The sequence below is a fragment of the Camelina sativa genome, chromosome 12 (assembly GCF_030686135.1).
Source record: "Camelina sativa cultivar CO46 ecotype springtype chromosome 12, ASM3068613v1".
NCBI classification, from domain to species: domain Eukaryota; kingdom Viridiplantae; phylum Streptophyta; class Magnoliopsida; order Brassicales; family Brassicaceae; genus Camelina; species Camelina sativa.
Window position 1 is genome coordinate 40,095,332 of NC_141891.1, and position 72,089 is coordinate 40,167,420.

Below are 72,089 nucleotides of genomic sequence, written 5' to 3' on the forward strand. Positions count from 1 at the left end.
TTGAATACCTGGTTGTTTACATGGGGTAACAACGCGGAGGGAGAGGTGTGTCCGGTTGGTTGCCTTTGTGGTATCAACGCGGAATGGGTGTTGGGACGGAAGAGAGGATCGATGGGCCCTAGATTGTGTTGGTGGTTCCCTAGGTTGATTGTTATGTCCCTAGGATGTGAATGGAGTGCAAGTAACGGCGGGGATGCCTGGCTAAGTAAAGACCGGGGTGGTCAAGCTATCTTGACGCACTGCTGGCACTAAATACCCTAAAAGTGATTGCAGGTGTTGAGGCGTGGATGCCAAGTTAGAGTCAAGGTCTAGATGGGTCGTGTTTGGTTTGTTACTAGACTTGATTGTGTGTGTATGCTTGATTGCTTGTTTACGCTTCTGCATTGCGTGCTTTGATTGTTGGCTGTTTGGGCCTTTTGGGGTAGTTGGATGGGATAAGATAGCATGTTAGAGGGGATACCATGTTAGAGGATTTCCCAACTCACTGGGTAATCTTAGATTACTCACCCTTCTCCACAATTGTTTTCCTTGCAGGGAAATTAAGTTGGTGGAGTTGGACTTAAGAAATTGGATAGGATGTTTTCGTGCTGTGTTGCAAATCCTATGTTTCGTTTACATGTTGTTTAATCCGATTGGATCCAACTGTTTTACTTGAGTATTTTTGTTTGATTTGTAAACATTTATACTTAAGTAAAAATCGAGATATTTTCATATATATATATATATATATATATATATATTCGGACAAGTGGAAATGGTACGGTCTAGTCCAGGCCAGCACAACGCCACATGTGTTCTGAGGGTTGCAAAGCCTAAGGGATGTACGTAGCGGGTAGGCGTCTGCCGTTGGACTGGCTGGGAAGCTAATTCGTTGGTGGAACCTCGGCCGGATCACAGGCAGTTGTCCTCTGTGACGACCTCTGGGCCAGTCCGGACGGTTTGGGGGCGTTACAAGGGTGGTAGGCTATCTCCAGATCATATTCTGCCACCAGCTCCATCCACTGCCTCTGCCTCGAATTCAGCTCAGGCTGAGTGAATATATACTTCAGGCTCTTATGATCTGTAAACACCTACACTTTTGCACTATAAAGATAACATCTCCAAATCTTCAGGGCAAAACCACAGCAGCCATCTCCAAATTATGAGTAGGGTAGTTGTCCTCATGCTTCCGCAACGACCGTGAAGCATAGGCAAGCACCTTCCCATGCTGCATCAACATACACCACAAACGAACTCTGGATGCATCTGTATAAACCACATAGGGTTCTCCCTGCTCAGACAATGCCAATACTGGCTAGTAGTCAACATCTCCTTTAGGCTTGTAAAGCCCTCCTCGCACTCCTGTGACCAAACAAAAGGAACATCCTTCCCTGTCAACTTAGTCATTGGACGTGCCTTGCTCGTAAAGCCCTACACGAATCTCCTGTAATAACCTGCCAAACCAAGAAACTCCTGATCTCAGTGGCGTTCTGCGGTCTAGGCCAATCTCTAATAGCCTGAATCTTCTCTGGATCTACAGAAACTCTCTCTGCAGAAACAATATGACCCAGAAAACCCATCTCCCGCTGCCAGAAACTACACTTGCTCAACTTAGCAAACAACTTCTGCTCCCGCGGCTTCTCCAGAAATGCCCTCAAATGCACTGCATGCTCCTCAAGACTCCTAGAATATACCAGGATGTCGTCGATGAAAATGATGACAGACACGTCCGAAACTCATGAAATACGTTGTTCATCAATCTCATAAACGCTGCTGGCGCGTTAGTCAAACCAAACGGCATCACCACAAACTCATAATGCCCATACCTCGTCCTGAATGCAGTTTTCCTCACATCTGCCTCATCTATCGTCGATCATGGGAAGAGGGTACTTGTTCTTCATAGTGACCCGGTTCAAACCCCGATAATCGATACACAAGCGGAAACTCTCAACCTTCTTCTTAACAAATAACACTGGCGCTCCCCACGGTGATACACTAGGACGGATGAATCTCTTGCTCAACAAATCCTCTAACTGCTTCTTCAACTCTGCCATCTTTGCTGGAGCCATCCTGTAAGGAGCCTTGGATAACGGTGTTGTCCCTGGTTCTAGTTCAATCATGAAAGGATCAGACCGAGATGGTGGTAATCCCTGCAACGACTTGAACACATCCTCAAACTCTTCGACAACCTGAATACCGCTAACCGTAGACTGCTCCACTGACTATGGCATCGATATAGTAACCAAATAAGCCTCACGGCCCTTCTCGATCATCTTCCCAGCCTGCATGGCCAAGATCACAAGACTCCCCGAAATCAGTCTAACTCCCTCAAAAACCAACTATCCTCCTAGACGCTCAAACTCCACTCTACCCCGATGGCAATCCAGATGAACCATATGCCGATACAACCAATCCATCCCGAGAATAACATCTTACAACTCCACTAGACTTATAAGCAAATCCGCTGGCCACGACTCTCTTGTGATCTGAATATCAAATCCCCTTGCTCGCCCAATGACTGTAAGAAACTTGCCTCCCGCAACTCTGACAACACCCGTACGCTCTCTGGGGTCTCCTCTAATATCAGCACTCTCTGCACACTCCAGAGTAATGAAGCTATGCGTAGCTCCAGAATCAAACATAACATGAGACTTAAACCCGCCCACCAACAAGGTCCCTACACAAACCTCATGTGTTGAGAACCTAACATTTTATCACAGGCAAAACATAAAATCTGAACCTACTGAAAATCACAAAGTTTTAGTACCATAAATTATACCTGTGATTGCCCCAGCACTGGTTCCACCAGTCTCGACCGTCGTGTACACCCGTGGCGCCTGCTCAATCCTTGCCACCTGCAACACTCCAGGCTGCACCACATGCTGCACCGCTGCCACTGCCATCTGCTGCAACTTGGGACACTTGCGTTTGATGTGCCCAGGCTCCCTGCAATGATAGCATACAAGAACCGTTGCCGTCGGAGCACTCCTCTAGGGACAGCTAGCTACCTTGTGATCCATGCTTCCACACCCAAAGCATCTTGCGCCACTCGGTCTTGCCGCCCTTGCTAGAACCGCCATGATATCCTCCTCAATCTCTGCTGCAGTCTCAACCAGCTCTGCACGCGTAGCATAACTCCGCCCTCTGCAATGGACCCTCAAATCATCACAAAGGACCCTCATAAACCTCTTGATCTGAGCCTCCTCAGACTCCATCGCCCGACCCCATAAGACAGATTTTGACTGAACTCTAAGTCCAGCTCCCGCACTGACCGTGTCCCTTGAGATAACTGAAGGAACTGCACCTCCAACTGGTCTAACGCCTCTCTCGGAAAATACTTGCGGTTGAACTCCTCTACGAAGTCAGCCCAAGTCATCTCCCTCTGCACTCACCTAGCAGCCACTAATCTCCACCACAACTGAGCATCACCAATCAGGTTGTGGACCCCTGTGTCCACACAAAACTCCTCAAAACATCTGAGAGTCTGGAAGTTATGTTTCACACTCATCCTCCACATATATGCAGCAGTAAGATCCATACCACCCAAAAACCGTGCAATATCAATGTTATGCGTCTCCCGCAGCATAGACACATAATGAGCATGAGATCTCACATCCGCAGCCACTGGATGCTGCTCCTCTGCCACCACTGGTGGCACTACCTGAGCCTGACCCGGTGCCACTGCTGGCAACCGCTCCAACACCTATTCTAAAAATCCCGCAAGATCAACACCTCTTCCAGGGACTCCACCTGCTGGGACTCCCACACCCGGAACCCTAGCACCACCAGCCACTCGAGGACTAACACTGCCCCCACCGGCCATACTCGTGGATCCCTCCTGAAGGCCCTGCGACTCGCCAACACCCTCAGATGTCACACTCTGGTCCACAGTATCACTAACTGTTGGGCCTCTGCCCCTACCATGACCACGACCGCGTCCACGACCAGCAACAGCATCATCTCTAACCATGACCGACTGCCACCTCTTAGTGGGCCCCATGTCCAATTCTAAGTAAATGAGCAGCTGTTGAATGTTGTGGTTTATGTGGACGATCTTCTCGTCACTGGTAGCAGCTTGAGTCTGGTTCGTGAGTTCAAACAGGGAATGTCATCTGAGTTTGAGATGAGTGACCTTGGAAGATTGACATACTATATCGGTATTGAAGTCCTACAAGAAAACAGTGGAATCACGTTGAAACAGAGCAGATATGCGGAAAAGATTCTCGAGGAGACTAGTATGAGCGAGTGCAATGCTGTGCAGGTTCTGATGGATTCAGGCTTGAAGCTTTCTAAAGGTTTAGGTGATCACTCCATTGATGAAAGTGAATATAGAAGGAATATTGGCTGTCTCAGATACTTGATTCATACCTGACCTGATCTTTCCTTTGCCATTGGAATCATGAGTTGTTATATGCATAATCCAAAGAAGTGTCATGGTGTGGCTTTAAAACATGTTTTGAGATACTTACAAGGAACTTCAGGTTACAGTCTCACATTTAAAAGAGGAAGCAGCTTGGGTTTTGTAGGTTATTGTGACAATAGTCACAATATAGATGAAGATGATGGTAAGAGCACAAGCTAAGTGGTCACATTTTCTATCTCAATGATTGCCCGATTATGTGATGCTCACAGAAGCAGGAGACGGTGGCATTGTCTTTTTGTGAGGCAGAATTTATGGCAGCCACAGAAGCAGGCTATTTAGTTACAAGATTTGCTCTCTGAAGTTACAAGTGAAGATCTTAAGAGAGTAACAGTTCGTATAGACAACAACTCTGCTATAGCACTTACTAGAAATCCTGTTTTCCACGGCCGCATCAAGCACATCCATAAGAAGTATCATTTCATTCGTGAATGTGTTGAGAACGAGCAGGTGGAGGTCGAGCATGTTCCCGGCATCAAACAGAAAGCTGATATCCTGATTAAAGCACTTGGGAGAATCAAGTTTAAGGAAATGAGAAGTTTCATTGGAGTTCAAGATTTGAGTGAGCATGCCTTCAAGCTTAAGGGGGAAAATGTTGTTATAAGCTTGAAGTAGCTTGGAGACCAAGCTGATATAAATATACATATCAAATTGTTAGTTTTACTTTTCTTTAGGAGTTATCTAAAGTTAGTTTTTCAAAAGTGTTTTGGAAATATAGTTTATATATAAGAAGGTGCTAAGGTGTAGCACAACTTATGAGATTTGAGAGAGATTGAGAGTGCTTTAGTTTTGATAAGTTTCTAAAACAATAAACGAGAGTTATTCGTTATTCATTGTGTTTGATTCAATAGATAAAATGGAAAAGAGAAATTGTATAGTCTTTGACCTTTTGAGTTTTTGTTTCCTTTTTTTAAATAGCAAATTTGGAAAGCTCATTCTTGCGAAACTTTTGATGGCTGAGGAAACTATGATCTCGGATGATGATGCTGTTAAGGGTGTCCATTATAAAAAAATCCTCCAGCTGTATAACGATCTGATGGCCCTTGATTCTTGGCATGACCATTACTACAAGAATGAGCACAATGTAGCTCTTCTCAACAAGGTACTTACTTAGTCTTCCTTTTAGCTGTGAATCTCAAATTGATATTAGTCATAAAGAGAACATTGATGCACAGGTGACTTCAAGCACCAAGTCCCTGTCCAGACACCTTTTTCGGTACAGGAACATGAACAATATTGTATGTCTAAGGCTCAATAGCTTAACACTATCTCGGATAGCATATGTCGAGAAGTTGCTATTTGTGCAAATGTTAGATCTCAGTCACAATGAGCTTCATTCAGCTGAAGGTATCTAGTGATTTATACAGCTTTTGAGTCTTTAATATCAGTTGTTGCATCTGAATGATTAAATATGTATTGGTCTGTGTGTACGGTTGGAGGCGATGTTGCCTAAATCTGAGTCACAACAGAATCAAGAGCTTTTCAGCGCTTGACTCTCTAAGACATCTTAAGCAGCTTAGAGTGTTGGATGTTTCACATAACCACATCGGCGGCAAGAACCTAGTGGACACAACGAGGCACCTATGTTCTTCGTCGTTCTCTAATTCGGGTGAAACTGAAGCAGTTAGATATAAGAGGCAACGACCTACTTGCATGGGAAGAGTTCAGCTCCTTCGTCCGCCAGGCTGTGCCAACGTTTGTGTGTCTTGATGGCCACAAACTCGCAAATTAAAATGTTTAGGCAAGTTTTGAAAAACAACTTGAAGTTGAAGTTAGCCATAGCTCGTTCTCTTTAAACGCTTTTAATAAAGAGAATATTGCATCTACACCCACTTTTCTACAAACTAATAACACTTACACCTACTTATACCCCTTTATCTTATTTTACCTTACTTTTATCTTTCCTTCTCATTTCTCTCTTTTAATATTTATTTTTTTATCTTACTTTAATTATATTATTTTAAATGTAACTTGTAGATTGACATTGTTTGTATTTTTCAATTCTTTTTTTTTTTCACAAAACAAAAAAATTATGAGTCCAATCTAAATCAACTATAATTGAATTAGTATTCATAGCCAAATTAATAATTTCTAATTCCACCTAAATTAGTATTTTATTTTATTAATTAATAATCTAAATATGACTGAAAACAGCTTCTAGTTTTAAATCTTAACATATATCTAGTATCCATAGTTAAAAAATAACAGAGTCATGTCAATCATCCATGATAGCTCATCCACCAAGCGATGTCCATGTGGATTACGTTGTATGATATGTGTGGTTAAGAGAAAATGTAGATATGAGCTAGTCTTACAGAAAAATTAATGACCATGCATGTGTAGTATGCTTGGTGGATATGCTATGAGATTACTGACCATGCATGTGTAGTATGATTGTAGTAACACTTATAATATTCTTAGTTCTAGATGAGAAAATAATGCAAAAACGTTTGGATAAAAGACATCTAAATGGCTAATTTATCTTGGACAAATTTCTACTCATCTAGAATGAGCAAGATATTATGAAATAAGTATTCATAGCTACTCATCCACATGATTGATATACAATGTTTTAAATAAATCAGTGTTATCTTTTTTTTTTTATGAACCATTTTGTGTGTATATGTTTATGTTCCAACACAAAACATGATGCAATGAGCTCCTGTCTATGGATTTGATTGTGTGGATATTGTATGATGGTTCTTTGGTCTGTGTACATTGGTATCCACACAAAAAAATATCCACAAAACATACTTTTCTATCTAAAAAATTGCACTATAACCCCAATCAATAAACATGTTTCCATGTGGAGTCGTTGTCATTGACACCGGAATTGATAGGTATTACTAAACTCTACACTCTGAATCTTTAATCCTAAATCTTGAAACCAAAACATAGACACATCATTCACATACGCCCTAGTACCTAAACCTTAAACCCTAAAACTTACACCCTAAACCATAAGTCATTCATGTTACTTCACATGCGGAAGACATCCACAAAAGTGCATCCACAAAACCACATCCAATCAACCATATTACATATTCAAATTATGAATTTAATAGTCTAATCAAGTAAGTATCCACAATTTACCATCCATTTATCATAAAACAAATGTTCAGCTAAAATTGGAAAGTATATAACTTATTCATCTAAAGTATAGCAAAGTGCATCTTAAAATGTATAAAAACTGTAATTATAATCTTTTGTGCCAAAAAATATACAAAATTTATTAATAATAAATAAATAAATGATAATAAAGATAAAAGAATGAGATGCAGCATATTCTTTCTTCAATTGCGACAGGAGCTCATTCTTTTGCAGCTTATTCGTCGTTTGGGCAAATGGATGTGGGATGGAGCTTGAACTAAGGGACCCGGGGCGTAGCCTTAAGTAAGTTCTGTGACGAAGCAGCTGTTGCTCACCCGACACGATCGTACGAGGTCACAATTCACCCAACAGGATCATCCGGGGTGAACAAGAATTGTAGGTAATTCAACAACTAAAGCCTTTAACTGAGACGAATGGAAATGATGCCTTTACAGGAGGCTTCGTAGAAGAAAGAACAGGCTCCAACTAGAGTTCCCTGAGACTTTTTTCAGTTTATCGTAGAAATTAGTCCACAAAACTGATAAGAACGACACGAGTTTCAAAATTTCGATTACGCATGTTTTGGGCCATGCCTGGCTCAAAGAACTGAAGACGTTTCCAATACCGATAGCAGCTCCCGCTGAAGCAATTGTAGCAGCTCCGGCACCTATTGATTTTGCACCTTCTAACATCTCGGGTTGAGAATTGGACTCACGCTTTGTCATTCAATTAGTTCTTGTAACTGGCACTTGACTCAAACCGCTTGTCTAAATACTGGAAAAGAGGGAATTGATTCAAGATTCCCTTGTGCCTGGTGCTTTAGCAACTCGACTGAAAAGGAGAGGATAAGAAAAAGCCAACTTGAAGTTCAGTTACTTGCCTTCCCCATTCTTTCGAAATTGCTAGCATTCTATCTCCTTTGCTCCAAGGGAATCTGTAATAGTAAATCTCTGCGAGAAAGAGAAAGAGAGAGAGAGAGAGAAAAGAGTAGATCATCAAATATTATCACAAAACTAACTTATAATATCTCTAAAAGAGAGACAAGAGCAAAGTTGTCTGAATTTTATGTCAAACTTGCAAAAACTCCCTAAAAAATACATCATGGTTGAAAAGTGGGTGTAGATGAAAGCAAGTCTTAGAAAAGTAGGTGTAAATGCCATTGTCTCTTTCAAAAAAACAGATAAGATGAAGAGAACCTTTGTTGTGATATTTTCTGCTTAAGGTTTACAATGATAGAGAAGGGTTTATATTGGAAAATACTACAGGAGGAACCTTAGGAAGTTTTGTGCTTCTTGCAGTATCTTCTTGGGAAGTGTTGTGCTTCTCGCAGTATCTTCTTGGGAAGTGTTGTGCTCTTCCGGATTGAAACGGGACTCCTATATATGTTTACGTGTGCTGAAAGCTTCAACCCTTTTTTCTTGCTTTTGTTAAATAATGAACGCCTATTTTTGACTACTCCCTCATTTTCTAATCCACAGTAAATAGTAACTCGACATAATCAAGAAACTATGATCCATTTCAAGAAGAGAACAATGAACACTAACCTTATTCAACAGATAAGAAGAAGAAAAGAGACAACATATAAGAAGAAGAGAGACAAATAAAAGATATTAAACATTCTCAGTCGACAAAATGAGAAAGCAATAACACAAGCCTTTAAAAAGGGAATACAAAGCCAATAAAGAAAAAGAAAGAAGCACACGGCAGAAATAGAGTTTTAGAGTTTTTTCAGCAGCTATGCAAACTTGTAGCCTGATTGCCTGAAACATGTCCATGGCTAAGAAACCATAAGAGGATATTCTTAAAGAAGATTACCCTTTCTAATGGAGATAGTAGTTGATAAGTTGGGGAAGATTAGCCGGACCTCACAATTGGCTGATGCCACAGTAGGAAGCTCGTGAAGGTCCTTGTATAGTTTCATCAAATCTTCATCTTCTGGTGTATCGTAGTACAATATCACTTGTTCGAGTTCCGGCATTGTCTTTAGGAATTGCATGACCTGCTTTATCTGGTCCTTTATGTCTTCTTCCCGATAACAAATTTCACCAAAGTTAAATATCTTTATAACCATCACCGGGCTCGATAGATAAGTATCAACAACCTCTTCCACCCATAATTCATCTTGATATTCGCAGTCACATTCTTCCTCGTCCTCGTCCCAACATTTAACTGCATATTTGTGATGCAGTCCCTAAAACATATAAAAGAATCAGTATCAAAAATCTAAATTACGTCAGCGGTTGATATAAAGGCTGTATATTACCTCGAAGACAAGGGTTTGTAGATTTGGAGAATTGTTGAGTAGAGGTAGCAATGGTTCCCATCCTACATCTAGTGCAGTCTTAATAGTTAACTGAATCAGGTTCTCGAATACCGGCATTGTTACACGGCAGAGACCAAGTACCTGATGTACAAAAAACCAAATAAACTACATATATAATCACTAATCACTTGTGAATAGTGAACATAAACTTAAAAAAAGATTAGGAGAAAGATGTGACTAACCTTGAGGGTGGCATAAGACAAGTAGAGAATCTTGACATTGCATATTCCCGTGAGAAGTCTTGTTACATTAATCTTGTCCTTTGCAATATCGCCAGATGTCCTTCTAAGTTTGAGCTTAGCTTCAACGAGCGAGTTAAAACTCACTTGTTGATACCTATCCGCGAGAGTATCCGAGTACTTGAGGTAGACCAGATTTGGGTTGTCAAATAACAATGACAGAAACTGGTTAAAATCATCACCCTCATCAAAAATGTTAGTCTCATCAAAACGAGAATACACTAGTTTCTTAAGGTTGGGATAGACACGGTCGCGAAGTAAGGTTTAGGTTCCACACGCTCGTCCCACATCAAATTAACCAGTATTAATTCTTCGAGAGCGCGACATCCAGAAAGAAGCTTGTTAAACATAGGTGTATCGATCCGAAAACAGTCAAGATGGAGGGTCTTAAGCTTCGGAAGAGAAACATCACCGTCCACCTCAATGCTGACGCCACTCCTAAACTGTATCTTCAGCCTAACCATTGTCTTGCTCACAAAGATCTCAGAAGGCAGAATATTTAAAGAGTAGACACAATACGGAGACGAAGAGAGGTGTAGATCAATATCTAACACACCACGTTTCAACACTTTGGGTATCCAATCCAACACCTGAGACTCGTCGACATCATCTTCACACTTGAGGTGGAATCTTTTCAACGCAGCATTCTCTTGCAAATCCAATACACCATTCACAAAAATTATAAAACTTGTAGAATCCTTACTTCGTCGAGGATGGAAATAGATGGAGTCATCAAAATCAAGATTGGGTACAAACTTAAGCAAAGGCTTCCACCTTTTTGCTAGAGCAGTAGTTGAAGCAGCTTCTTTTGTTGGAAGAAAGGTTAAGATGTGACAAAGAATGTCGTCTGGTAAACCGCTGATTATATCTCCATAATCATCAAAACCCTTCTTTCTCGAACCCATCTTGTGACAGAAACAGATCCACCCTTACAACCTGAACAAAGAAGACATGTAACTCCTGTTAGAAAAAGGATTCCAAATTTTAACTTTATCAACTACAAACATAGAAAGAGACACAGAACCAAAATCGTTGGAGAGACATACGAAATGAGAAGTCAATGATATGAGATTATTTGGAGAAACCAAAGAGTCAGAGACAGGGTTCTATAACAAAGGGAAGCGTAGAAGACGAAGCGTTACGGTTTATATTCTGGAAATCATCTATTGGGCTTTGTCTGCATGAGACTATGTACAATGGTTAGCAGATTCAACACCCTCCACCTCAACTTTTAACACTCCACATCAGTTTCTCTTTCTTCCATCTAATCATTCAACACTCAATTCAATTTTAACTTCTCCAATGGTTCTGTTTAATAAAATTCAACACCTTACCCTACTATTTTATATTTCTTTATTTTTATTTTAATTTATGATTTATGATTACATATCTAATAATAATTATCAATTAAAACTAAATTAAGATAATTTTAAAATTAATTAATTTCTATATAAAATTATTTATATTGTAATTTATAATTAAATTTTTTTGTTTTTGTAAGTAAAATGAAGAAGGTTAAACACACACAAACAAAAAAATTGGTCCAAGGAAAATTGAAAATTCTAATAAAAATAGATATTTTTTCTATTTCCAAATAAAACAAGACTAGTCTCTATTTATAGATTTTTTTAAATCATGAATTTTGATGTACCTTTTATTTTATAAAAAAATAAATTAATGTAAGATAATTGAGCTAAAATAATTAGGATGAAATAAAATCTCACAAAAAGCAAATGGATACAACTCATTCACATCTTCTTCTCTCATATTTTGCCATGTGTCAATGTAGGTCCCGCTTTTTCAGATTCAACTAGTTGAATCTATTCAACTCAGTTTAATACACGTATGATTTTTAGAAAATTCAACAGGTCTATTGCATGAATTAAACAGTTGAAAAATTATTCAACACCCTCATTGTACATAGTCTGAGTAAAGTAGCATGCTTTCGTCAAGTGACAACTGAATTTATTACTAACTTTTTAAAGTGACAACCTTTAAAAGAAACGTTTGGTTCATAGATGTGTTTTGAATGTAATAAGAGCATGGCATTGGTTGGTGTGAGAATCGTCAAATCTATTGATATATTTTTAATATATTTTAAATTTTTAATTTTTATAATGTAATTTAACTTGCAGATAGTAGTTTAAATTTTAATTTTACCAAAAATGCAATTTAACTTGAAAATTATATAATATATTGATATTTGTAAGGTAACTTAACTTGAACTAGGTTTGGACCCGCACGTACGTGCGGGGTTGTTTTCAAAAACTAAGTTTGCGATCTAGTTTACAATGTATTATGTTGTAAGCGTATTTTTATGAATATTATTAACATTCATAATCCAAACTCGTCGATTTGTTTCTAATTCGGTATAGAGGAAAAAAATGATCTGACTGTTTTTATTATTATTAGTGGCATAAAAAAATTAGTAAGAAAATGTGATATGTTTAAAGTTTAAACCCGTCTCTTCCCTTCATGTGGACTATCAAAACGTCTCGTCCCAAATTGGAACTAACCGAAAAACCCATCCCAGACCAAAATTAACAGAAAACCTGTCCGAGACCGGAACTAACAAAAAACCTGTGCGAGACCGGAATTAACAAAAAACCCGTCCCGTGAACTATCACACCAGATAAAAGCCGCCAAAATGATTAAAACTTATCAAACCGGATGACTTAAATGTGTGGCCCTACAGATCTATCTCGTTAGGCCTGCCTTATAATAGTTTTGATATTTTTTACCGTAGGAAATCCGTCCCGCGAAACTCATAAGAGAAGTGTGTCTTTTTTTTTAACGGCAAATCAATTATATTATATCATAAGAAATGGTACATGATTCATACAACCATTCATAAGAAGTGTGTCTCATTCTGTCTTTATTGCTTTGATAAATAAGTAAATAAATAAATATATATAAATAAATCATTTTGAATTTTTGAAAATAAGATATGTATCTTCATATATCGTAGACACTTTAGGTTATGAAAATATATGAAAAATTATAAAATACATAAAAGTTATATATAAAAGTTTAATAGTAAAAATGGAATGGATTAATTACTCAATAATTGTTTGAACCTTAATTTAAATCACAAATTACGAAACTTATTTATGTTGGCCTGTTTTGCATATTGGCCCAAAAGCGTTTTTCGTGTTAAGTGACTAAACGTCAAGTCACATTTCCTTCTACTAATATTTTCTTCTTCATTAATCACGGAGTCACGATGGTCAATTCTCACTCTCTTCACCATCTCAATTCTCATCGACTTCTCCTCTGTCAAACCTCTCGGTGGCTCACCTTCTCTGTCCTCAATGACTGCATCCTCTACTCCTCACCATTATAAATCCACCACGACACATACCATTATTGTCGCCACCATCTCAGGAATCTCCTCCGTCACCGATTCGAGATCCGATGCATTCCTGGTGGGAATCAGTCCCCAAGAAACAATCTCGTATGGTCTCTCCTATCCGGCGACTTCACTTCGGAAGACGGCCAAGTTACCCTTGCCTTATCTCTAGAGAATTTAAATCGACATGCACTATACTTAGCTTCTTCTCGCGCTGCTTACTCCTTTAAGCCGATTTCTCTTTGCAATCCAGCTTCAGGTTCTTGATCTGATCTGCTTTGTCGATGGCTATACGAAACTGACCTCTCTTTTGATCCACCGCTTCATCTTGTCGTCCTCTAGCATGTGTACAATATTTGGAGGCCTTTGATCCTTCAATTACAAAATAATAAAGCAAGGTAAATTGTCTTTCAGTTTTTCTACTCCGAAACATTGATGTGTTTCTATATAATTAATTGAACACATGTCCAATCCCCAATAGTTATATCGTTAATTGCCTTGAGTTTTAATGGAATTGATGGAGTGCAAAATGACATAATAACGTTAGACTCTTCGAATTGACTTCATTTTAAAAATTTTAAAAGTTGTCATAAGATCTTATTGTAATGGTTGTTATTAGTTAAAATAGCTCTGACTTAAGTAATAATATTCGGATTGTTGTTTTGTCTATATGTTGTATAAAAGATTTACATTGAAGCTACACCTGATAATCGACTTGATATTAGTTCTAATGCATGATTAGATGACTATAGACACACAATAATGTATAGATAGTATTCAGCAGTTACTCAATATCTATTCAAAACCTTTTTACCTTGCTTGCTATTAATAGATGGAGGACTAAATTGTGTAGAGATTCCATGAGTTTGTCTTTGTTTAGTCGGATTACTGGATGAGCAAGCACGAAGCTAACATCACTTGATTCTTGTAAAGATGTTAAGCTGGATTAACAGCAGATCCTGCTTCATTATATCAACAAATGTGTGTTACTTATATGATTACAATATAGATCTAATAACTTGGTAAGTTGGTAATGCCATAACTAACTATCACCTTATTTGTTGTTTAAGGAAGATCACATTGTTTTCAGTTCCTTGTAATCGCTTTCTCTTGATCGATGGTGCTTCTCGACCATGTTTGGCAAGACCAGGTATGTTTGTAACATCCTTCAAAACCATTCTTTTTGGCAAGTTTGATTCTGTTGTAGATCATATAAGATACAAACAAATAAGAAAACAATAATTTAGTCCCTCCCATCTATGTTGTACCTTGTACACTATCATCGATTTCACCTTACCGTTTTGAAAGGCTTGATGTTAGCGAGCTTTCTTCACCCACGATTAGCAGCCTTGATGACAAAATTAGCTGACAGATCTAAAATATTGAGTATTAAGCTTGTTCATCGGTTTTTATTTATATGACTAATAGAGACGTTTTCGGGAAATGATAAATTCTAGAATATGCTTATTAGATATTAGTAATAAGATACGTTAGTTATTTTCTTTACTAAAGATCCGGGATAGTTGCTAAAAGTTAAAGAATACGAATATTTAGTTTTGATTTTAGAAGGTTAATATAATTTAGTAATATTATATCAAAGATTTTCAGTTAATGTGTCGACTTTATTTTCGGTTTGATCTGATATGAGAGAGGATGATTAGGATTGCATTAAAATAGTTTCCGATTTTATTTGATATAATTGATATTATTAATGGTAAGGTGTAGAAATCGGTATTGTTAAGATTGGCTGATCTTTATCATATTAAATGAAGAAAAGAAATGGTAATTATTTAAAATGCTGCCGTTTATTACGTATGGTAAGTTGTCTAAAACTGTTTTGTGTATAATCACTGATTAATTAGTAACAGAACTTATATGGTAGGTATTGAATATTTTGCCGTTTGGATTTTGATTTCTCCTACAGGTTTAAGAAGAAGAGAGTGTTTGGATACATCTAATATATCTAAGATCCGAATAAGGTTATGGCCAAACACTTAGGATCCGCTTCCCATCTACACATTCGATTACCTATTTGCCCTTAATTTGTTTTTTTTGTTCTTTCTTTCTTTGGGCGTAAGGGTATTATATGGCATTTTTGTAAAAGTTTTTTTTTTCTTCTTTTGTACTCCCGATTTAATAGTATAGATAATTATTTTAATTTTAATCTTCAGCTAATAAAATTACAATTAATAGATTTTAACTCATATCAAATTAAAATTTTAATATAGTTAATAACGATAATCTATTTGTAAATACTATTAGTACATTATAAATACTATTAAAATAATATTATATATAATTTAAACTCATGCATAGCTTGTTAGATATATGCACTTCATTTTGTAATTTATCACAAAACTCAAAATAATAATTATATGACCTCTGCAGCAGAGGATCTAATCTGAAGCCAAGTTTCTTTTGTGGAAAAACAGGACTGAAATGTGCCATTGTTCCGTTTCCACACAACAACATCATTCCCTGCAGTTGCGTGGTTACATTTCTCTAGAAGCTCAGCTTCAATTTGGGTATATAGTGGTAAGCGATAGCGCCTTCTGTGGCTTCTCCCCCACGCATCTGCAACAGTCATCTGCGCGTTGATACCCATTTCGATAAATCCTCTGTCCCCCGCAACATCAACTAATCTTCCCATACTCGACCAGTTGTCAAACCAAAAAGAGGTACTCAACCCGTTATAGACTTCAGTTCTGCAAAACTCAGCTGCTACTTGCCTGATCTTTAAGAGCTTTTTCCACATCCAAGAGCCTGCATTCATAGACTTAACAGACCAAAAACTCTTATGTTTGAGTAAAGTATTATGAACCCATCTGACCCACATAGACTCCTCCGACGAAAGGATACGCCAGACTAACTTCAAGCAACATACATCATTCATCTCCTTCAATGATCTGAGTCCCAGTCCACCTTCTCTTTTAGGCTTACATATATCCACCCAAGCAACCTTAGCCTTGTGAGGGTTTAACTCTGGACCTGACCATAGGAAGGCAGAACAAAGCTTATCTATCTCAAAGATACACTGGCGTGGAAGACGAAATGCAGACAACCAGAATTTGCATAAGCTCCATATCACCGATTGGAGTAAATTTAGTCGGCCCGCGAAAGAGAGATACCGAGCTGTCCAGGAGCTTATCTTCTGCTTGATATGTTCTATAAGGGACGAATAATCAGAAGATGTTAGATGTCTAGTAACCAGAGGTAAGCCGAGATATCTAACCGGGAGTTGACCCACTGCAAATCGAAAAGTGTTTTGTATCTCTTGGCTAGTTAAGTCATCGACCCCTCCCAAGTATATGGTCGACTTCTCCATGCTTATCTTCAAGCCGGAATTTTTAGCAAAACTATCAAATACCTCCACAATACCCTCAATAGATCGCACATTTCCATCAGAGAGAACCATAAGATCATCTGCAAAACTCAGATGTGTTACTCTTAGGCTTTCGCAGTGAGGATGGTAGCCAAACTGCGTACCCACCGCGCGGTCCAACATCCGGGATAAAACGTCCATCACAATAACAAACAGGGAGGGTGAGAGGGAGCAACCCTGTCGTAACCCTCTAGTGTTCTGAAAGAAACGTGCAAGCTCTCCATTAATCTGGACGGAAAAGGAAGCTGTTGAAACACAAATCATTAGCCAATGCACAAATACGGGGTGGAGATCCAAAGCAGTGAGGACATTTCGAAGAAAAGACCATTGGACCGAATCGAATGCCTTGGAAATATCTATCTTGATAGCACAACGACTGGAGACTGTATCCTTATGGTAGTCCTTGACTAATTCTGTGGCTAGCAATGCATTTTCAATCAGAAGGCGATCCTTAACAAATGCAGACTGGTTGCCTGCAATAAATTTTGGTAGAAGCAGCTTTAGTCTGTTAGCTAGGATTTTAGAGATGACTTTGTATAACACATTACAGCAGGAGATTGGCCTGTAATCCCTCATTTCTCTGGACTCCTCTTTTTTAGGGATCAGTGCTAGAATAGTAGCATTTGCTCCTTTTGGTAGAAAGCCTTTATCAAAAAAAAGACTGAATGGCAATCACAAATTCCACACCAATGATATCCCAAGCTGCCTTAAAAAATTCAGTAGTAAACCCGTCAGGGCCCGGCGACTTATCCGACGGCATAGAAAACAACACAGTGCGAATCTCCTCTGCTAAGACCGGCCTAGTTAATTTGTTTTGATCCTCTAGTGGACACCGGAACTGCAGTAAGGCCTGCAACTCCTCAACTATTGCGCCCTCAAAATCTGGTGGAACAAACTGTAGGAAATCACTAAAATGGCGGACAGCTTCCAGCTTAATTCCCTCCACATCAGAGACAACCGTACCATCTGGTGTCTGAATCTCTCGAATCGTATTCTGAGCTACTCGGGTCTGTACTGCGAGATGAAAAGTCTTATTATTATGATCACCCACCTTCAACCAATGGAGTTTTGCTTTTTGCTTCAAAAATTTCTCTTCAAGTCCCGCAAGAAAACACCAATGATCATATGCCTCTTTTTCTGCCACCATACCGTCTGTAGAGGGGTTTGTTAAGGTTGCAGCCTGCTGTACACAAAGATGATCATATGCTACTTTTGTTTTACCCACCAAGTTGTCAATCTTCCCCCTTGCCAAAGCACGAAGCTCTGGTTTAAGCAGCTTGAGTTTCTTAGTGAAACGGAAGAGAGATGATGTAGAGAGACGAATAGGTTCTTTGCCTTCCCAAAACTCTGCCACCAATGGTTTAAACTCAGTCATGAACCATTGCATTGTATTATATATATATATATAATTACTTTTATTTGGAAGCCTCTTTGGCTCAATGGTTGATTAATGCTTCTACAGTACCAGGTGGTCTGGGATTCGAACCCGCGATCTCCAGAGTGACAAAAAAAGAAAAATAAACCTGAATTCCTATATCATTCCAAATTATATGTATCTTACTCATTCGGATATTTAAATTTATGATACACTGATCTCATTTATATATAACTGTTCAAATTTATGTATAAGATTTATAAATATTTTATAAAAAATAGTAGAATTGCTTAAAATTTGTATAGCTATTTTATTTTGTTTGGTGAATTTGGTTATTTACGGATATCCAGATCTGCAGATCCAAAACTAGATAATTATTTTATGGATTCGATAACTATGGATCTAGTATCCCAAAATTTTAGCTAAACTATTTGTGATGATCACCCTTATCCACAACCAAAGTAACAAAAACAAAAATCTTGATAAATCCGCAAATTCAAGTCTAGATAGTTGTTCATCGATCTGCCGGATCGCGAAATGGATATATTACGAAATCAAAATTTAGTAAAAATAGTTTATGCTCACTCTTATTTACAACCTATAAAATAAAAACAATGTCTTGAGAAATTCGCAGATCCAGATTTAGATAGTTGTTTCATGGATCTGACAGATCTCGATATAGGTATGTTAAAATTTTAGCCAAACTAATTCATGCTCACCCTATTCACAACCTAAGAAACAAAAACAAAAATCTTGAGAAATTGAAAAAGTTTGATGATATGAAATTTTACCTTTTTTTGAGTAAAGTACCGAATACCTCGTCTCAAAATTATCGAGAGCTTTTTGCGCATACCCTTGTCATGTCTTTTAGTTTTTTTTTTTTTTGTAAAATAAGGCGGAAAAAAATAGGAGGCGGAGCAAATATAATTTCAAGATATATTTATATAAAAGAGCACTTTTTAGTTCAAGGGTTTTCAGAAGATTTATTTCCTAAATGTAATAAGTTATTCAAAACTAATATTTAGGACTGATTGAAACTCTTAGTAAATACCTTAGTTTAATAATATTAGAAAACAAATTATAATAGTGACCGATTTTATTTTAGATAATATAGTACAAAACAAAACTGAAAAAATGCCCAAAAGATGTTTAAAGTAAAATATTTCAAATAAAGCTCCTAAGATATACTGTAAGTATAGACCAACACATCGCCACACATACAAACAATACAATTGTTTTATTAACTACACGAACTATTGTCATTACATAAGGACATGCATAAAAAACATTAGTTATGTGTACAACACTATAACCATCTAATTTTGATGCTTTGTTTGCCGGAATCCGGTGTTGACCAGTATTAAACAGCGTTGACCGGCGTTGACAAAGAAAAAATTAATTTTTTTTTATAAGCAACAAATATCATTTTCCTTTTGTAAATCAATAGTTGGTTTTAATTTTATATCATATAATTTGTATACCATACCATATTACAGAGAAATGTGTTCCCAATAGCAATAATGACATACCTCATGACCAGATGTATACCATATGTCTGTGTAGATGACTTGGAATCATATAGCCCGTTTCCGAATAGGCTTCAGAAATCTTATTCATTAGGAAACTCAGCAGGAAATGCAACCTCTACAAAATCTCTAGCAAATCCATAAATGCCATAGATATCCCTGAGTGATAGCTTGTAGCAAATATCTCTGATAAAGAAAGATAGAAATCCTGCCTGCGCATTCTTAACTGTCTCATTATAATAATACACTCCCACTATGGCCATGAACTAACAAACAAGATCTGGATACATATCATATTGCCTAGATGCAATTGTTCCCAAACTAATCCTATCCAACATAGCTAGAACTTCACCTTCAATACCCATTTGTCTCGTAGCAACCAAATCAAGCGTTCTAATATCCTTAAAATCAACTCCTATCCATCCATTATAGAAAAGTGTATCATACTCATCCCAATTCTCTAAAGCATGCCTATTAATGTATTCCGGTGTCTCAAGATCCTTTCTAATATCATCATTCCAAACTCTATGAGGGTGGATTCTTTTAACTTCTAGCTTGGGCCAAGGAGGGCGAGATGAAACTCTAGGAGCTAGAGTAGTGGTCGCTCTGACTGGCGGCACGGCTGGGCGGAGATGGAAGCTCGACCGTCACCTTTCTTTGCTTTTTTGTTGCTTGTCATCTCACCAAACTGAGAAATTGATACCGGATTCGGAAAAGGAGAGAAATATGTGTGAGTTAAAGCTAAAAATCACCCAGATCCGTGAAGAAACAAAGAAGTTGTGATGATTTAAAGTTGTTTTTTTTTCTTTTCAGTATTGTGTTTTTAAAGAGTGAAGAAGAAAATGAAGCCGTCAAGCTTAAAAGGAATGGTGTCGATCGACACTGATCCAATCCTGCGAATGAGTTTTGATTCGGCCCACTTCTTCCCATCTCTCCTTAGACCCAATAACAAAATCCATATTGCTCAAGCCCAATAGCTATTTTCTTCTTCTTTGGTCCATTACCTGTACCTTGGTGTCGGTCGACACTCACCTCTGATTCACGATTTCTGAAGCAATTAGACTTAAAACAAAAAATTAAAAAGGTAGTGAAACAAAACCAAAAATAGGAAAGAACATAGTTAGATCCTACCAGTGGGTGTTCTTTCCTTGTACATCTTAGAGTTCTTAAATGCATGATACAACAAGTCATCCAACTCATTCAGCTGAACCAACCTTCTCTCTGAAGCAGCCTTAGAATAAAAATTCATCAACTTAACAGCCCAAGCCATCTTGTGCTCAAGCTCCATTAGAAGATGACATGCTTTCCAATAAAGCAGATGAAACAAAGTAGTGCCGAGTGGTGTCTTATACGCAGTCCGATATGCCCAAAGTGCCTCGTCTAACTTCTCAGCTCAATCCTTCCTTGTCAAACCCACTGTCGTCTCACAACTCTCCTTAATCTAACGGTTCGGGTACCAGATCTTTGGATCTATAGACATAGTATTCAATTGGGTATTTTATAGAATCGGGTCGGGTTCGGGTAATTTTAGGTGCACCCGAAATCCAAACTGAGTTTCGGATATTATATGGATTTTGGTATTATTATCCGAACTTGATAAAAATACACAAAATTGGTATAAAAACCCGAACTAACATTAAAAACCCCAAAACGACGTATAACTTGAATCTCAAATACCAAGTAGAATGTATCAAAAGCAACATAGAACTGAAAGATTGAAGAGTATAAATGAAAGTCTTGCAGCTTGTTGCGAAGAGAGTTGGATATAGACTTGGTGTAGAAGTGGTTGAGAAAGGCTGACTTGCATCCTTCCCAGCTAGTAATCGATCCAGTTGGTAGAGACTTTAACCATCTATGAGCTTTGTTGGCTAGAGAGAAAGGAAAAAGCTTACACTTCAAGTAATCTTCGGGAATTCCATTGGTTCTTGTTTTTGAGTAGATTTCTTCATAAAGATCAATGTGGTCCATCGGATGTTCAGTAGTAAGGCCATGGAACTGATTTTGCTTCACCAAACTAATAATTTGAGGTTTAATCTCGTAATCACGTCGTGGAGGATGAGTGATACGGATGGCAGCGCGGTCTTGAGGGTATTGATTGGGAGCATCATAGTCAGCGATGGTACGATTACGAGCGGCACGCCTTAGAGGGTGCACATAAGCAGGTTGTCTTCCGCCAACTTGAGGTAGTGGTGGATTAATGACAAGAGGAGGGTGGTGAGGAGGAGCATCGGGGTTGTCTCCCACGCCTAGAGGATTAGCATCACGAGGAGCTTGTTGATGGTCACGGCCAACAAATGGGTCGAGTTGCGGATCAGCGGCTTCAAGGTTGGCGTTTCCACCTTGTGCGAGAATCGGTTCTCCTTGCTCGTTGAGGGCAGGAGGTATCAGCGGTTGGTCGAGGTTAAAGGGACCTTGGTCCTGGTTCCTTTCTTCGGCCATGAGTTGTTGTTTTTGAAGTTTCCTAAGCTCACGTTCTAGTCAATCAATGTCTTGAATTTGAGATACGGTTCCGGAGGGTTGACTGCTAGTCATGCACTACAAAATCCAAAAACAGAAACTAAAAGGGAAAATAGAGGTTATCGAAAAACAAGAAAATTAAAACTAAAATTGAAAACTTCAACAGAAAATTTCAAAGTATCTTAGACGAGAGTTCTTATCAAATTCAATTGACAGCTAGTTACTCCCCGACAACGGCGCCAAAAAGCTTTGATGTGTGTAGAATTTCACTCCAAATCTTTTACCTGAAAAGACTACACGACGACTGAAAGTGCACAGTTAATCAATGTAGTATTTTAGGATCAATAGAGAGTAATAGCAAACACAAATTGAATTTAAAGAGAAAGAACTATGGCTAAGACTAAATAAGAGATTGGGGTTTTGGTTTTCCTAATAACTATTGCAAATAAATAAAAAAGGTTTAAAACTATAAGGCTAAGGCGTTGCGTGTTTTGGGAGTCATCTCAGGGTTTTCATGGTTCTAAGCAATATTAAGTGTAAGATCTAACAAGTAAATACTAATTTCAGTCTAGGTTCTCAACAATGAAACACTAATGAACTAACAAGCTATTTTAATAGATTGAAAGTCTAAAGTCTTCATACTCCAATACTCAACTTTCGCAGGCAACAACGCATGTCAACCAACTAGTTAATCAAGTTCGATACATTCACCAAACTCCGTAACTCAACTTACGTAGGTTATGATGCAAAGTTTCGGTATAACACTAGTTCAGAGAAATAGGATAACGCGGTTAACGCTCCCGTTCTCTAGATCAGCACTTGGTGATCAATCCAAGCACATGTATTAAGATAAAGATGTCCCAAAAGAACTCTAATATAGAACCAAAAATAAGATCTAACAACCTAATTGAAGCGAACCATGAATTCTCCTTGTATCACCCCATAAAACCCAACAAAGTAAACTACTCGCTCATGATGCAAAGAAACGACATTGATATTATAAAGTATAGCATCAAAAACGAATCAATAAACAAAATGGGTTCAAAGGAAACTTCTATAGTTGTCACAAAACTAACTTGATCCCAAAAGCAATGATAGTATGAAAGCATAAGAAAGAGTAGAAAGAGATTGGTGTCTTCGGCGATGGCTTCTAAGAGGAGTTGAGAGAGGACGAGCTTCGACGGCTGAATAGGAGTCTCTGGTCGTCTCTAGGTCAGCTGCTGGTGGCTTGGATGAAGAATTAAGACGTACAAAGGAATCACACCGGAGGCACACCTCAAAACCTTAGGTTTTATGAGTATTTATAGGGTTTTGTCTAGGATTAGGGTTTGTAAGGATAGAAACGTCTTTTTTCTTGAGTGCAGGACAAGGGGCGGCGAAAGAGGCTTCTGGACCGTGGAGGAGGCTTGGACTGGGCCGCCGTGATGGTCGCTGGTCAGGCCTTGAATAAAAGCCCATCGGCTGGTTTGTTCTCTTTACATCGGTTTGTAACACGTCTCAGTAAATCGGGCATAACTTCTAGATGAATGAATGGATTGACTTGATTCCACTTCTAAGAGAAATATGACTTTTCCAGCTTTCTATAGACACCAAGCATGATATATTTTGAGTTCTGGAAGCTCTTCAAAAATTGCCCGTACAGTAAAGATCTGAATCTTTCCTGAAACGTATTTTTCTTGTCTTTTGGTCCTTTTTGCTATAAAACCTGTAAAACCTTCTTGAAACCTAAAATACTTGATAATAGACCTTTTCTACCTGAAATCTCATCAAACTCTTCCTAAATGCATATGAAAAATATAGCTAATATGAGTAAAATAATGATGTTATCAAATGGCATTAAGACGTATTCGACTCACTCGATGATGACTTTGATGGATACAACCTGATGGAGAAAAAGTATGATACATAGCTCAGAAGTATTGGAGTTAGAGATACTAATGAATTGGATACGTATCTGAGAGAAGAAGTTTCGAATCCGGAATTGATGATGGAAGTTGAGTATGATGTACTTTCTTGGTGGAAAGTCAACACTGTGAGGTACCCTCTTTTATATCAGATGGCTAGAGATTTATTTGCAATGCAAATATCATTTGTTGCTTCTGAAAGTGATTTTAGCACTAGTGGAAGAATAATCGATCCATATAGGAGTTTGTTACGCACTACATGGTGGAAATTTTGATGTGTACTTGAAAATAGTTAAAACAAGACATTACGTTTCAAGAAAATATGCTTACAATGCACAAATTCTTGCAGAAGTTGAGTTTGAACATGAGCTTCAAAGAGGTCAATTTTCTTTTCTCTTTCTTTGATGTTAATTACTTAATTACAAGTTACAGTTTGTAATGTTTTGTTTGTTTATTTTCAGTGTTTGAAACCCCAACAGAAGACTCCCATGTGATTACATTTTTTATGGCAGAAGAAGAAGAAGATGAGTAGAAGACTGTGGAACTATGTGTTTTGGTCCATTTAGAATTTTGGAAGATGACATTAGCTACTTGTTTCTCTCTTTTAAACTTCAGAATTTAGACTAGCATTCTATTTGAATTTCTCATTTCTTTAAGAGTTTTCAACAATGACTGGTCGAATCTTTTTATGAAGCATGGGAACGTTTCAAGGACTATGAACGTGACTGCCCCCATCATGGTTTTTCTCAAGGTAACCGCTTAAGTACCTTCTATAGATGACTACACCCTAAGTATCAACTTTCACTCGACACGGCCAGCAATGGAGATTTTACTACGAAGACCGTTCAAGAAGGACGAGCTCTCGTCGACAACCTTGCAGCAAGTAGTAGCAACACTTGCACCGATTTTGATAGAACAATCCGTTCTAGCAATTCCGACACTAAGGAGATTGCCGATCTCAAGAACAAGATGAACCAACTTCTAAGGAACCAACAACGTGGAGTAAACGCTTGTGATACTATTAACAATGGAAACATGGAGTCTTTCCAAGAAGGTTCTTATGACCAAGAAGAAGAAGTCAACTATGTTGGTGCTCAAGGATACTACCAAAACCGAGGGTACAATAACAACTTCAACAACAATTTTAGAAACACTTCTAACCTTTCTTATAGGAACCCAAATGTGGAGAATCCCCAAGATCAGAAATATCCTCAGCAAGCTAACCGCTTTCAAAGCAACATCTTTGGTGGAAACAACAACAACAACTCTCAGCCGCGAGCTCAATTCAACAACAAAAAGCCGCCTTTCCAATCCGGACCAGCCCAGGCGCCTACTTCTCAAGCTGACGCCAACGTCGATATAAAGATTCAAGAACTCCTTGCTGCTTTTCAAAAGCAATCAAGAGACATCAACACAAGGATCGATAACATCTATATTGAACTAAATGGGAAGTATGAAATCATTTCTATCCATGTCAAGAAGCTTGAAACACAAGTTGCTCAAACCGCTAATGCCGTTCCACGCTAAGTTGGTGTACTTCCGGGAAAACCCGAAGAGAATCCTAAAGGATATTGCAATGCTATCTCAGCCGTACCAGCCCTCACCTACCGTGAAGCCAAACTTATGGTACCACTCTTTGACTCTTATGAGGATGTTATTCGTATGACATGTCCATTTGATGAAGAAACCGCAAGCCACTACCCTTTAAGGAGACTACCTAAAGCTGAAGATCCAGGACGTTTTGTTTGCACATGCTCCATAACAGGCATTCAATTCTCTAACTCTCTTTGTGACTCTGGTGCTAATGTTAATGTTATGTCAATAAGTGTAGCTGAAAAGCTAGGATTGCGAGACATATCGCCATCCAACCTCAGTTTAGTCTTTGGAGACTCATCACAAAAGGTTCCCGACGGATTAGTTCGAGACCTACAACTTGTAGTATGAGATTGCATAGTCCGTACTGATTTTCACATCCTAGATATGGAATAAAAGACCGAGAGACCTTTGATTTTAGGAAGACCATTCCTAGCTACTGTTGGAGCCATCATCGACCACAAGTCAAAGAGGAAAATCTTTGCTAACATCAACAAGAAGAAGTCATATCCGACTATCTCCAAGCCGAAGCTATGGCCAACTAGCTCATTACATGAAGAACCGATGGATCCTCACATCGACAAGCTTAAGCAATTCGACCATTCTGCATCCACAAGTGCCAACAACCTGCCACCCAAGCAACCTAAACCGCCTAAGCCACCTCAAATTTCCAAGATCAAGATCATAGCTCCTCCTGAGCTAAGTAGTGAGAGCAAGGAACAGATCCAAGAGATGATAAGGCATACTAAAGAAGTTCTTCTTCATGCAAAAGTTTTTGAAACTTCTGCAAAAAGACAACTTGTTATTGAAGCTGGAGCAGACTATCAAGATATCAAAGGAGCCGAAGGAGCATTGATTCCTGAAGCTAACTCTCCTCACCCTGCTTGAGAAAGCAAGCTAACGTCAAGCCAATGACGTTAAACAAGCGCGCTACTTGGGAGGCAACCCATGTCTAGTAAGTATTTATTTTCTTTTACTTTTAATATTTTTGCATTTTAGTTTCAGGTTTATAAAAAAAAAAATAGAAAATAGAAAAGCCAAAAAGAAGGAAGAAGAAGTCCCCATGGATTGGCAATGCACATTATGACTAGTGGCAAGCACCACCTACTGACCGGCCATGTTCAACATGACCGAAGAATGCCGAAGGCGACGGATTATCACCATCCTTGAGTGAATGATGCTGAGAGTCCCCACCAGCCATACCGACCGTAGCCAATGCCATGTCCCGCATCCCATGTACCGTGTACCACATCCTATGTACCGCGTACCATGCCCACCGTACCAGCTGCTATGTCCGCGACCGTTCATCCATGTACCGCGAGATAACTCCAAACCACCACCATCCTCACCACCTACCATCACCATTCTTTTACTTAGGTATGTTTTTATTATTTTTATTTTCTCATATTATTGATGGTTTTTGGTTTTTGTTTCAAGGAGGATGCATTTAGAGATATATAAAACACAATTCGAATGAACTTAGCCTAGTTCAAATTCGATGTCAAGCAACCAAAGGAAGTACAAACGGTTAGTCACCACACTTTCATTCCACAGCCGACTTCTGAGACAATTTTTGGGCAACAACTAAATGTCTAGAGTCGACAAAACATCATTCCATCAAGGTGACATTGTTCTTAACCCCTACACTTTTCCTTATGATTTTTAATCCTCAACTCTTTCTTTTTTCCCACCAAGGACGGTGTGATTTAAGTCTGGGGGGAAGGATGTTCCATCCTATACTAATGCTACTTTCTATTTTGTTGACTTGAGACCTTTTTCCACTTTTACATCAATAATTTTGACGTTTTTATCGAGTCACATTTTTTTATTGAGTCAAAACTAGTAGGGGATTATGATCTTATTCTAACGGTTTATTTGATTTAGATTAACACTCTTATGACTCTTGATTATGCTTGACAACAAAACCGAAGTTTGGAAAGTCTGTGAGCCGACTCAACAATCCCCCAAGTCCCTATTCGATGGATATTCAGATGATCTAACGTTTTCTCTAAATTTTATAGGACCTAAACCGGACTTAATTATCAACCCTGGGAACTGGTATACATTGGACTAGATCTCTATATTCAAGCCACACAAGACATTGCACTTCTTCAAAAGTATGTTCCCCTCTCTCTTCTCTTTAATACTCTAAATAAAAAAGAGAGGAAAAGAAAAGAAAAGAAAAAAAAAGAGATGAAAAGAATAAGAATATAGGTAACAAAGAAGTGAGCCCAGGGATGTCGCGTAAACCCGTGCATACTTTGGATTTCATGGAAATCTGTCCAATATAAAAAAAGAAAAAAAAGAGCAAGGGATCTATAAAAAAAAAATGATACCCTAGAAAATTAGGGAGAAATAGATTCTTTGGAAGTGAGAAAAGGAAGAGGAAAAGAATCAAACGAAAAAAGTCTTGGCTTGAAGAGAGTCGACAAGCCATTGATTAATTTTCCCTTGGTAAGATTTCACTTTTTATTATTGCTTTAATTTATGTAAAGAGATGACAATGGAGATTCTGGAGATTCTAAAAACTTGTGGGATCAAGGAGCGTTGATGATTCTCATGGTGGATAACAAATATAATTTCCTAATTTCAAGGCGAAGAAGAGTGCAAAGACAATATCCCCAAAGATAAGTGAATTCCCATTATTTTCAAAACCTCTTTTCCATAATTTATTCTGATTATTTTCTTGAGGACAAGCAAAGTCTAAGTCTGGAGGAGTTGATAACATCATTATTTTACTCATATTAGCTATAGTTTTCATATGCATTTAGGAAGAGTTTGATGAGATTTCAGGTATAAAAGGTCTATTATCAAGTATTTTAGGTTTCAAGAAGGTTTTATAGGTTTTATAGCAAAAAGGAACAAAAGACAAGGAAAATACGTTTCAGGAAAGATTCAGAGCTTTACAGTACAGGCAACTTTTGAAGAGCTACAGAACTCAAAATATATCATTCTTGGTTTCTATGGAAAGCTGGAAGAGTCATCTTTCCCCTAGAAGTTGAATCAAGTCAATTCATTCATTCATCCGGAAGTTAGGCCCGATTTACCGAGACGTGTTAACCGACGTAAGGAGAACCAACCAGCCGATGGGCTTTTATTCAAGGCCTGACCAGCGACCATCACGGCGGCCCAGTCCAAGACTCCTCCACGGTCCAGAAGCCTCTTTCGTCGCCCCTTGTCCTGCACTCAAGAAGGAACGACGTTTCTACCCTTAAAAACCCTAACCCTAGACAAAACCCTATAAATACTCTTAAGGCTTAGGGTTTTGAGATGTGCCTCCGGTGTGCTTCCTTTGTGCCTCTTAATTCTTCATCCACGCCACCAGCAGCTGACCTAGAGAAAACCAGAGACTCCTCTTCAGCCGTCAAAGCTCGTCCTCTCTCAGCTCCTCTGAGAAGCCATCACCGAAGACACCAATCTCTTTCTACTCTTTCTTATTCTTTCATACTATCATTGTTTTTGGGATCAAGTTACTTTTGTGACAACTAGAGAAGTTTCCTTTGAACCCCTTTTGTTTATTGATTCGTTTTTGATGCTATACATTATAATATCAATGTCGTTTCTTTGCATCATGAGCGAGTAGTTTACTTTGTTTGGTTTTATGGGGTGATTCAAGGGGAATTCATGGTTCGCTTCAATTTGATTGTTAGATCTTATTTTTGGTTTATTATTAGAGTTCTTTTGGGACATCTTTATCTTAATGCATGTGCTTGGATTGATCACCAAGTGCTGATCTGGAGAACAGGAGCGTTATTCGCGTTATCCTACTTCTCTGAACTAGTGTTATACTGAAACCTCGCGTCGTAACCTGCATAAGTTGAGTTGCGGAGTTTGGTGAATGTATCGAACTTGTTTAACTAGCTGGTTGACATGCATTGTTGCCTACAAAAGTTGAGTAACGGAGTATGAAGACTTTAGACTTTCATTCTATGAAAATAGCTTGTTAGTTCATTAGTGTTTCGTAGTTGAGAACCTAGACCGAAATTAGTATTTACTTGTTAGATCTTACACTTAATATTGCTTAGAACCATGAAAACCCTGAGATGACTCCCAAAATGCCCAACGCCTTAGTCTTATAGTTTTAAACCCTTTTTATTTATTTGCAATAGTTATTAGGAAAACTATAACCCCAATCTCTTATTTAGTCTTAGCCATAGTTCTTCCTCTTTTAATTCAATTTGTGTTTGCTATTACTCTCTGTGGGATCGATCCTAAAATACTACATTGATTAACTGTGCACTTTCAGTCGTCGTATAGTCTTTTCAGGTAAAAGATTTGGGGTGAAATTCTACACACATCACCATTCCAGACTGCAATCTAGGCCTGGGCATTTTAACCGAATCCGAAACCCGAACCCGAACCCGACCCGAAATAGGCAGTTCGGTTCGGTTTCGGGTGGCATGAAATACCCAATCGGATATCCGAATTAACCTGAAAGAAATACAAAAATGCACTTATGGGGACTCGAACCCGGTACCTTATACATTAATTGGTGTATCATAAACCATTTTGCCACCTTAGTTATTGTGTCTTAGTATGAAAACATTAATTATTTATCTATATATATATATATATATATACATATGTAATCTAAAATTCCTAATTGACGTATTTTTTTCTGATAACCGTTTTTGATATTTAAGTTATATACTAATTCAGGTATATTGGTATGTTTCGGGTTTTTTTACCTATTTCGGGTATTTTTATCAATTTCGGATAAAAATACTCGAAATTCATCGGATATCCGAAATTTACTTCGGATTTCGGGTGTATCCAAAATTATCCGAACCCGTTCGGATAAAACTCAAACCTGACCCGATTCTATAAAATACCCGATCGGATCCTATTTTCGTATATCCGAAGATCCGAAAATCCGAAGATCCGAACCCGATCGGGTTCGGGTACCCGAACGCCCAGGGCTACTGCAATCACACTATCTTTGATTTCAGACATTCCATCCTTTACTATCAAGTTTATAATATGAGCAGTGCACCTCATATGCATGAAATCTGCATCCATAACATATCAGAGAGAAACTAGATTGAATTTGACTTAGAGCATTGCTATTAGCAGTTTCATTATCAACAATACATTGAACACCTTCTCTATCCCCCATTCAGAATGACACTCTTGAAGTGTAATCATCTAAGAATGATTAGGATGGTTTACTTCTAGAGATGCAGAGGACAATGAGTTAAAAAAAAACATTATTGCAGAGGACGATGATTAAAAGACGATTGCAGAGGAGTGGACAAAGAATACGAAGTACTAGTGATTTCCTTCGTTAAGTCGCAAAAGGAGGAGAGGATGGTATACAATTTAGGGTTTCAAGCTTGAACAAATGAGAATAAGATCTAATCTTATCGGGTAAAGGCAAAAAACAGCCTCGATTTTGAAGCTTGGAAGTCATATGGGCTATAACAAGTTCTGCAATCGAAAAACAAATGAAAAAAGGATTAGGGATTTAATGGGTTGTGCATTATGTTCGGGTTATTTTGGATCTATTTTGGGTATCAAGTATTACCTGAATCTGATCGGGTATCCGATTTTATGAGACATTAAACCCGATCAGGTATTTTACACTACCCAAACCCAAACCAAACTGCTTACTTTGGGTCGGGTTCGGGTTCTTGTTTCGGATTTGGTTAATATGCCCAGGGCTAACTTGACCAGTAGTCTGAGGATGATTTGAAGTAGCGACACAATATTGAACTCCGTACTTCTGTAACAACTTGTCAAACACTCTATTCATAAAATGTTTACCTCCATCACTTATAACAATCTGAGGAAATCCAAACCATGGAAAAATAATGGTCTTAAACAACTTCAGAACCACAGAAGAATTATTCTTAGGACTTGCAATTGCCTCCACCCACTTAGAGATATAGTCAAGAACTACAAGAATGTATTGGTTCTTATAAGGCAAAGGAAATGGTCCCATAAAATCAATGCCCCAACAATCAAAAACTTGAACCTCAAAGATGAAATTTTGTGGCATCTCATGTCGCTTACTAATCTGTCTCCTTCTCTAAGAAGCATCACATCGAGAAAAAATTCATGGGCATTTTTAAACATTATCGGCCAATAAAACCTGGCTTTAAAAACTTTAGACAGAGTTTAGAAAGTGGCAAAGTGTCCAACATACCCTGACCCATGGTAATGAAATAGCACATCTGGAACCTCAGTCTCAGCTAGACATCTCCTATAAACCCCATCAGAATAATGCTTGTATAAATACGGCTCATCCCAATAGAATCTGATAAGATATCTCAAGAACTTCTTCTTAGCATAGCCTGTGAACTTCTCTTGTTCTAACTCTACAACAAGATAATTTGCTATATCAGCATATTACAGTTGATTGGAAGACGCCACAGCAGCCACATCCTCATCAATCTCACAAACCGTAACAGTAGAGGATGGGTGTCAAGTGACACTGGTAGTAGTGTCGATTAACATTGGTAGTACTATTGATCGAGACTAAGGAATTGTGTGGATCATTAGTGTAGAGACGAGGATTGGTGGCTCGACATTGGTCCGCCTAGGAAATTATGTCAACCGACACCCAGGTGGTGTCGATCCACACCGACTCTGTAGTTCAAAAATCTCGACGATTCTTCACCAAATCAACTTGAGAACCAATATCAATGACATAAACATTATCTTATGGAAGAGAATCATGGATTAGAACATCATCATCTATCCTAATCCGTGATAGATGGTCAGCAACTCCGTACTCAATTATTTCTTGTCCTATACTTCGATATCAAATTCTTGAAGAAAAGAAATCCATCTTAACAACCTTGGCTTGACATCCTTTTTTTGCATCAAATATTTTAGTGCAGTATGATCTGTATAAACTATCACCTTTGATCCAACCAAGTAAGAGCGAAATTTCTCAAAGGCGAACACTACCGCCAACAACTCTTTCTTGGTTGTTGCATTCCTCTGAGCATCATCAAATGTTCTACTTGCATAGTAAATAGCATGAAGCTTCTTACCTTCCTTTGATCCAACACAGCTCCAACTGCAAAATCACTGGCATCACACATTACCTCAAAATTGAAAATACCAAACCGGTGGATGTACAATCAGAGCACTCACTAGCTCTTGTTTAATCCGTTTAAAGACTAAACAACATTCATCTGTAAACTCACACTTGACATCCTTACAAAGCAAAGCTGAAAGTGGTTTGGCAATCCTGCTGAAATCTTTGATGAAGCGTCTGTAGCACCTGCATGTCCAACAAAACTCCTCACTGATTTCAAACTGTTTCACAGTTGAAGACCTATCATCACTTTAATCTTTGCACGGTAAACCTCTATACCAGCTTCTGAAACTCGGTGCCCGAGCACAATACCATATCTTACCATAAAATAGCACTTCTCCCAATTAATAACCAAGTGTTTCTGCTCACATCTAGCAACCACTTTACAGAGATTATCCAAATATCTCTTGAATGAAGATCCATGAACTGAGAAATCATCCATGAAGACCTCCATGTGTTCCTCAATCATGTATGTGAAGATAGACATCATGCATCTCTGAAAAATCGTAGGAGCATTATAGAGACCAAAAGGCATTATGCGGTATGCAAAAGTACCATAGGGACAAGTGAAAGTGGTCTTCTCTTGATCATCTGGATTAATTGGAATCTGGAAAAACCCAGAATAACCATCCAAAAAGTAGTGGTATGGATGATTAGCCAACCTCTCAAGCATCTGATCAATGAAGGGTAGCGAGAAGTGATATTTCCGATGATAGTCTGCGTTGAAATCAGCTCATTTATATCGTTCTTCACCACTATGACTCCTCTCTTCTTGGGAACAACATGCACTGGACTGACCCAATACCTGTCAGAAATTGGGTAGATGATTTCGACATTCAGCAGTTTCATGATCTCTTTCTTAACAACCTTTTTCAGATTCGAATCAGCCTCCTCCAATGCTCAATTGAAGATCTCACTCCTTTCTAGAATCTCTAGAGACGGTGATAAGACGTGGTCCATGGGCCTTTAATGATCGTATGCTAGTTCTGCAACGTTGGACTCCTCTAAATCCTCCTCTCATCAACTTTATCACTTTCTGGATTCAAATCCGAGGGATTCTGTTTCAATCCCTCAAACCTGAAGTGGTTGGTCACTTTGGACGCGCACTAGGGACCCTCATGGAAGTGGATTTTGATGCAGAAGCGGCGGCAAGGGATGAGTTTGTTCGTGTTCAAGTTAATTGGGATATTGAAAATCACCTAAGGTTTCAGAGGAGCTTTCAATTCAGCCTGGAACCAACACCTTGCTACGATTTCGTTATGAACATCTTCATGGCTTATGTGAAGTTTGTGGCATGATTACGCATGATTTAGGAGTATGTCTGATACAAAATGGAGGTTTTGGTGATGCTCCTCCCTCTGATGATGATGATGATAACGACGACAACCCTAGATATGGTCATCAAAATCATGGTGTTATTATCAGAGAAATAAATGACGAAGAGGAGGATCATGTTCTTGTAAAGCAACATTAAGAATAAGATATGGAGGAAGAGCGTGAGGAGTTGGATGACATGGATCCAAAACATGATGCATTGACTGAGATAGCTGATTTGGATGAAGCAAATAGGACTTATTACACATACAGAGGTGAACTTGAGACTAGTGAACTATTCAATCATGTGCCTTTTTTCTCCAATGCAACTGGAGACATGCCAGGAAGTGAAGCATATGCCAGTTACTCAAGACCAGTAGATCCAAGAGAAGAGATTATGCAGGCCACTTTGGAACAAAGATAAGAGCAAGCAAGGGAGTATGGCAAACGCAAACGAGAAGATACTCTTAATTAAATAGAAATGAATGGAGAGACGCATGAGTCAGTTAAGGAAGTCGGTGAAGGCAGTGGATCTTGCTCCGGTAACAAACAGTGTAGAGGCGCAATGGGCTCTAAACCACCACAGCCTCCATGATTACAACCTGTTGGAATTGTCAAGGCCTCGGCATAGACCTTACGGTTCGACGTCTTAAGGAGATACACTGGAAGTATCCCCCGGACATGATATGCCTGCTATGCAAAGGGGTGAGAAGATTGCAGAAGTGGCACAAGAGTTAGGTTACCCAAGCTTTGTAACAGTCCCACCACAAGGTATAAGTGGTGGAATTGCTATCTTATAGAAAATTTTGATTTCTGCTTCAGTTATTTCCCTTTCAGCCAACCTTGTACATATGCAAGTTATTATTAATGAAACTTCATTCTATTGATCTCTTGTGTATGGATACCCAGACCTAAGTTTTAGGAATGATCTCTAGGAGATTCTTGAGGGTATTTCAGACAACAAAAATGGACCTTAGATGTTGATGGGGGATTTTAATGTGATTAATGTTAGAATTAGCGGAAGAGAAAGATAGAGTTTGAGAGAGTTTGAGAGAGTTTTGGTGAAGAACAAAGAGAATAATGAGAGGATAAGATTCCAACAGAATAAGTCTCATACAACATGTGACCACAACCTTAAATAGGCGGCCAAACTAGGGTAAATCCCTTTACACAAATAGAAATATAAGATAGAGACATATAGAGAGAGAAGGGTACATTCCCAAGTGTGACAGCGACATGTAGGAGGTCAACTTGCATAACACACACATGTGACTCCTTCTTCCTTCTACACCTCCAACGGCTACAAGAGATGTTCTCGATCCTTCTCATGGGCTTTAGGAAGCCTTTCCTTGCCTTAAGGCTTCCTACAAAGAAGACTCGGCCTTATTCGCAATGTGTACATACGGTTGTACGGACACCGCCTAATACATGATTGGCCATGGTCAATACTCCCCCTCAAGCTTAGCCGAGTAGGGTGGTTAAGCTTGGAACCTCGTGAAGTATCACTTCATTAAAAACCTTGACTTAGAAAACCTCATGGAACAAAACTAAGTCAAGGGAAAAAGAGTGTGATATCCACAAGTTAGGTAAGTCGATCATGGATGTGTTAGGTCTACGAGTCCTTGTTTGCTGTGAATATATTCACAAACTTGAGGACTCGCAGCCTTGGTGAGAATGTCTGCCAGCTGATCTTTGCTCGGAGTGTGACACGGTAACGTTACTCCTTCTTCTATCTTCTCTCGAACCTTGTGGCGATCGGTTTCGATGTGTTTGGTTCTCTCGTGAAAAACTGATTTGGTGGCTATATGAATTGCAGCTTCATTGTCACAATGCATGGTGATCGGTTTCTTTGATTCAATTCCAAGATCCTTGAGGAGTCCCTTCAGCCAAATAAGCTCATTGGTCAACTTCCTCATCGCTCGATACTCAGCTTCGGCACTCGAACAAGAAACAACTTTTTGCTTCTTCGATTTCCATGTGACTAGGTTTCCTCCAACGAACGTACAATACCCCGTGGTGGATCTCCTATCCTACGTGTCTCCAGCATAGTCAGCATCGCAATAGCCAATGATCTTGGTGTTTGCATTCTTACCCATCCATATGCCTTGGCCCGGACTGCCTTTGAGATAACATAGGATCCTTTCCACCATGCTCCATTGGTATTTGCTTGGAGCCTTCATATGTTGACTAACCTGGTTCACAGCATAACATATGTCAGGTCGCGTAATAGTTAGGTATATTAGCTTACCTACAAGACGTCGATATCGCATGACATCCTCATATGGCTCGTCCATGGGTTCTCGCGGTTTTCCCTCTTTGGTCCGAAGACTCTCCCCCTTTCGCTTGAGATGGTAGTCCTCATCAAGTGGAGTAGATGTCGGTTTAGCACCAAGCTTCCCTGTTTCAGCCAAAAGATCAAGAGTATACTTTCTTTGCGAGAGAAATACCCCTCCGGAGAGCGGCAAATTTCAATGCCTAAGAAGTATTTTAGTTCACCAAGTTCCTTAATATCAAAACTAGATTGAAGGGAGCGTTTGGTGTCTTGAATACCGTCCTTGTCGTCTCCGGTCACAATGATGTCATCAACATAGATAAGAACCACGACAAGACCACGCACAGTTTTGAGTGTGAAAAGCGTGTGATCAGCCTCCGAACGCTTAAAGTTACTAGCCTTGAGGACAGAGGTGAGTTTGTGGTACCAGGCCCATGGCGACTGCTTGAGGCCATAGATAGCTTTGTGGAGACGTAATACTCGGCCTGGAGTAACCATGTCTTCAAGACCCGGTGGAGGCGTCATGTAGACTTCTTCCTCAAGTTCTCCTTGGAGAAAGGCGTTCTTGACGTCTATTTGCCACAAATCCCATGAAAGGTTGACCGTCAAGGAGAGCACGACTCGAACTGTGTGCTGCTTTGCTACCGGTGCAAACATATCCGTGTAGTCGGTGCCGTAGGTTTGGGTGAATCTGCGAGCGACCAAACGTGCTTTGTGCCATTCAATCTCGCCATTACTAAGATATTTGATGGTGAACACCCATTTTGAACTGACCGCCTTCTTTCCTTTAGGTAGGTCGGCTTTGTCCCATGTGTGGTTGCGGATCATAGCACCAGTTTTGTCTTTGACCGCATCTATCCAAACCTTGTGCTCCTTAGCCTCGTCATAGGGTTGGGGAATCCAATTGGCGTCAAGCTGACCGAGGAAGGCTTGGTGATCCGGTGGTAACAGCACAAGCAAACACGTGGCTTGGATAGGATGAGCGACGGCTTGGTTGTTGTAGTAGACTCTCTTGTTCTTAACACGTTCACTCCTTCGCAAGACAGGTTGTGAAGACGGCACGCCTCCATGTAGACGTTCACTCCTTCATACGACAGGTTGCGGAGATGGCACTACTTCATGTGATCCAAGAGTGCCTCCGTCCGTAGTGGCGCTGTCCGAGGGTTCCTCGGTAGCTGTTAGAGGAGCACCATGGTCGCCGTCCATATTTGAGTCCTGCTCAGGAAGAACATGGTCTGGAGGTAAAGCGTCCTCTGGGACGTTAGCAATGTCTGGCTCACCCTCGGTAGATGTCGGAGGTGGGTGGGGCCGCGTAGAACCCGTCAGTGGAGACGTGTTACCGAGATGTTCTAGGAGAAACTTTAAGCTGGAGGCTCGGTCATTTGGTGAGTCGGAGAGATCCTTGAGGCTGTTCCAGTCCTTGTTATCAAAGTAGCCAACATTTTCCTTGAACCGAACATCTCAAGAGACATACAATCGACTTGTGGTTGGGTCGTAGCACTTGTACCCCTTTTGAGTCATTGAATAGCCAATGAACATACACTTTGTGCTTTTAGCATCAAGCTTACTTCGCTGCTCTCCAGGCACTAACACAAAACAAACACAACCAAAGACCCGTAAGTGATCGAGAGACGGTTTAAATTTGTTTAATACCTCGAATGGTGACAAGTCGTTAAGAACTTTGGTTTGTGTCCGGTTGATCAAGTAACATGCAGTCATCACGGCATCACCCCAATATCTCTTTGTCACATGTGAATGAAACATCATTGATCGTGCAACTTCCATGAGGTGTCGATTCTTTCTCTCGGCCACACCGTTTTGTTGCGGCGTATATGGACAGCTTGTTTGTTGTAGGATGCCGTGCTTAGCCAAATGTTCTTTGAACTTGTGACTTGTATATTCCCCACCATTGTCTGATCTAAGTACCTTAATTTTGGCATTGAAATGATTAGTAACATAATTTTGAAAATTAATGAAGGCATCAAACACTCTATCCTTTGATGGTAACAAAGTAATCCATGTGTACTTAGATTTTTCATCAATAAAAGTCACAAAGTATTTGTTATTATCTCTAGAAAGACATGGTGAAGTCCACACATCAGAATGCACTAGATCAAAACAATGCTCATAAATAGTAGTAGACTTAGGGAAAATAGACTTGCAATGTTTACCAAGAATACAAGACTCACAACTTGAGTTATCAAAAGAAACATTCGGTAACATTAAAGCAAGAGCACGAGAATGAGGGTGGCCTAATCTAGCATGCCACATACTATCCGAATTAACAACAAAACAAGACTTAAGTGAAGTAGGTAAATTTGGTGAGGTTTTCTATAGGACATAGAGATCTCCTTTCCCATCTCCTTCTCTAAGAACTTTTCCCGTCTTAATATCCTGAAAATGAACACTATTAGGACCAAAGATGGTGTAGCAGTTCAAATCATTAGTAGTTCTCTTAACCGATAAAAGATTTGATGTAAAAGTAGGCATAAAGAAAGCTTTTGAGGTTTTGTCAAATAGTTTCAAGTCCCCTACTCCTTTTACTGGATTTTGATCTCCATTTGCAATAATAACGTTACCTAAGGCCAGTTTTATGTTATCTAGAAGACTTGGGTTACTAATCATATGGTGAGAAGCACCCGAGTCAATAACAAGTGAGTTACTCGGCTTAGAGGTAAAGAAAGAGATACCAGAATCCTTGAGTGAGGCAATGGAGCGAATGAGTGCCTCAAGGTTTGATTTCCTCAGCACCTCTCCATAGGCTGCGGTCATTGCTGCCTCATCTCACTGCCTCGATGAACCAGCTCCCTTGTCACTAGTCGCATCCTTCGAGAGGTTAGCCTTGAACTTGGCCGGTTTGAGATGGGGATGGAGAATCCATCACTTGTCTTTCATATGACCTCGCTTCTTGCAATGGTCACATATCCACACCTTTCTATCCTCTTGCCTATACACTCCTTCGTTAGCCGTAGCAAGCTCCCCCTTACCGCTAAACAAGTTAAGTGATCCTTGTTCTTTTTGGATTTGAGAACACATGTCTTCAAAGGAGGGTAGTTTGTCAGCCCTAAGGATGTGCTTTAAGAGGTCATTGAAGGATGGGTTCAAAGTGAGGAGAAGACCAAAGACCTTGTCTTGCTCCTTCCTTTCACTCAGCACCGCCGGATCGAGTGTACTTGGCCGCAACATGTCAAGTTCGGACCATAGTGCTCGAAACTTACCGAGATGTTTAGTGAACTCCAAATCTTCTTGACTGAGCTCATTAATAGCCTTCTTGACCTCAAAAACTCGAGTCGAGTTCGAGACATTACCATACACATTCTTGAGTGTCTCCCACAACTCCCTTGCCGTCTTGCAATACGAGTACGCCTCAAGGATCGGAGCATCAAGTGAGTTTTGGAGGACTGAAAGCACTACTTGGTCTTCTTGAAACGATTTCTCCTTCCTTTCAGCCTCCTCTTCTTCTACCTCGGAAGCAACCTTGCCGTCTTCCTTAGAGATCTCCCTTGGTGCATAGTCTTTTTCCACATGGCTCCAAAGTCCTCGACCTCCAAGAGCGGTTCTTGTGGTTCTCGTCCACAGCAAATAGTTTGTTCCTTTGAGAACAACTGGTGTAGTGATTGGCTTCGAGTTCTCCATCGCCGAGTGCTATGGACCACCGGGTAAACTCTTTGTCCAGCGGGTAAACGCAAAGTAGAAGAGATAGAATAATAGCGAACAGCAAGAATATAAGTAGAAATAGAAGAGAAGAGTTGGTTGTTCAAGAACGAAAACCAAGCTCTGATACCATGTTAGAATTAGCGGAAGAGAAAGATAGAGTTTGAGAGAGTTTGAGAGAGTTTTGGTGAAGAACAAAGAGAATAATGAGAGGATAAGATTCCAACATAATAAGTCTCATACAACATGTGACCACAACCTTAAATAGGCGGCCAAACTAGGGTAAATCCCTTTACACAAATAGAAACATAAGATAGAGACATATAGAGAGAGAAGGGTACATTCCCAAGTGTGACAGCGACATGTAGGAGGTCAACTTGCATAACACACACATGTGACTCCTTCTTCCTTCTACACCTCCAACGGCTACAAGAGATGTTCTCGATCCTTCTCATGGGCTTTAGGAAGCCTTTCCTTGCCTTAAGGCTTCCTACAAAGAAGACTCGGCCTTATTCGCATTGTGTATGGACGATTGTATGGACACCGCCTAACACATGATTGGCCATGGTCAATAATTAAGAGTAATGCAGATAAAAAAGGAGGTCATAGATGACCTGAATGATCCTTTGATGATTTTAGACGCATGATTACCAACTGCAACTTGTATGATTTGAAATCTGTTGGGAATGTTTTTTCTTGGACAGGAAAAAGATACACCCATGATGTTTGGTGCTGTCTAGATCCCGCATTGTCTAATACTGAATGGCTATCACTTTATGATTCAGCTCAAGTAGAGTTTTTGCCTTTTGAGGGTTCAGGTCACATGCCATTAGTCATCACTGTCTGCAAAGTTATAGAGCAAAGAAGAAATATATTTCAATATGACAGTCAGATATTCACTAAAGAAGGGTTCAGAAGTATGGTTTCAGACCCTTAGAATGATGTTCTTGCTTCTACATCTTTTGATACTAGAATTCATATTAGTAGGAAGAAAGTGGCAGAATGGAAAAAGCGAAACAGTCTGAATGCTACAGTGAGGATCCGTTTACTAAAGATAGAATTGGACACAACTATTATGCTTGGCACACACACCAAACAACAAATACAGAGGATCAAAGTGGATCTACATCAAGCTTATAAAGAGGAAGAAAAGTATTGGCAAGTTAAGAGTATATATACTTGGGTTAAACTAGGAGATCGTAATACTTGATTCTTCTATGAAACAGTAAAACAAAGACTTGCAGGAAAACTTCAGTCGGGGATGGGGTCTGTTGATCCCAGGTGAATACTGTCAATCTTGTGTCTTGATCCTGCACCGGCTTCATTTGTGCTCGTCAGATTGATATGTCTTCACTGTATTGTCCATAACTTCCGATTGCACCGTTGGTTCTTCTTCAAACTACTTGGAAATATCAGATAACATCTTCATGAAGCTTGTGTCCAAAATTGAGAAAGATCTAAAGGTGGAAAGTCCTTCTTCTGAAGCCAAACTTCTGATGCTTCAACATGTCTTTTAGCTCAAAATGCATATTTTCGTCTCAAAACGTGCAGTCTCTTTCTAGGACGACTTAAAACTTGTAAAGACTCACAAAGGACTGAAAGACTCTAAAATCACACTTGACTCAATAAAAGACTCAAAACTAATGTAAAAACTATAGTTAAAACTCTATAAACATAGACACATCAATGCATCTTCAGAAATCAAATGTATCTTTTCAAGATGATATTTCCAGATGGAGGAATATGATGATTCGCTTGGCTGCACTCTTTTTCCCTTCTTATGACTTTTATTCCATTAAGTTTTTTCATGACAAAGTTTTTAGTGAAGTAGCAACTAACATGCAAAAGATAGACATCAAAGAAGAATGTCAATAATGGAGGTCTAGCTCTCTTCCAAAATTGGTCATATATCGACAAGTTCAAGAGAAGCAAAAAGAATGATCAGAACAAGTCATTTATGAGGACCTTTGAAGAAAGGATATATATCTTTTCTAGGGAAGTGTTACTGCACTTTCCCCTAACATGGTTTATATTCCAAATGAGTTTTTCATGAGACAGTACACTACACAAATATAATAATGATTAATAGGTTATTAAACATGTTTAAAACATGTGATTAATCCATTACTTTCTCATTAAGGATACATCCCCCTTTAATATACATCCCATTTGTCAACCTTATTTATTGAATACAACCTTTTAGTACCTTAGCCTCCAAGTAGCCCAGTCACAAAATTTATGTAAACTTTCCCCTTAAACTATTGTAACTATAAATAGGTGAGCTTAGTTATTCTTTCTCCATTCTCTTTAATTCTCATTCCCTCTTTGTTTTTCCTCTTGGTTTGATCTTCTTTAGCTAAACATAGATATAGTTTACAACAATCTTTACATTTATTAAGATTAATTAATTTATATTTGACACCTTTTATGGATGACCAATAATGATGCTCTTGAACGTTATTTATTAAAAATGTTGCAACTTTTACATGGTTACATATAAGATAAATATCGCAAGGCATTTCCCTTCTTTCGTATTGTTATAAAAAAAACAAACACATAATTTTAGTAAAGATGAACTCATGACTTCCTTCTTCTGTTGTGAAAAAATTATGCCTCCGTCGAAGTAACATGTTTATTACGTGGCCGTTTCGGTGGCCTGAATGCGCCTCTCCGGCCGACTCTCACAACCCCGGCGGCATCGTATTGATCGTTACCTCCAAGTCCTAAGTTAAGAAAATCTTCAAGTGACCCTTTGATGACTTCAGCACCAGAATAAGAATTGGCGTTGTATTCAGCTTCAGCACGCAAAGAGGCGTGACCAGAAACGCAAAGGAACAACGAGCCGAGGGCTAGAACAGAGGCTAAAAAGAACAACAAAGATATCCTTGCCATGGTTGTATTGCTTATGGTATGGCAAGGATAATGTTAGAAAACAAACCCTAAAAAGAGAATACGAAGGAAATACGTTTTGATTTGAGATCTAGGAATGGTATATATACTTTGTTTTTTTTTTACTGTTTATACAAGCTAATTATAGGACAGCGAGAGATTCATGGAACTCTGTTACTTTTTTTCCTTTTTAAGTGTTTTTCAGTTTCAAACAAAACGCTTCGTTGGTTCTCAACTTAATGGGTCGACGACACCGAGATTAACTATATATATATGATATTTCCGATTAACCGGAATCTTCATCCTGTTTTTTTTTTTTTTTTTGGTTTTTCTTATGTGACCCACCATTTTTATTCCGCAAATTTTATTTCTATTGATTAAATTGTTTGAAGCAGATAATAAATGATATTTTAATTTATTAAAAGAATAATAATAATAGAATTCATGACAAAGCTTAAGAGATATACTTCCTGCGTTTTTTTAATTACTGTCGTTTTAAAGATTAGTTTTACAAATTACAACAACTATAATTGATGAATTATTTATGTTGGCAATATATATGTATATATAGTTTATTTGATCCCAATTGAATTTTGTATACATATCACGGAATTGTAACAACTAACAACAATACATGTGCATCTAATCCAAAAGAATTTAAAAGAGGAGAACCAGTAGATTCTTTACTATTATTTTTCACCTCCAATCCATCCCTCAAGTTCTCTATGATTCTAAAGAACCATTAGATCCCTTATTTCCATGATTCTAAAGATAGAGTCCTTCATATTTCTATATATGAGTATGAGACTTTAGAGTCTACAAAACGTAAAACAAAATTGTCAATCTACGTTTCTCATACAATGCCAAGATTTCAACTTCTGTTTTCTTTCACCATCCTTGCTGCAACGATAACCTTCTTCAATGTAGCTTCAGCTCACGTAAAAATAAAACCTGCTTTACCGCAGATTCAAGATCCAACGACTGTGAAAGATGTCGAGTCTTATACCATTAAAGTTGTGACAAATTTCCTGGCAGACCTCGAGAAGGAATGTCCTAAAACAGAGAAGTTTAAGGCCTTCTTCGAAAAACTTAAGGCGTATTCCAAATATGTGTGCCCGGTCTCTAAAGCGAGAGGCTACGAATCTGACATGAAGGCCAAAGCTGGTAGCCTTTTTGAGGCAATCTCAGCTCTCAGTTCTGTTGAAAACAGATCTAGAGGAGGTCAGGTAAGTGAACAATTTGAATTAACTAAAGTTCATTTACAATTTTAAAATTCAATATTGGTCATTGAAGTATATACTAAACATACTTTATATATTAGGCTACTATATATAAGAATTAGGCTACTTTATATATTAACGCCAAAAGGATTTTAAAAATAAAAGATTATAAGTTATTGGTTAAGTTTTCTTAACACGAGTTTTTTTTTTTTTGAAAAAAAAAGTTTGGTTCTAAGTTGATGTATCTCATAAAATGTAGAAAATTTGGAAAAGCAATAAAAAAAATGGAACAGAAAAACCAATTCTCAACCTACAAGATATGGTTTAATAAACGTTTTGTTTCCTTTAGGTGAATATGAGTCTACAACGGGAAAAAACGGAAGCCATGAACACCGTTAAATTACTGCAATCTATTGGTGAGAAGATTTCAAGTGGGCGGAATAACAAACCAGAGAAACTAACTGTCGAACAACAGAAAGAAATCAAAGATGGGATCTTAAAATGGATTCAAGTAATTACTCGAATCGCAAAGACAGGCGAAGAAATCAACTCTGAAGCTTCATCAAAATCTCAAACAAGGCAAGATAACAAAGGAGAGGAGGAATCTTCAACACAAACACAAACACATACCAAAAGAAGAAGGCAGAGAGAAAAGGCTCAAATCACAGCGTTACCGAGAGGTAGTCGCGTGACTAAGGTAGGACGTAACAATGATATCTCAAAAAGAAGAAAACCAAAGAGGAATACAAACATCAGAGAGCGACAACAATAATACCTAATCGGTTAGAGAAGGGAGGCTAACTATAAATTATAAGGAGTTTTTACGATACAATTTTGATAGGAATGGTGTAAATGAGAACGTCAAGTCTCTTTTTTCATTTACTGTACGTATATAAGTTAAATAAATTATTTTCTTACCATGCAAATTTTGAATATCTTTGATTTTTTCAATGAACAATAGAAACTTTACCAGTTGAATATAGTTGAAGAAAATGTGATATTTTTGGAAGAAACAAGAAGTGTTTGATGAGTAAAAAATTAATCATTTTTAAAAAACTAATAATTTTATAATTTCTTAATTACATTTTGACAGTACTAATAATTAGTTATATAATCTCCTTAATTATAAAAGTATTAGTATTTATCCCGTCCTACGTACGGGTCAAACTATTGAGGATAGTTTCCTATTATTTAGATATTACTAAATCTTGTATGTAATTTATATGTACATTATCTTTCTCTAGGGTTTGGTACATAGTTTGTATAAATAGGAGACCTTGAAGTAATAAGAAAGCAAGCCGTCTTATTATTTTCTCATTGAGTTCTTCATGGTATTAGAGCACGAAAATTTTCTCTGAGACGTTTCTTGCCTCTCGGCTCTGTTTTTTTGTCTTGCCTCTCGGCTCTGTTTTTTTCTCGCCTCTCGGCTCTGTTTTCCTTCTTCACTGAAGATGAACCAAGTGGTGAGGGTTCGTCTGCCACTGACCCGTCTCCTTGTCCGGAACCTTCTCCACCATCTTCTCCTCCTCCGTTGGAACCTCCTCCACGATCTTCCTCTCCTACTCCAATAGTTGCTCCGGTTCCGGATAACCCGCCTCATGATGAATTGGGCAAAGGCAAACGTTGGAAAATTCAGAATGTCCGTCTTCATGATTATGAGGTTGGCAATGCGATTATTGCTCCTCCTTCGTCTCTCCCTCCCTCTTCACCCGTTCCTCAGCCATCCTCCGATCAGGTATATCCTATCTCTGATTATCTCTCATATGACAAGTTCTCTCCGCAACATAGATGTTTCTTGACAGCACTTTCAGCCCATGTTGAACCACGTTCTTTTCAAGAGGCCATGCAACATGAAGTGTGGCGTTCGGCTGTTAGTTCTGAGTATGATGCTTTACAACGTCAACATACCTGGGATATGGCTGATTTACCTCCTAATAAGAAAGCTCTTGGTAGTAAGTGGGTCTTTACTATTAAGCATCGGTCTGACGGTACGATCGAACGACATAAAGCTTGACTTGTTGTTTTCGGTAATCATCAAGAAGAGGGTGTTGACTATGATGAAACTTTCGCTCCGGTGGCTAAGATGACTATAGTTCGTGTTTTTCTTGATATGGCATCTAAACGGAACCATTAGGTACATCAGATGGATGTTCATAATGCATTTTTCCATGGTGATCTTGAGGATGAAGTTTACATGAAATTACCCCAAGGTTATTCTTCTCCTACCGAAACACGGGTGTGTCGTCTTCGCAAGTCTCTTTATGGGTTAAAACAAGCTTCGCGATGTTGGTTTGCTAAACTTGCAGATGCTCTTCTTAAGTATGGTTTTACACAGGCTCCAGCAGACTACTCCTTGTTTGTTTATTCGAGAAAGGGCATTTCTCTTCGGATTCTGGTTTACGTTGATGATTTGATCATATCTGGCAACTCACCAACGGAAATCAAGATTTTTAAGGAGTATTTATCTACATGTTTCCATATGAAAGATTTGGGGTTCCTTAAATATTTATTGGGTTTGGAGGTTTCTCAAAATTCTTCCGATATTTACCTCTGTCAACGGAAATATGCTTCTGAGATTGTCATGGATGCGGGTCTTCTTGGCTGTAAACCTGGGGGTTCTCCTATGGAACAAGACCATACGTTGGGTCTCACTACTGGTCCTCTTCTCGATGATCCCGCATGTTATCGACGTCTTGTTGGGCGTCTCCTCTATTTGCTTGCTACACGGCCTGATTTAACATATGCGGTAAATATTCTTTCTCGGTTTATGAAGTCCCCGCGCGAAGAACAATGGCTTGCTGCTTTACAAGTAGTTCGCTATCTGAAAGGCACTCTTGGACAGGGCATTTTACTTTGGGCTGACTCTCCTCCTCATTTGACTGGGTGGTGTGATTCTGATTGGTCACAATGTCGTTGTCTCGACGATCTTTATCTGGTTGGATTGTTCAACTTGGAACTTCTCCCATCTCTTGGCGGGCTAACAAACAGGATGTGGTTTCTATGTCTTCTGCTGAAGCAGAATATCGCGCAATGGGTGAAGTCACTAAAGAATTGATATGGTTGAAGTCGCTTCTTTTTTATCTCGGCGTCAATCATACCGAACTAATGACAATCAAATGTGGCAGTGAAGCAGCTATTCACATTAGCTTAAATCCGGTCTTTCATGAACGGACCAAACATATTGAACTCGAATGTCATTTTATTCGTGATGAGATTGTCAAAGGAGTCGTTCGACCAGATCATGTATCTACAAAATTCCAACTTGCGGACATACTTACTAAGACATTGGGTCGCAAGGAGTTTGATGATTTTCTTCTCAAGTTGGGTATTCAAAACTATCATGCTCCAATTTGAGGGGGTATTGAGGATAGTTTCCTATTATTTAGATATTACTAAATCTTGTATGTAATTTATATGTACATTATCTTTCTCTAGGGTTTAGTACATAGTTTGTATATATAGGAGACCTTGAAGTAATAAGAAAGCAAGCCGTCTTATTCTTTTCTCATTGAGTTCTTCACAAACACACACCTAAAATAATATTAGGAATTATACCTTTTTCATTATGTTCTGTATGTTTATTTTTATTTGTTTTCCAAAGAGTATTTCTGTTTTAGCCAATTAAATGGATTGATTTTATAAAAGAAATGTTTTGAAAAAATGATTTTGATACACCAATTTTAATTACACTAAATTGGTTATGCAACAAAATTTGTAAACTGAAGGAGAGTAAATAGAGTGGCTTTTTTTGTCGAGAACACATTCTTAACGTGATATTTCAAACATTAAATATGTGCAGTAGATTGAAATTGCCTTGGACTGAAATTGAATAGTAAATTAAGAAACATAATTAGTTGATGGATTACATCATTAACATAAACACAATTACAGAAAGCAGGCGTCCCTTCCACAATATATTTTCTTGTTTCCGAGACAAAACAGGGGAAGTGAGTTCATTCACAACATATTAATCTCTCTGCAACTGTTGCTTAAACAGTAGCGATCGAAGAGCATACCCGTTGGCTTTGCGTTCTGATCAGAAGTAAAACATTATTTTCGGGTGGACTTGTGGTGTTGTCTTCACCCTCTTGACCTCTTCCATTTGTCCTTGTTGACGTTTTCCTTCATCCTTATAAGTACTTGTGGTGTTGTCTTCAAGTGCCTTAATTAAACTGTACTCAAATCAAAATAAAAAAAGGTTTATCTTCCCAAAATTAAAGTTAAGACCTGAAATATCCAAAAGAGTGTAGAACATAAAAACAAAACAAAAGTGTGAAACACAAAAGATTTAAATAACACTTGTGAAGGAAGGAACAATAATAAAGCAAAAGAGATTTTTAAAAAAACTATGGATATCATAGAGATATGAAGGACTATGCTGGTTTCTGTCAATTTTAGTCCTACGGTTGGTTTTGACTACCTGCAAAAACCAGTAGATAGCAAGATTCTAGTTTTAGAACAGAGAAGCAAAGAAGTATATATTGTTCATGTAAATTGTTTTAGTGAAAGAAAATCTAAGAGATAACACACATGAATTTAATTTTCAATTCGAAGAGAGTACATAGATGTGTGATTATAACTTATAACATTACCTCTCAACTGTGCCTATATTTTGGTAGCACAAGAAGAAAATAGTGGTTGCCTAGTTGGTGCTGCCGACCATTTGAGTACACGTATGTGAAGATGATGAACTCGAGTACACGCATGTGATGCAGAAGTAGAATCGCGGCCTCTAATTTTGAAGAACGCTTGTGCGTCCGAAAACGAAAGAGAAGAACATAATAAAATAATAAAGAGATTATAAACCAACAATCAAGGTCTTTTGCAGGGAGAAGAAGATAGGTTACTGGATTACACACAGAAAATAGTAACTGTTAGTAAGAGTTTATCTTAATCTAAAAAGAATCTGAGGTTTTGTGGTTTCTAAAGAAGAATCGTGTCAATAAATACGGAAGAAATTGGCGAGAAAGGTGGAGTTTGGAGATCGTGGAGAGGTGAAAAACTTAAAACCCTAGTAAAAATAAATTTTAACTGTAGAAATTAACATTTATTTATTTATTTTTAAAATAGAATTTGACAAAATTGATTTTTAGCCACGTTACGGTTATGTTTCGTTTGACAATGTGTCTCTAATTTTTTTTTGGAAAAAAAATTTGTGAAACAAAGCTTATGTGGCAAAATTATATTGGCCATGTGACTTGTGATTTATAATATAAAGGATATTTTTAAGAATGTGATTTTTTTTTCTTTTAGAATAGTAAGATATTATATACTTTCTCTAAAGTAATGATATTGTATAATTTCCTTTCAATAATCTTTAACATTTTTGAATTTTTTTTTGTTTTATGTATTTTTATTTTATTATTGGATACGTGTCAAATACCGATACAGTATTTGGAAACTTTTGTCGGTCTCATGACTCTCACCACAAGGAAAATACAGTATTCTTATATAACAAAGGTTCATGTATCCATATGTAATTATCTATTATGTCTCTGGTTATCTCACATATTCATGTATCATTTTTAATAATTTATAAAGATCAATATAATATTTAAAGATCAATATAATTATCCATTTATCCATTTATAAAGACTATTTTGTTTTGTGATCCAATTGATAAATCTGCAGAGATCAATATAATATATATATATATATATATATATATATATTTTATGATTTGAGGTTTTTGAAAACAAAAAGAACATAATTAAACAATTGGTTTTTTGTGTCTTTAATCAAAATAAAAAATGATCCAAAAAACAAAACATATTCAACTGGAACTTAAATATAAAAATAAAATATAATTTTAAAAATATAATTTCACTAAATTATCTAATGATAAAACCATTATTATGAAATCTAGCACTATAAATTAAATTGATGAGTGAAAACCAAAAAAATATAAGTTATCCTTGGGATTTTAAAAATTATTGAGATTGAAGAATTCATATAATTTTATAAGAAAACTACTTAAAAAGTAATATTTTTTATTTTGAAATATTATGTGTAAGTGTTGAGTTTATATCAACAAACAACCAAACCATGTGAATTTTGATTCAGCCACTTGGTATTCCTTTTATTTTAGGTTATAAAAAATTAAAATATTTATTTATAATTAAAGACTTATAACTCCATTTAACTCAAATGTAACTCCTATCCAATAATTGTACATTAATTCATTCCTCCTACTAACTTATTTATTTTTCAAGAGAAAATATTTTTGGTTAAATTTTAATATTTTTTTATTTATTTTGGTTGGCTAAACTTATATTCATATTTTGGTTGGCTAAATTAATATATTTCTCATGTAAAATTATTGTTTATAATATATTTCTCATTTTAAAGTTTAAAGCAATATATCATATATATAAAAGTAAGGTTTTGGTCTCTCCTTATTTGTTGATTTTCATTTAATGTTTTCTAATTTTTATTTATTTTTTTATTTGCTTTCTAACTGCTTTAAACAATATTTAAGACCCAATAAACACAATACATTTAACTCACACATTAAAATAAAATTATAACTGAAAATAAAATAAATTATGCATTAATCATATTTTACCACTCAATTTTATTCAAACACAATAAATTAATATTGTAACTCCATAATTCTAAATGTAACTTCCATCATTTCTTATCATATAAATAAGCATTCTCTCAATCTATCTTTCTCTCATATTGACATTCTTTTACTATCTCATTTTCACATTCTCTCATTCTCTTCTACAATATCTCAAATCATTTTTCATTTTTTTTTGTTATTTTTGATTTCTTATTTTTGTTGTATGGGTTGTAAAAAACAAATGAAATATCATTGTAAATTGTTAATGCTAAATTTAAATTTTAGAGACTACATGATATATATTTTACATTGTTCTTATTTTAAAAGATTTATCTCCTTTATCTAATTTGGATTATTATCTTATAAGTAATCATTCTCTCCTCCTCTCCCACCAATATCAAATGTTGTTATATCTCATATGTGTTGTAAGAGTTTGATTCTATATTTTAATTTAGAAAGTATTATATATATATATATATATATATATTACATTGTTCTATTTTTTAAAGATTCATCTCTATTATCTAATTTGGATTACCATCTTATAGTAAACATTCTCTCCTCCTCTCCTACCAATATCAAATGTTGTTATATCTCATATGTGTTGTAACTTGTAAGAGTTTGATTCTATATTTTAATGTAGAAAGTATTATATATATTTAACATTGTTTTCAATTTTTATTTTATTTATATAAAAAATATTTCTTTTATATTTCTTGCCTTTCTAATCTATTCATATTTATTTTTTAAATTTGCATAGTTAAATTTAAATTCACATATGTTGGTTTTAACAAAACAATCAACTTTATTTGAGAATTAGATGTTCCTATTCATTTTAAACGATCAATGTGTAACATATAAGCATTTTGTCTTGCAATCACAAGTTCCATTTCCATTGCTTAACTCCATGATTAAACTATAATATATGTTGTCCTATTTGTAGGAATAACAATATACTTATTTAATTTATTAATCGAAATAAATATTTCTCCAAATTTTATAATTCAATCAGTGAGTGTACTTATTACTTTGAAAAACTTTTACATTGAAGTTCATAAAATCATATAAGAAAACTAAGGGGGGTGTATTCAACTTGACAATTTAAGTGATTTGTGTAAAATTTACAAATCTTATGTTATTCAATCATGGATTTTAAAAAGTCTCCTGAAATCCACTGTTATTGAACTGATGATTTAAAAATCTACTTTAAAATCCACTGTTATTCAAAACAGTTTGTGGATTTGGATTTTAATAAGTTTTTGGGATTCTGGAGGATTTGAGAAGATCTGTTTAGTTAAAAATACAGAAATCAAAATCTCATGGTTTTAAGTGGGATTTAATAGAATTTTACCATAAATCATATCAACTCTTCTAAAATCTACCACAATTCCAAATTTCTTAAATCCCATCAAATCCTCCAAAATCATGGTTTCAATACACCCCCCTAAGATACTATGTCACTTCAAATTTGGAAGGATCCACTTGGTATTCCTTTTTAAAAAAGTCAAGACACATATAAAAATTTATTAATATTTAACTCACTTTAAAGACATTAAAGGTCATTTAACTCAAAAATAACTTCTATCCAATAATTTCATACATTCCTCCCACAAATAAAATATATATATATATATATATATATATGTTCAAGATTGTATTTAAATATTACATAATTTTTTAGTTAGCTAAATTTATAGTCACATATATACAATATATATAAATAAGAATTTATATTACTTATTAACACTATAATTCAACCCATTATTTGCTTAACTCAAAATTGGTTTCAAAGCCAACTAAAGAAAAACAGAAACGATCTTATTAATATTAGACCAAAACATGGGCATACAAACATAATCACTTACACGGAAGATATTTTTAAAAAATAACTTATTATTGCAACATCAACGTATGAAGGGTTTAAATAAGCAGTTAATTAGAAAATCTATAATACAATAAATGTATTGGAAACAATATCAGTCAATGATAAGATTGGATCCTCAAAAGCAAGAAACAACATCTTCATAATTCATAAAAAATAAACGCCACAATTATACACATCTAAACGAAATGGTATAAACATATAGTGTATAAATAAAAATGACGGCAAAGCCCGTATATGCCTAATTAAAACGAAATAATACAAAAGAGAAAACGAAAAAGATCAAAAAAAAAAACAAAAAAGTACCAACTACACCATAACCCACGCGTTGCGTGGGAAAGCACCTAGTATATATATAAATAAACTACAACTAGTGGTCCCATACCCATTAGTCACCTAACCACATTCACAATCAACAGCGGAATAACAAACCAATAAATATACAATAAACCAATAACCAATAAAATAATAACCAGTATTAATTCCAATCACAAACTAATGATCCAAACAGCATAAATCAAATAACCAGCAATCCTAAACAATATTCTAGGACTCAACTCTAGCAACCTAACAGGAGCCAGACAACCAAGCGAAACACTAGAACATTCTCCTCTTCATCGCCTTGATTCTACGATCACACTTTGCCTTTATCTGCACCACAAACACATATTGAGATGCATAAGTATTTGATAAACACTCAGTGAGGCAATCCTCCCATCTACTGGGCTATACACACAAGCAATAAGATCTCTACATGCCACAATCAACAATCAATAAAACAAACCAGGCAATATACAAACATGTAACATCCGTCGTAGCTGAAAGAAGGGGTGTCGACCAACACCAGATGGCGTAGATCGACACTGACAATCTGGTGTCGACCGACACCCTGCCCGACACTCCCGAAAACCCTAGTTTGTGTCGACCGACACCTCCACATGGCATCGATCAACACTCGCCAAATAAGTATGAACATGTATGTTCCTATATATGCCTCAAACCAAATACACACGCACACCATAAATTAAGCTCGTATAAGATGTAAAGCTGGCTAATATATGGTTATGTATATTGTATCTTGAACATTTGATTTTTTCTTTTCTTTTTAGAAACTGTTTCTTTTACCACTTGACCAACAAATCATTTCAAATGGTAATGTTGTTGATACAAATTAAAGTTTTACAATGTTAGATTAGTCTCTACGTGTCACAAACTAAGTAATGTTAAGCTAGTTTCAAATCAAAAGAGTAAAACGTATAAGCTTGAAATATCATTGGACGGAGACGAGCCAACCGCCATTAACTTTAATTTCTCACCATTAAGCATGATTTTATTATGTAACGTATACTTTAATTTATCAGATCAATTCTTGATATGACAGGTTTTTAATATGATTATCACATTTAGAAACAAACATTAATTAGATGTTAATTTATGGTATGGTGTGCGTGTGTATTTGGTTTGAGGCATATATAGGAACATGTACATATTATATATGTATATAGGTATTGAACGGTAATACTGTACATATAAAATTTATCAATCACAAATGTTTTACTAAAAATTTTACTCTTAATTTTTTTTTACAACTTTTATGTACAACTTATTTTCACTATTTTACATTATTCCGCAATAGCTTACACCACTAGTAATGTGTCTGCATTTTATAGGGTTTTAACTATAGTTTTTACATTTGTTTTGAGTCTTTTGTTAGGTCCAAGTGTGCTTTTAGAGTCCTTTTAGTTTTTTTGAGAGTTTGTACAGGTTCTAGGCTACTTTGGAAGGAAAATGAGTGTTTTGGGGATGAAAACAAGCATCTGAAGTAAATTTGGTGAAGACTGATCGGACTAGCAAGCAGATGGAGCAAACGCAGAAAAGCATCCGAGGTCGGCTGATCCACATTCGGGATCGACCTGTTCCGTACCCGAAGCAAGTTTTCCTTTTTCGTTTTAAACCGACTTTTAAGGTTTTATTTTGATATTTAAGTTAGAGGCACGGCCTCCAGAGATATAAGCTTTATTATTTTCTGAGACTATTCTGTATTGAGAGCTAAGGGAGAAGATCTTTAATCCTTCTTGACACTTTGGAGAAGATTTTTAAACCCTATTTTCTATTCTTTTGCAATTCAATTATGTTTTCTTCATCTTTGATTTGCTGTTTCTGCTTCTCTATGTCTGAGTAGTTTCTCAATTGGGTTTAGGGTTTCAGAAGAGTTTCTATGATTAATTGATGCTAGGTTTGTTAGATTAGGGATTGATCTTATTGTTCTTCATCTATTGTTGTTCTTAATGCTTACGCTAGATTGATCACCTAGATTAAGATCTTAGGTTTAATTCATCGGGGTACCAAAAGTGTTGTTGAGTTGCTTGAAAAGAACATAGGTGAGCAAGGTGGACCTTAGCCAACGAAAGTTGAAGTTGAGGCACCTTGTGAACTAATTAAACCTGAACTTGTTATTGCTTGCTTGGTTTGCTAGATCCAAACGATGGTTTAGGGTTTAGTGAATTCATTGCATAGATATTTAACTCTGCGAAAGCAGGTTAGCTTTACAACCGTGATTTGAGTTCAAGAATTGTGTTTAATGCATCCCTATCTAATCATCTAAATTCGTGATCATAGTCCCTAATGATTCCCTGCGCCCAATGTTTCACTTTTGATTTAAAACTCTCTTTTATTTACTGCTTTTTGTTAGTCACTTTCAAACACAAATTTTTCCATTGTCTTTAGCTATATTTAATCTACATAATTTCATAGTGTAATTGTTTGGTCTCTGTGGATTCGATCCTAAGGTGTTACAACGATACCACTAGATCGTGGTGGAGTACACATTGGGTTTTAATTGACCTGTTGATCAATTTGGCGCTGTTGCCGGAGACCAAAACGATTGCCTTTGAGATTCTAGATTTAAATTTAGTCTAAGATTTGTTTTATTTTTATTTACTAATTAGTTCTTATGTTATTTCTGTTGTGTTTCAGGTGCATGCAAACAAGAAGCCACAAGCCTACTAATTTACGTAATCTGCGAAACGAAGAGTTAGCCCTACTCGAACGAGAAAACAGAAAAGCGAAAGCTAAAGCTGACAAGATGGAGGATGGACAGAATCCAGATGTTCGTGAGCCTAACCCTCAAGAGGTTATCATTCCGCCACCTCCCCCAGCTCCACAATGTCAGGCTCCACGAGAGCAGAATGCGGGTGAGCTGAACCCACCAGCAAGGCGATCCACCTTGAGGGACAAAGATGCTCACAACAGGCTATTTACGAATCGGTCTGTGATTCAACCTCCTGCTCCTGCGAGACAAGATTATGAGATCAAGCATAGCCTGATCAATTTGGTCTAGAACCGTGTGTTTAATGGATTAGCATCAGAGATCCCTCTAGACCATATTGAATCTTTTGAGAGATTGGCTAGTACCACGAGGTCTAATGGAGTTCCATATGATTACCTCATGTTGACTTTGTTCCAATTCTCTTTAGGAGATAAGGCTTTGAGATGGCTAAATCTCTTGGACCAAGGATCACTTACTACTTTGGCACAGTGTAGAGCACAGTTTCTGAACCTCTTCTACACTAAGTCACGATCATCTATGTTAAGGAGCAAGATCACTACCATCTCACAAGGTGGTACAGAGTCTTTTTGTGAAGCTTGGGAGAGATTCAAGGAGTATATGAGGGACTGTCCTCATCATGGCTTTTCACAAGAGAATCTGATGAACATCTTCTATGGAGGAATTGACCATAAGTATGAGATGGCACTCGATACTGCCAGCAGAGGAGATTTTTCTACTAACACTGCCACTGAAGCAAACCTCTTGATCAAAAATCTTGCAGCGAATAACAGCAATCATAGCCATGAGTATGATCGTTCTATGCCTGTTGTTAGCTCCGTGAATACAGATGTTTTTAAGAGTCTCACTGCTAAGGTATACCTTCTTTTGAAGAGAGATCAGCAAGCTGTCAACATGTGCGACAGGCAGACGGGTGCATATCAGCAAGTTGGAGTAAATTCAGGTTTTGAGGGGACATAGGAGCTGAACTATGTAGGAGGACAAGGGAACTATCAGAATCATGGGTTTAATCAGAATTATAGAAATCATCCTAATCTCTTCTACAGAAGCACCAACGTTGAGAATCCTCAAGATCAGGTGTATCCTCTACATAATCAACAAGGTAACTTCCCGCAAGGATTTCAGAACAAAGGTGCTGGATTTAATAGCTCAAATGTCCAAGGATACCATGCACCATCTGCAGCTCCACAAGATAACAAACTCGAATTGCTGATGCAAGCACTGCTGGAGGGCCATAAAAAAAGTTCTGCTGAGATTAATGTCAAGATTGATAGCATGTACAATGATTTGAATGGGAAATCTGAGAGGTTGAGTTCACGTGTTGATTCCATTGATAAGAGAGTCTCTGCTATTTCTTCTAGCTCTAAGAATAAAGAGTCATGCAATGCTATCACACTCCATGGTGGAATCGAAGATGGGCTGAGTTATGTTGTGATCAACTCATGTTTGGTTTCCGCAGAGACGGGATCGATCAGTCCCAAGCCTAGATCGGTCGGTCCATTCTATCCTGATAATTCGAGTCTGCTCCCCAGAGAAGTTGGATCGACCAATCCCCCCTACAGATCAATCAATCCCATCGCTGTTGCAGAGTCTGTCTCAGAAAATTTCAGACTGGCTGCTCCTTCTGTTGAACGACTGCTCCAAGCTGCAAGAATGGGGATTTACGACTCATCTGCTCCTAATATGAATACCAAGAAATCAATTCTTCTGGAACCATTTCCCTATAGGCCACAAATTCCTTTTCCAAGACGACATGTGAAGAAACCTCTGGATGAAAAGAAGTATGGTCGGTACAAAGAAGCTATAAGTGAGTTTATCGCTGACATTCCCTTTATAGAGGCAGTAAAGCATATCTCTTTGTTTAAGAAGGTTTACAATGATGTTGTGGTTGAAGAAAAGGATTTGGTGGAGGTTAAGGCGTTTTTGGCTAGAGAGAAGAACATTCATGCTCCATCTTTGAAAAGACTACCCAAATTAGAAGATCCAGGAAAATTTGTTGTTCCATGCTTCATCTTAGTAGTGAACTTTGAGGACTCCCTTTGTGACACTGGATCCAGTGTGAACGTAATGTCTAAGGCTATTGCAGAGAGATTGGGGATTGATGATATGATGGCTTCTAAGGTCTCTCTTAAGTTTGCAAATGCTGTCACCACGACTCCACAAGGCTTCATTAATAATTTAGATGTTCAAGTTGGGAATTGCTTGGTTGCTACAGATTTTCATGTTGTGGAAATGAGCGGAGGTTCTGTTATGCCTTTGATTCTTGAGAGACCTTTCCTAGCAACAGTAGGAGCAGTTGTTGACTTGCCTAATAAGAGGATAACTTTCTCTAACATTGATGGTAAGGTCTTTTACAACGCAATCAGTGCAAATGAAGCTATACAACATGGCTCTTGTCTAGTTGTAGAACATGAGAAGGAGGTGGATGTCATGATAATGGGAGAGAGTGGTGATAAGAATGAGGTCAACGAAGTCCTGGATAGAGGCACTCATTCTTCTAAGAAGAGTTCTAAGAAGGTTAAGAAGAGAGACAAGCCAAAGATAGAAAGAGTAATACCAGCTCTTCACATAACCTTGGTACCCCATAAATATGTTAGAGACACCATTGAGTACAAGGTGAAGTGTAAAGGAATATCTCGGCCTTTCTCTAAAGTTAAAGCCATCCTCACTCCAGAATTTAAAGAGAAAGGCTAAGAAGCATTGGATGATATGCCGAAAAAAATTCTTGAGCTTAAGCTGACGAATTGGAGAGCTTGTTCTGATACTAGTTCTCCACCTCCCATCACTTGACACCTGAAACCACGGTCAAGCTATAGACCTTAAACAAGCGCTTATGGGAGGCAAACCATGGGGTTTGTGCTGACTTACCCTTTTATTTTTATTTTTTTATTTGTCTTAGGATTTTGGTTTTTGTTTAGGATTTATTACGGTGAAATCACGTCCGGTGTTAAGTGTTTTCAGGAACAGGTTCCAAACGCAGAAGATGCAAAAAATTTTGTTCCAGGAGCTTCAGATCGATCGATCCTCCTTAAAGATCGACCGATCCCGGTGGTTTTCTGCGGGTGTCTCTAAGTTAAATAATGTTTCAAATTGGTCGATCCCACCCTGAGACCGATCGGTCCCCACCCTTGCCAACACCACTCCAACACCTGATGCGAGATCACCGGTTTTTGTTTCTATTCCTTACTTTTTCTTATTCATTTTTTTTCTTATTTTCTTTGTGGGATTCGTTCTTTTCTTTATTTTTCTTTCACACCGGGCCGGTGTGAAGTAAGTCCGGGGGAAGGATGTCCAAGTTACTGATGTCGTTTTCTTTGGTTGTTTTCTTTGAATTTTTCTTTTATTTGAGTCATTTTCTTATTTTATTGAGTCAAAAATTGGGAAACTATGATCATTTCTAGGAGTCTTTTCTTTGAACTAACACTCTTATGATTGCTTTAGTACTTTTGATTTTAGCATGAATCTTGGAACGAACATGAGCAGACTCAACACGGTCCAAAAGACCCACACCGAAGAGAACATTAAGCTGATCTGATGTTGTCTCTAGCTTTGAAAGGACTTAACCGAATTTAAATTCTTGCCTTGGGACTTGGTATACATTAGACAAGACTCCTCCCTTAAACAATACAAGACATGCATCTCCTCACAAAGTATGCTTCCCCTCTCTCTTCCCTTCGATACTCATAAAAAAAAACAGAAAAAAAGAAAGAAAGAAGAAGAAGAGGATATAGGTAGTAAAGAAGTGAACCGAGGGTTGTGCGTAAACCTGTGCATCCTTCGGAATTCATGGAAACCTGTCCCAAAAGGAAAAGAGCAGAGGATTGATAAAAAAAAAATGATACCCTAGAAAATTAGGGAGAAATCAATCCTTTGGAAGTGAGAAAAGAGAGAGAAAAGGGAGCATATGAAGGAAGTCTTGGGCAATAAAAGGTTGAAGGAGTCAATAAGTCGGTGATCGATATTCCCTCGGCGAGACCACACATTTTCACTAATCTGATTTAGAGAGACAACAATGGGGATGCTGAAGGTTCTTTAAGGCTGTGGAGTTCAGAGTAGGGAGTGTTGATCCTAATCATGGGCAGAGTACAAAAAGTAGTTCTTAATTTGATGTGATGAAGAGTGCAAAGAAGAGGTTCCAAAGAATATGTGAGTTTCCACTTTCAAACATTTTCTCTGTTCTTAAGTTTTTGTCTGTTCTTGATTGAGGACAAGCAAAGATTCAAGTCCGGGGGAATTGATGTGTCTGTATTTTATAGGGTTTTAACTATAGTTTTTACATTTGTTTTGAGTCTTTTGTTAGGTCCAAGTGTGATTTTAGAGTCCTTTTAGTTTTTTGAGAGTTTGTACAGGTTCTAGGCTACTTTGGAAGGAAACTGAGCGTTTTGGAGATGAAAACAAGCATCTGAAGTCAATTTGGTGAAGACTGATCGGACTAGCAAGCAGATGGAGCAAACGCAGAAAAGCATCGGAGATCGGCTGATCCACATTTGGGATCGACCAGTCCCGTACCCGAAGCAAGTTTTCCTTTTTCGTTTTAAATCGACTTTTAGGGTTTTATTTTGATATTTAAGTTAGAGGCACGGTGTCTAGAGACATAAGATTTCTTATTTTCTGAGACTATTCTGTATTGAGAGCTAAGGGAGAAGATCTCTAATCCTTCTTGACACTTCGGAGAAGATTTCTAAACCCTATTTTCTATTCTTTTGCAATTCAATTATGTTTTCTTCATCTTTGATTTGTTGTTTCTGCTTCTCCATGTCTGAGTAGTTTCTCAATTGGGTTTAAGGTTTCAGAAGGGTTTCTATAATTAATTGATGCTAGGTTTGTTAAATTAGGGATTGATCTTATTGTTCTTCATCTATTGTTGTTCTTAATGCTTAAGCTAGATTGATCACCTACATTAAGATCATAGGTTTAATTCATCGGGGCACCAAAAATGTTGTTGAGTTGCTTTAAAAGAACATAGGTGAGCAAGGTGGACCTTAGCCAACGAAAGTTGGAGTTGAGGCACCTTGTGAACTGATCAAACTTGAACTTGTTATTGCTTGCTTGGTTTGCTAGATCCAAACGATGTTTTAGGGTTTAGTGAATTCATTGCATAGATAGTTAATGCTGCGAAAGCAGGTTAGCTTTACAACCGTGATTTGAGTTCAAGAATTGTATTTAATGCATCCCTATCTAATCATCTAAATTTGTGATCATAGTCCCTAATGATTCCCTGCGCCAAATGTTTCTCTTTTGATTTAAAACTCTCTTTTATTTACTGCTTTTTGTTAGTCACTTTCAAACACAAACTTTTCCATTGTCTTAGCTATATTTGATCTACATAATTTCATAGTGTAATTTTTTGGTATCTGTGGATTCGATCCTGAAGGGTTACAACGATACCACTAGATCGTGGTGGAGTACACATTGGGTTTTAATTGACCTGTTGATCATCTAGCTTATAGCTTTGGATACATTACCAATCGGCTTCAAATGGTAACCACAATTTAGGAAAAGAACGAGGAGGAATATGATATTCCTCTTTATTCCACAAATTTTTTACCATTTGATAGTAATACTTTTTCCTCCACTTTTTTTTTTTTCCTCTGAATGATTTTCCATTATAACTTACGATTGTGAAATACAGGGGTGGAATGCGTTGTTGAGACACTAAGCTGGAGGAAAACAAAGATATCCCCAGAAACTAAAGCCCAAAAGAGGGAAACTACACCCAAACAAGGGAAACTACACCCAAACCAGGGAAACTTATACTGAAAAACAAACTACAGAACCTGAAAGAACACACAAATGGAATAGTCCCAATTAAGCCCAAACAAAAGAACCACAGAGAAGGCGAGTTGAAGTAGAACGAATCGGGGAACCTGACAGAGAAGATGACGAAGGAAGATGAACGCACTAGCACAAGGAAGACGACCAAACCAACCTTCTAGCAAAACCGGAGGAAACCCAATCAAGTGGGTAAACTGAACCATCCACGCTTTGCAATAAGAGGAACCCGAAAGAAAACTCAGCCAAGTAAGGGCAAACAGAAACGAACCACAAGCATAATCCAAAACAGATTACCGTAGTAGAACAAGTCAACCAGGCTAATAACTAAATCAATGAAGAGAGGCCACATAAGAGCTGATACCGGAACTGCATGAGAAGGCCAACCCGTAGATTAAGGACCTCTAAATCCAAAGATCTAGCCTAAACCAACAATTAGACCGTCCTAAACAAAGAAAGACAAAAGCGATCAAACAAAATAAAACCCAAGCCAAGTCACTTAACACAACCCAAAGAGGAGGAACCCAAAAACAATGACGCCGTTGTCGCAAAACCAGAGAGAACTTCAAAGCGAATTCAGGGAAACCAGAAGCTGACTAAATACAAGCCTCAGTCGAGACAGCACCACCGCAAAGCCAACAAAATCCAAGAAAAAGCTCTTACGATCCACCTCGAAAGCAACCGGAACATGCGACAAGTCATCACCAACTCACAATCAAACGACAACAGAGCCGATGAACTAGAGAGTCGAGACATTAAAACCAGATCGAAAAGACGGAAAGAAACCACCGGGGAATAGATCCACTTCCGAACAACAACAATCGGCCACCAATCCTCCAAGATAGTCACCGCGCCAAAGGGAGCATACCACCCCGAGAGTCAAGGACAAAGGTTGGAGACGACGAAGCTGAGAATTGACATAGCTAGGAAGACAAACTAAAGCGAGAAGAAACTGGAACCGACGATGGTGCTGTGGAAGCCACCCATCGCCGGCCATCGGAGAAAAGCTCTTGGTTGATGGCTAGGGCAAACTCCTCGAGAGAGAGAGAGAAAAAATTTGTTGATGATACTTTTTCCTCCACATTCCTGTACATTTTTCAAAAAATATAGAACAATAGAACAAAAATGTTCCTCCCCAAAATTAATGAGGAACAAATAGAACAAAAAAAAAAGAACAAATATTGAAATTCGTTTTTTTATTTTAAAATAAACTAAAGGTATGTTTATTAATAATATTTTAATTTTGTAATATAAGAATTTTCATAATTTCACAATGTATTGACAGAAAAAATTATTTTTGATATAAATTTCATGTTAAATTAATCTTAAGGCTGTATTTGAAAACTATATAAATAGTAAAATAAATTTAAGAGACTCATGTTTATATTGTAAATGAAAACTAAAAATATTTTAAATTACTCTTTAAATTTTATTGTAGGTTAATATTAATTATTAATATTTAATATGACATATCTAAAATTTTATTTTAAAATCAAATGTAAAAATCATTATATATACATTGAAAATAGTATTAGTATTATCATTAGATTTTGATTTATTTAATATTTTATATATTTTGAAAGTCTTTTTTATTGTTTGGTTACCATTTACTGTTTTGTTATTTCTCTGCAGATTTTTTTTTCATTCCTCAAAAACTGTTTATTCCGTTCCGCATTGTTCTTTTTATTCCTTTTTTTTATTCTTCTAATGGTTACCACTAGGAGCATAGTGTTCTAACTTCTAATTATTCTTTCTCTTGCTTAAAATTTTCTGTAAAGAAACTGCAAATATTTGAACAACACTTTAAAAACACTAAAAGCATATAATTAAATTAAGCTAGTTAACTCGTTAAGCTTATCCAGTATCTAGTAATTGTAGTGTAATACGTAATAAATAAAAATAATCCATAAATGTTGTGATAAATTCACTTTCTGAATAGTTAGATTCAAATATAATTTTTACAAGAAAAAATTTATTAATCAAAAATAACTTTTGTTAAATGAAATCTATACTATAAAAGTTGGTCAACTCTCTCCATCCTTCTGTCACATCACCAATGGAGAGAGTGCCACATGTCCATCCTTCTTTATGTTGATTGAGTAATCCTTTTTGGTTTCTCTTGAATGATTTTCGTAGTAACTGCCATTTCGATTCTTTTCGTCCTCTCTTGCTTTGATTTTTGTAGTAACTGCCTCTTTATAATATCTCTTACATCCTACTATTTTTTTTGTAATGAACAAAGATGTAGAAGATGAAGGTCAACTACAGAGAAAGGACAACTTAAAGATTAAGCATATTCAGAGAGTACTCTTTTGGAGAAATCACCAACGAGATTTGGCTTTAGAATATAAATTAGAATGCTGAAGATAACAGAAGACTGAACTTCCTAAAGAAAGAAAATTCTCTGCTAGAAATTGTCTAATTGGAATTGATTAGTGTGTTTATTGTTCCAAAGAGCTGATGGATACAATTTGTGGCTTTTTAGGCTTCTCAAGAGTCTATATTCACGCATGAACAAATTTATATAGGTTCTAACTGGTTATTTTTTGTAGCTTACCTATACTATGTTAATGCATTAGTAATGGTTTATTTATTTTGCTCAAAATAGATTACAAGTTAGTTTCTTCATTATGGGAATTGCATGATATCTTTTGCTTACTGTTTTCTTTAATTTTTTTTTGGTCAAACTAATAATTTGCATTGAAATTAAGTCTCAAACTCACTCAAAAGAGGAGGAGTTACAGCCCAAATAGAAAGGGAAATACAAGGAAACAAGACGAGAAGTGCCTACAAAAACTCCAAAAGAAAAGTGTGACAACCTGTCAGTGGACTCCACTAGTCTCACTGCTAGTTGCCCCCATAGGCTGGCCCTGCAGGGCATCGATCCTAACCCATCACTGTGGATATCCAAATCCACCAGTAGGTTATTGGTGCATCAGGCGTTCCTTGAACCCTGGTCCCTCACCCTTTAACAACCTTCCCACAGACAAGTTGTCACCAATTGACCTGCAGATCAATTGGTGACAACTTGTCTATGGGAAGGTTGTTAAAGGGTGAGGGACCAGGGTTCAAGGAACGCCTGATGCACCAATAACCTACTGGTGGATTTGGATATCCACAGTGATGGGTTAGGATCGATGCCCTGCAGGGCCAGCCTATGGGGGAAACTAGCAGTGAGACTAGTGGGGTCCACGGACGGGTTGTCACAAAAAGAAACCAGGGATAAATGCAAGATACATTTTTACAAACAATGATACGCGAGATCGAAACATAACAATCCCAACGACTCCATGAGAGACTGTATCCAGTGCAACCCGAAGAGTTACAAGCTCCGCAACTAAGGCAGAAGAAGCTAACAACCAGGAGGAAGATCCTTTCAAAACCGGTGAAGCTAGATCATCCAAACAACTCGCAAGAGGGACATTTGGGAAGAGAAAGAGGCCGTTGGTGCCAAGATGAGGAAGCATAGCTCTAAGCAGAGACTGATCTTCCCAAATAACATCGACATAAACAATGATGCCGATGCTAAAGGTCGGGACAAAGCCCTTAGTAACAAACAATATTAGAACAAATCTAATAGAGACCTCAATACAAGGTAAAACGGAGACACCATTGAGGTGATCCAAGAGAGTCAAATTGCAGTCCAAGAGCAAAGCAAACTCAATGACTACTTTCCAACAAGGGTCACAGGGCTCACCATCCCATTCAACACAACTAGTTAAGTCTTTCTCTATCGCAGAGTTAGAAAGCACTACCAAAGATTTCAGAACAAGAATCTGAGGAAGTAGCGGTGAAGAGAGGAAGAGCGACGGTGAGGAGAGGAAGAGCGACGGTGTGGAGAGTCGCCGGAGCAAATAGGGGAACGAAAAGGAGGCTAGAGACGAAGGCTGAGAGAGAGATTTGTCGGAGAGCAAGCAAACCTGAGAAGGAGGGTCTGGTGGGTCCGGTGGTTCTGGAGGAGTCGGCGGAGACAGAGGCTCCAGTGGTGGGGCTGCAGGAGGCCTCAGACTGAGGAAAGGAACCGAACACATTGGAAGAGGAAGAGAGGAGGTCGAACTCAACAAAGGGGAGAAAGTCATCTCAGGGAAAGGCTCGCCGGAACAGAAACGTCACTGGAGGAAAAACCCTGAGAGATCTCGCCTAGTAACCAACCACTATTCAGGATTAAGGGTCGCCGGAAGAGCAACACCGGTGGGAAGAGCTCATTTCTTCAAAAGCTTGCGGCTCTTTGGGAGATGTGCCTGGGAGAGAAATTTTTAGGGCGAACTTTCTATATACTGTTTTCTTTAATTATTCTTATATTTCTTGCTTTGGTATGGTGTAGCAGGTTCAGAAAAAAATAAATCCTTATATGGCAGGAGTCTTGAATAAATAGAGAAAGATGCTTAATTAGTTCTTCTAATTATAGTTTGTAAGTGATTATATACATTCTCATTCAATAACAAACAAGAAAATCAAAATTCTCTCTTAAGTTTACATTGTTATGTTGTTTTCCTTCTTTGCAAACATTTTTTCTACGACTCTATCTGCTCAACTATAAACAGGATTGCAAGTTCATTCACACAATAGTGAACTTTAAGGATTTTGTCTTTGAGTGGTTTTGTTTATAAATTTTTGTTTTATGTATCTAGGACCGGTATGTGTGTTGTTAAATATAATCTTACTATAAAATAAGAAAAACATGTCATTTTGTGTTTGATTCTTAAGAGGTAGAATAGATTATGATACTTGGAAATTGACCAAATTTACAACAGTGAAAAAAAAGATTCAATCATGTGTGGTGGATACTTCAAATTTTCAGTCACATGATATGATATTGATCATCATGGTTTGTGATTTCGTTTTTGACTACTCAATACACAAAATAACATTGACAGTAAAAATGTAATTGTTTATATCACCAAAAAATAACCCGCACAGTGCACGAGTACTCATCTAGTTGGTATTAAAGAGAGAACGTAAATATTTAGAGTTCAAAAACCATGAACGGAAATGAAAAAAAAAATACATTTCCTAAATTAAGGGGGAAACAAAAATTTAATCTTGTGATAAGCGTAGATCACGCGATTTAGATAAGGACACATCGTCAAACAGAAGTCAAATTTTTTTGATTTTTTTTTTCTGTAAATACAAATCTATATATATAAAGTTAAATTTACTCACTACTGGTGCTGCCACATCAGCCACCTCATATATTTAATAAGGCTAAATTTTTGACACAACCCACTAAGCAATTCATTTTTCTTTGTTCCATATTCTTTTAAAAGCCCAATTTCATATTTCTGTAAAAGCCCAATCCAATAATAATACATGTTTTATATGATGTTGAAATAAAACATTTCTCGAGGAAGCTCCACTCTGCCGTCTGCCGTTGTGCAACCTGAAGCGTCCCTCGGCAATCCTCCACACCCTTTCGCTGTCTCCCCTGACTTCTATCTCCATCGTAACGTCTTCCTCTAGAACGTTAATTTAAATCTTTCAATGTTGTCTCTTTCAATTGAAGTCCCACTATTTTTTATTCAATAGGTGTAAGTTGAAGTCCTATATAATGTCATCTCCTCCCGTTTCATGCCTCTTACAATTTCCTTTCACTCTGAAATTTCTCTTTACTTACATGGATTATATAGGACTAGATGAAATTTCTCTTTACACTTTCCTTTCTCTCTTCAATGTTCAGTGTTCAATCTGCTGAACGGCGACTAGGTTTTAGTCATTTTTTAGGTTATGAAGGTCTTTACCCTTTCTTTGTTAAAATGATTTTCATCTTTGGCTTGACAGTCTGAATAACTTGATTCTCTAGCTTCTTGACATGAGTATTTAATGCATCAAACTTCCCAGTCAGTTCATTGTAGACATTATCAATCTTCCCATTGAATGTGACTCTCAACTGCTCTTGTCCTTGAAGAATCTGATCAAGCATGGCCTCCATTCGACTCTCAGAAGTCTGTGGAGGTGGAGACTGATAAGAAGAATTACCATAGGTCCTTGTAAAGCCGGTGTTCTGTTGTTGCTTCTGGTAATCCGGCTTAGGAGTGTAGCTTGAAGAGTTCCCATTGTAAGGTCTGCTGCCCTGCTGGTTGCCAAATTTTTGTGTCAGATATCCAGCTCCATACACATAATTGACATCTTCTTCTGTAGTCTCTGGCTTTGGCTCAAAAATCTCAACATCTTCAGCAAAATGGACTGACTTCTTTCCAACAAGAAGGTTATGCACTGTATCCAACTTAGCATTCACCGTAGCAAACTGATTTGAATCATGGCCTTCATGTGCTCTTTTCTGCTCTAAGTCTGCATTCTTAGTACTGTTGCTTGAAGCTAGTATTTCTATCAACTTTTCAGCATCATCTGGATACCTTGTCTTGAAGTTCCCATCACTAGCAGCATCCAAAGCTATCTGATACCTCCAATCAATACCACTGAAGAAGATACTGATCAACTCCACCTCTGAGAACCCATGATGCGGACAATCTCTCTTGTATGCTTTGAATCTTACCCAAGCAGCTTTGTAAGATTCAGCTGGTCCTTGTCAAAAGGTGGAAAGCTTAATCCTCAGCTCATCAGACATGGCATCATCATAGAAGTAGTTCAAGAATGCCACCTTGATGTCATGCCAGGTTGTCAAGGATCCTGGCTTGAGTTGCCTTAACCAATGAGAAGCTTCCCCAGCAAGAGAATAGGGGAAGAGCTTACAATAGAGATAGTCTTCAGTGACTCCATTAGCCTTGATGCTTGTAACTATGTCCTCAAAGTGCTCAATGTGGTCTAGAGGCTTCTCATATGGCAAATTCTGGAATGGTCTTTGTCCAACAAGAGCAAAGTAGGCAGGCTTCAGCTCAAAATCATTTCTTGGGAATGGAGGAGGGACAATTTCGGAACGGTTCTCATAGAATAAGTCTGGCCTGTTTAAATCCGCAAGAGTCTTGACAAGCTCTCCATTGTTGTCCCGTCTAGGCTGAAGGTCCAAATTGGCTCCATTCGCACCAGCTCCGACATTGCGTTGATCGATGCCAAGGTTGCGTCGATCGATGCCTTCTTGGTTGCGTCGATCGATGCCGACATTGCGTCGATCAACACCATCTGCATTCTCATCAACGACGACGAGTTCTTCCTGAATGACTTGTCCTTCAGCATCAAGTTTTTGGCCTAGTTCGTTGCGCACATGACCCTCTTGATCCCTCAAAACTCCAGCCGCATCTGGTCTCAATATGATTGGGTTGACCATCTTTGTTGATTTGGCTGCTTTTGTGTTCTCACGCTCTAGTTGTCCTAACTCTTGGTTTGTAAGCTTCACAACTGGACCAGTAGGATTTTTCCTGGTGCTAGGCTTAGGCATGTACCTGAAACACACAAGAGAAAAGAAACAAAAGCGTGTGAGTAAAATAGGAAAATAAAAAGCTAGACAAAATCAAAGACTTTAATCTAATGGTGAATCAAAAGAGTCTCCGGCAACGGCGCCAAAATTTGATATGCTCAAATTTACCCTAGAGCTACTCTCTCAAATTAAGAGATCAATTGCAGTACTTAGGGATCGAATACACAAGAACTCTAGATTCACACAATATATTTAATAATCTTTTAATTATGCTAAACATAAATATTTTAATTAAATTGCAAGATTAAACAGAAAATAAAAGATATGTAAATTCAGATGGATGAAACGCTAGGCTTAGGGAAATTCTCAGATAATCATGGAAAATTAGATCAATTAATTAAACAAACAGGATTCAATAATTAAGCACCATTCTTGAACTCTAAACACAATTATAAAATAAATCAATTCTCACTACAATTATTATCTAAGTCATAAAACCAGAAAATCCAAATCTCTTTGCAAAATTCAAGTTAAAAACCAGCAATAAAATCAGGTTTAGATAAGTTCACCAAATCACTAATCCAAATCTGTTTGCAGATAAATCCAAATCTTAATCCACATGCTTAGCAGATAAATCCAAATCGAACCCCGGCAACGGAGCCTGTCACGCGGGTGACCCGGGTTCGATCCCCGGCAATGGCGCCAAAATTTGATATGCTCAAATTTACCCTAGAGCTACTCTCTCAAATTAAAAGATCAATTGCAGTACTTAGGGATCGAATCCACAAGAACTCTAGATTCACACAATAGATTTAATAATCTTTTAATTATGCTAAACGGAAATATTTTAATTAAATTGCAAGATTAAACAGAAAATAAAAGAAATGTAAATTCAGATGGATGAAACGCTAGGCTTAGGGAAATTCTCAGGAAATCATGGAAAATCAGATCAATTAATTAAACAAGCAGGATTCAATAATTAAGCACCGTTCTTGAACTCCAAACACAATTATAAAATAAATCAGTTCTCACTGCAAATATTATCTAAGTCTTAAAACCAGAAAATCCAAATCTCTTTGCAAAATTTATGTTAAAAACCAGCAATAAAATCAGGTTTAGATAAGTTCACAAAATCACCAATCCAAATCTCTTTGCAAAAAGTAATTTTGCTCACCAATGGTTTTTATCAGGAAAATCAGTTATATTCTCATATTCAATCAATAATCCTAAGATCTAAATCCAGATGACTAATCAAAGATCTAGCATTAAAAACAACCTATGGTGAAGAACAAAAAAGATAATGAATCCTAAATAAACAGATCTAATAATCCATGAAATCCCTAATGAGAAACCCTAAACCTAACAAGCAGATCTACTCAGACATAATTGTATGAACACAAATCATGAATAAAATAGATAGCATTAAGAGATTAAAAGTAGAAGAAAAGGAGTTCTGAATCTTCTCTGAAGGAGTCTTGATTCTTCTCTCCAAAAGCTCTCTAAAAATCTCTCAGGGTTTTGCTCTCAAAAGTTGCAGGGAAAAATAAAGCTTAGGTCTAAACAATGACCCAAAAATCTCATTTATATTCCTAAACACGTCCAGGGACTAATGATGCAAATATGGAAAACTTTGGGGCAGCTTTGTAAATCTTTAAAACTTGTGAGAAAACTTCTGATTTCTTCATTGGCTATGCATCGACCGATGCTATCAGTGTATCGATCGATGCTGGATTCTGAATTCGTCTCTCAACTTCTGCAGCTCAGCCTCAATGCTTGATTAAGCTCAAAATCTTCCTATTTAGCTTCATTATGCTCTCATCCATGCTAAATCCTATAAAGACTCAAAAAGACTCTAAAAATACCAAAAAGACTCTATAAATATATCATGGCTAAAAACACCTAAAAACCATGATATATCATAATCCTTAAATCTTTTCTTTTTGTATGAAGACTACACACACATTATGCTTGAGCTCATCTCCTAGTTTAATACACCTTAAAATATTCTCTGTTTGTACGAAGATTAAACACACACATTATTAGCTTGATCTCATTACTTGGTTTAATACACCAACAAGGGAATTAGTTACAGAGATCATCAAAAGACTAAGAAATCCCCTGAATTTTTTCTAATAAACTAACAGCCTTCCATGTGCGTAAACCAGAAAACAAAAGGATTTATGTTTTTATACTACATAAACTCAAAACTAAATGATATGTTTTCATACATATATTTCACATTTTCTTATTAGTTCATATTTTATTAAATTAATTTAGGTTAAAAATGGATAAAATATTGAATTTTAGATGAATATGTTGCAAATGCAACTCTTGCACCATGTCATCAACGGCTCTTTTGTTGTGTAAGAATCATTGGTCCGAGCTCTTGTCCTAAAGACCCATTCTGTCTCCTCTACAAATTACCGTTTGTCCTCCAAGTTTAATGGGCCAATTTGGTGTGCAAAACCCTTTTAAGATTGTGGATCTCTGTTTCAGGCCTACCAACATACAATACAAGAAAACAGCTGTTTAGCGACTACACTTTTAGTCACCCTATAGTCAGTCGTTAAATAGAAGCAGTCAGTTACGACTAACTTATGACTATATTGAACAGTCGTAAATCGAGAATCGCTAATTGTTGTAGTCGTAAAAGTAGTAGTCTTTTAGCGACTATTTGATGACTATATTTATGTAGTCACTGTGTGGTCATACTATAGTCATAAAATATAGTGACTATATTGCGACTATAATGCCCTGTTTTAGAAATCGCTAGGCGCTAGTCGGGCGGTTGGGATGGGCCTAGCGGCTAACGAGAAAATCGGAGATTAAACGAAGATTAATCAGAAACTAATTTTAGAGTTATTTTATTAAATTAATAATAAAATAAAAATATATAGTATTAAATATATATATAACTCTGTTTATGTCAAAATAAAAAGATCAAATAAAATGTAAAACTATAGCATCGTCTTTAAAATTACGGTAAACACATAAAAACATAATTTTAAAAGAAAATTTATGATTTCCATTAAAAGTTTGTACATTAGTTTTTGTTAAACATCATAAAGTCTTAATTTAAATATCTAAATAACAAAATAAATAAATATTTGATTTATATTTGGCTCTAAAAATATTCATTATATACAAAATTAAGTGGAAAGTAATCGGATTAAACGGTTATAATCAAATTAGACAGGTATAATTGGATAATTGGTGCTAGGAGGGGATTTTTAAAACAGGGCTATAATGTGATTAACAAATGGTCTTCTTAATGTAGTCGAGATATAGTCGTATATTTTTGGTGATTTGTTGGCGACTAAAAGCTGACTTATACTATATCTATATGAATTAGTCACGATATAGTCACTTAATTTAGCGACTTTATAGTTATTATATCAACGACTATTTGGCGACTAATATTATCAGAAATAGAAAATATTATGCTCAAATTCTTCGTTTC

The 72,089-nt window shown here is 37.4% G+C and overlaps 2 protein-coding genes, 1 long non-coding RNA gene, 3 other non-coding genes and 1 pseudogene across 7 annotated transcripts; 2 read left to right on the forward strand and 5 right to left on the reverse strand.

Annotated features, from left to right (window-relative positions):
* Positions 1-9,075: 9,075 nt before the first annotated feature.
* On the reverse strand, positions 9,076-11,334 carry LOC104733979 (putative F-box/LRR-repeat protein At4g00320; annotated as a pseudogene). The gene is made up of 4 exons (XR_015575501.1): positions 11,098-11,334; positions 9,995-10,987; positions 9,753-9,893; positions 9,076-9,680 (listed from the first exon to the last, which is right to left on the reverse strand). The product of XR_015575501.1 is annotated as a putative F-box/LRR-repeat protein At4g00320 (transcript).
* A 6,097-nt stretch (positions 11,335-17,431) lies between these two features.
* LOC147933383 (uncharacterized) lies at positions 17,432-18,157 on the reverse strand. The gene has a single exon (XM_087477430.1). The coding sequence runs from the start codon at positions 18,155-18,157 to the stop codon at positions 17,432-17,434; it is 726 nt and encodes a 241-aa protein (XP_087333556.1).
* A 6,527-nt stretch (positions 18,158-24,684) lies between these two features.
* On the reverse strand, positions 24,685-24,787 carry LOC147933384 (small nucleolar RNA R71). The gene has a single exon (XR_015576904.1). It is a non-coding gene; the product is annotated as a small nucleolar RNA R71 (small nucleolar RNA).
* An 18,850-nt stretch (positions 24,788-43,637) lies between these two features.
* LOC104733981 (uncharacterized) lies at positions 43,638-44,957 on the forward strand. The gene is made up of 2 exons (XM_019233692.2): positions 43,638-44,037; positions 44,381-44,957. Exons 1-2 carry the CDS (start codon positions 43,672-43,674, stop codon positions 44,801-44,803), a joined length of 789 nt encoding a protein of 262 aa, XP_019089237.2. The 5' UTR covers positions 43,638-43,671; the 3' UTR covers positions 44,804-44,957.
* A 2,873-nt stretch (positions 44,958-47,830) lies between these two features.
* Positions 47,831-48,949, reverse strand: LOC104732864 (uncharacterized). Its single transcript, XR_758997.3, has 2 exons — positions 48,624-48,949; positions 47,831-48,451 (listed from the first exon to the last, which is right to left on the reverse strand). It is a non-coding gene; the product is annotated as an uncharacterized LOC104732864 (long non-coding RNA).
* Positions 48,950-56,064: 7,115 nt separating this feature from the next.
* Positions 56,065-56,171, reverse strand: LOC147933385 (small nucleolar RNA R71). Its single transcript, XR_015576874.1, has one exon. It is a non-coding gene; the product is annotated as a small nucleolar RNA R71 (small nucleolar RNA).
* An 11,595-nt stretch (positions 56,172-67,766) lies between these two features.
* LOC147933386 (small nucleolar RNA R71) lies at positions 67,767-67,873 on the forward strand. The gene has a single exon (XR_015576923.1). It is a non-coding gene; the product is annotated as a small nucleolar RNA R71 (small nucleolar RNA).
* The last annotated feature ends 4,216 nt before the right edge of the window (positions 67,874-72,089 follow it).

Coding starts and splice junctions, on each gene's coding strand:
- LOC147933383 (XM_087477430.1), bottom strand. CDS start 18,157: ATGACTGAGTTTAAACCATTGGTGGCAGAGTTTTGGGAAGGCAAAGAA.
- LOC104733981 (XM_019233692.2), top strand. CDS start 43,672: ATGCCAAGATTTCAACTTCTGTTTTCTTTCACCATCCTTGCTGCAACG. Junction 44,038..44,380: donor ACAGATCTAGAGGAGGTCAG/GTAAGTGAACAA, acceptor TGTTTCCTTTAG/GTGAATATGAGTCTACAACG.